Here is a 69,410-nt window from a genome sequence, read left to right on the forward strand (position 1 = left end):
CATATTCAGCTGAAGCAAACAAAGTGCCTGGACCCTGTTGCCAGACAAAAATGTTTAACAGACTTGACAAGAAGACACAAAGTCAAGAAAAAAAAATGGTATGCTCCTATTTTCTTTAAAAACAAGACATTACATTTATTTAATTTCCTTCTTCTGGACACTGTTAACTTTAAAAAGAATGACTTCTAATTTCCTGGGAGAAAATAGGCTTTAGTTTGCTGCATGAAAGTTATATTCAAAGTCCCAAATGAGATGAGATAGCTTCTTTAAATCCCCATGAAAATGCTGAACCTTGATTCCTTCCATCAGTGGTTGCAAAACAGAGATAGCAAGAGAAGCTTTGGTGGATGGCCTGCCACTGGTCCTCTGCTATTTTTATCCTTGAATTTGGTTGATCATTTATATTCTGTGATTGTGGGTGTGGCCTTGGAGAAGCCTTGAAGACCAGACGTTACATGCCAAACTTCAGGGAGCCACAGTCCCTTGGGCTTTTGAAGCATCTGGAACTTGAGAGGGAAGCTGTGTGCTAATGTCTTTACAAACAATTCGATGGGTGAAGGTATGGATGTTAAAGTCTTTGAAATGGGTCTTAATGTCTCTACTGACTTTGGGCAGTAGGTTTGTTGCAGATCCCAGGCAGCTTGGCTCCTGAAACAATCAAGTGGGTCTGCCCAAGTTTGAGTTTCTGAACTTTGGGATAAAATGACAGGTTCAAGGGGGAATACGGGGTAGGCAGTTTGGGAAGGCTGTGCCTTCCTGGTACCTCAGCCAATGGAGAAAGAAAGAGGGCAACGTGCGGCCGGGAGTTCAGGATAAAGGGAGGCTGCGCTCTCCAAAACCTGGAGAGAAAAAACCCTGGGGATGTGTGTGTGTGTGTGTGTTCCAGTGGACTCTCTCCCTTTATTCGAATAAAGTTGCAGGACTCCTCTGCCTCTTTTACGGAGACTGGCTTATCACAGCGTGATTTTCGGTACAAGCTGGAAGTGTACTTTTTAGTCAAACAGATGGCTGTGAAAACTTTGCACGGAACAGCACACTGACTGGCCACAGCACGGGCCGAGGAGCCGGGGCTGAGCTGCACCTGTGTGCACACAGCTCTGGCTCACAAGGGACAGAAGCACTGGTCACAGGTCAGTGCTGCGGTCTTACTTTGAACAGTGCAATCGCCGACGAAACAGCATTATTTTCTTAAACAATGCTTTTATCAAGGACCAGAAGTCCCAATGATCCGCGCATAAACTTCTGCGGCCGGGGCTGTCTCTGGGCGCTGGAAGCCCTCGGCTCCAGCCCCGATGGGAGCGCGCCGCAGCCCCCGCGCCGCGCCCCTCCCACGCCGCCCCGGCTCGGCCTTCCCGGGGCGGGGGCGCCGCGGCTCCAGCCCCGCACGGAGGCGGCCGGGCGGGGCCGGGCGGGGCCTGGCCGGGCGGAGAGGCGCGGAGTCCCGTTAGAAGCAGCGAGGAGCCCGTACGGATCCCCACCGGCGCAGGAGGAGCGACGGCCGTGCCCAGCCCGCCGGGAAGATGCCGAAAACGGTGGGTGCCGCCGGCGCGGGGCAGCACGGAGGCCCCGCCGCGGGCTCCGGGCGGGTGCGCGGGGCCGGGCGGGCGCGGCCTGGGGGCTCCTCCCGCCCGGGCTCGGCTGCGCCCCGGCCGGCGGCGGCCGCCCCGCAGGGAGCGGCGAGGGGCACGGAGGAGTCCCGCAGAGCGGAGCCTCCCGCCCAGCCCCTCCATCTTGTGCTCCCCCGCCCGAGGGGCCGCGCCTGGAGCGCGGGGTCTCGGCGCGGCGGGGCCGCCTCTCCGCCCTAAAATGTCCGGCGGAGCTCGGCGGCGGCGCCGCCCGCCCGCGTGTGCGCCCGGGCCGGGGGGGGCAGCGGGGCGAGGCTCCCGAGAGCCCGGAGGGAGCGGGCGGCTGCTATGGCCGCCTCGTGCGCTCCCCGAAGAGGAGAAGTTGGGGTTTTCACAACTTGCGCTTAGTCAGTTTGGGTTGCCAGGGAACCTTGTCCCAGCTTGACTCGAGGTATTTCTTGGCCGAGGAGATTTCGGTACTTTAGAAAGTCTAGTCAAGTCCGTACTTGACTCTCCTCGCAGCAGGAGTTCGGTGACTAATGAGGAGCATGGGGTTTTTCCATTTAATTTCTCCTGGTTGGAGCGAAAGAATTAGTCCCAGCCCTTCATTGATAAAACAGGAAGGAGCAGGCTGGAAGTCTCTGGATGTTTCCGTACCGGAGTGATCGGTAATGGCCTGAGAAAATCTAATGTTTAAGCTAAGAGCCTGTGGTTTACATAAAGGACGGGAAAAAAAACAAATCCAAACAAAAACTCACTTCTGTGCAAACAGAAATTGAAATGAAATCTGCTGTGATTTTCTTTTAATAGTTTACTTTTTTTACTCTAGGTATTGAATGCTTATTTGATTGACAGCTACTTTTCCTGATGTCTTAAATGCCATCTCTGATAGCATGGATAGCTAGATGATGGTTATTATTAATTAAGCATCAACATATTAAAGGATATCAAACCTCAGCCTCTTCAAGGTTAAGACAGTATTTTCTTAAGCTTTAGAAAGGCCTTCCATCAAATATTAGTGATTAGTGAAGATTTGCTTACTAAAAAAGCTAACATACAACAAGTTCAGTAAGATTAACAGAAATAGCACAAGTCAGGGGACTTCTGTGCTTGAGACCTTTTAGCCATAGAGTTTACAGTCATGATGGGTGACTTTTTTTAGTGTGGATCAGCCAAGAAATCCTGAACAAGAGTGGCTTGTGGGGGGGAGTTCCCAGCACCAGGCTGAATCTGAGCTGGCTGTGAGGTGCTCGTTCAGCCTCCCAGACACACCCTGGGCTGGATTCACCTCTCAGTCTGCTGCTTTCTGGTTTTGACAGAGCAGTTCTGGTTTTGACAGAGCAGTTCTGCTTTCGGAGCTTTTAAAAACTGGAGCAGATAGAGAAATGCAAGTGTTTTGGTGTAATGCTTTGTGTTGCACACTGAAGAGAGCAGTTCAATGTCTGTGCCTGTTGCAGTACAGAGCTGCAGGGCCTGCTGCTGTATCAGCCTTTGGTTTCCTGCCTCATCTGCTCTAGTTACGGACCCAACTGAAATAATATTTGAAACATTATTTCTTGATCTTTGGTTTACAGGAACAGGATATGCTGGCATAACTGTGTAATCAGTTCTTCATGTGAAATAAACATGACTACTACTGTGCTAGCTTAAGATTTGTTAATAGCTGCTTAATTAGCAAAACAGTAAAATGCAAGCGATTTTCCTTAGTCAAGGAAAAAAAATCAAGGTCAAATGTGGGTGAAACCTGGGCAGTTAAATGTAGGTTTATGTGGGCTTCATCACAAAAATAAATCCATTGTGAAGAAGACAGATGGAGGAAATGTTCTAGGGAACAGTTCTGGCTGGGCAGGAAAAGCATTTGTGTCAAAACCACTTGGTTGGTAGCTCTTATCATTCATCTCAACAGGCTTACAGAAACATGCTGCTGCATGGCTTAAGCAGCAAAACCTGTTGAGTTCTGAGTCTCTACACCTCTTCAAGCTAGGCTAAATGTTAGCACATGTAGCTGGAGATTTCCATTTTGTTATGGGAGGCTTGCTATGAGTGACACTAGGCTGTGTAGCACTATTAATAAGAATCCAAGATTAACTCTGGTAACCTTTGAACTAGTGCACATGATTTGCTGTTGTGACATGTAATGGGGGGGTTTGGTTGCTGGAGGCTTTGTAGGCTGTGTGGAAAGTCCATCATGCATCAGCCTGCTGATCTTGCCATACTCTCAACAGGAAACCTTCCCTGTTTAATCTAATGATACAGCTCTGGTTTAAATATGTTTTGCTCTGCAAAGTTTGTGAAGTGTGAACAGTTAAGCAGACACCAAAAAGAGCATATAATTCTCCCCATGCTTTGTATTGCAGAGGGTGGAAGTAGTTGAGTCCTAAAAATGAGCTGTTGTCAAGCTCTGAGAAGTCTCTCCTCCATTTGTGTGCAGTCTGTTTATTTGCCATGAGTAGGCTCTGATCTCTCCCTGCCTGATGGGTGCAAGGTTTCTGGGATTCATTGACTATTTTGCCCATGCATGTGCTTGCTCTGTGAATGGATGGGCCATTGAAGGTGAAACAGGAGCATTCATCACATGAGAGGTGTGCACTCAACAGTCCAGTCACCGGCACTTGGGCAGTTCTGTTTTAGGTAACATTGCAGAGAAAGGGCTTTAATCAAAGCGAGTCTTGTGAATGCAGAAATTTTAGAAGGTAATAAGGGAAAAGGTACCAGTCCAGGCTTTATTATACCTTAGTTTGAAGCTGAGTGTTATTATAACTTGCTTAGCTGTTGTAAGTGTTATAGTTATTATAACTATTGCTTAGCTTCAAGCTAAGCAATAGTTATTAGGATCTTTAGGGACCCTGTCTGTAGTTTGAATTGATGGTCCTATTCCCAGCAAAACTCAAAAGGTCCTAGAAGGTTTTTTTCCATTGCTTTTTGGAGCTTCAAGGTTCTGGTTAGAAGAAAAGTAACTGATAGATTGCAATGTGTATCAGGAGAATCCTCTGGTTAATTAGTTTCTTTTGTCTGTGGCTACTTGCTACCAAATGCTGCAACAAGATGGCAACTATGAGTAGAATGCTACAGTTGTTTGGATTGTTTTTAATTTTTTTCCTCTAGTGGAATTTGCTTGATGTCTTGAGGAGGAAAAGGATAGTGATGAAAACTGTGACTTTAATAGATAGGCACTTCTCTCCTCATCCTGTTGTGCTATGAAGGAATTCCAGAAGCATTGTAGATGCTTTCTGTCTTATTTCATGACTGGCCCATTGGTGCTGTCTCTTCCTTTCCTCACTCAGTACAGCTTGGGAAGCTTGGTGACACTGATCCAAGTTTTACATGTGTGCTAACTTGTTAGGCAAACTCAATCCATTATATGTTTCTTCTAATGCCATCAGAAATATGACTTGCTGTAAAGAGGTGTGTTTGAATGCCAAAGACTTTTTTATATGGAAGTGTTTCCCCTGTTGGTGATTTTCAGATAACTTGTCGTTCAGAAGCAGCAATAGCTAAAACATGCTGAGTTTACAGTGGAAGCAGGTAAACCACTGAAACTGGGAAGCAGTGAATTATCTGTAGCTTTATACCTACCATGGGATTTTGCAAAACAGGAAAGGCCTTTGCACCTTAGTTTGTATTGTATTCAACAGCTTGGTCCCTAGATTCTGCAAGAATAGCAAGGTTTTACTTCATGTCAGGTGAAGCAATTAAGCTGGACAGTGAGCAAAAGCTTCTGTTTGGTACTTTTAGGCCTTCTATATTAAAGTTAAACAGGGATTTAAAGTACACCATTGATGAGAAACAAATATTCACTTTGTTTTTACATACTGGTAAAATCTTCCTTCTCATCTTATGGCAAGCCCTACCCCTGACAGGGCAAACCCCATCAGTTATAGTGGTTTTACACTGTTGTGAGCAAGAACTGTTCCAAGTGCCTGGTCTGAACTGGTAGTCATGATCCAGTTCATAAAACTTCAAGGTGACAATATTACGTATAAGAGTGCTTATCATTTCTAGAAGATTAAACATCTTAGTTGAGTCCTTTATTTAATTTTTGCCCTCTTGATTTGTTGCCTGAGGCAGCTGAGCAAGCTGCAGGTTGGTGAGGTGCACCCCATAAAAGAGGCCCCAGCAGAGCTTTAGGTCTGCTGCTTCTGCTGTAAGAATCCCATGGGGAACAGGGTGCCTCCTATCAGGGGTTTACCATCACTTGCTTCTTGTAAATATCCTGTCACCATAACAACTACAAACAGCATCTTTTTTAAACCTTCAGGGCATTTCCTTGGGTGATTCCACCTTGTGTGATTAGTCACCCCTGAAGTTTCGTTACAATTCTTGCTTTAGTCATGAGGATTGTTCATAAGATGTCTTTATATGGACTCATTTATTTTGAAAGGAAATGGCATCTCTGCCTCTAGAGGAAACTTGGTTCAGTTGTTTTATGTATAATGTCTAGTCTGAAGTGAAATTCTCCTCAAAAAGCTCACTAAGTCCCTAGTAGCTGCTTGAAAGAGCTGATGAACTGAAAGGGAAGGATTCATGTACCTTCTGCTTGTGACACTGGATGTGCCTGGGGTCAGCACCCTGCTGGGGCTGTGGCCTGGCCACGTCCCTGCTGCTCAATGGCTGCTCCACAGAGAAGCCCCTCTTCCTCCTCAGGGGTGGCTCTGGCTCTGCTCCAGCCTCTGAAGGAAACTGACTAAAAGCTTCCTCTGGCTGCGTCATCTCCTGGACTCTTTCCTGGCTCGGTGCAGCTCAAGCAACCTTATTTGGCTGACTTCATTTTTTTTTTTTTTTCCCTTCTGTGCAGCAAGAGGGCCTCCCTGAATTTGCACAATAAAGCTGTTATCTGTGCTTAATCACTGTTCTGAGAACTACAATGGGGTTTGTTTGAAAAGAGCTCCAAGATTTCAACTCCTTGGATCTCTATCATTCCAGTGTCCCGTTTCCCTTTTGTCTGTTTGCTCAGTGATTATACCAGAAACCAGCTCTCTGTTGCTGTAGTCACACTATTGGAAAAGAGGAAATCTCTCTCTACCCAGGAATAATCCAGGGCAATTAACTGATGTAAATTAAGAGCAATAGTAAGCAGCCAGTTAATTGCTTGCTTTTTCCCTAGGGGTATTTGGGAACAGCAGGTATTTGCACAGTGCAGCCAATAATATTGAGTTAAAAGTTTGTTTTTATCCCATCTGAAACTTCCAAATGAGGCTGAAGTCTCTAGGTTGATGGAAGGCCACTCTTTCAAGCACATCTCTGTAACGTTCCTGTGGCTGTTTCTAGGTGGAGCATTCAAGTGTTTTGGAAGTTGTGGGCATAAACCTCACCCTTCTGAGTCCAGCAGCTAATGCTGACTCTTAGAGTAGTGTTTAAAACAAATCTTGGCGAGGAGAGAGGGAGAGACAGTCACTGGCAGGCTTGGTGGTTGTAAGACCACAGGCTCATCTACAACTGTTCAGGGGTTTAGAACCTGAAATTGCAGAAGTTTGGGCCTTATATTGGCAAGAAAAAATTATGGCTGCAGCAACTGTGGCTATCAATAGGTAGGTGATCTAGTGCTGCTTCCTTCCTGTGCAGCTGTGAAAGGATATATTCACTTCTCTGAATGTGTGATCCTCCAGGGCAGTAGTGGGGCAGTCAGAAACTCCTCGACTTTGTATAGCAGTTTGTTGAACTTAAATGGGGAAAAAACATCCTTTGAAAATGTTTTAAAGGCATGACTCCTGCAGAGGAGCTGAGGAACCTATTGAAAGGCACAAAGTGTGGAGGAAAGAACGTTGATCAGTTCTCATCTGATTGCCAGGCTAAGGCAGAGGAGTACTTGGCCATGCCAAGCCTCTTTCCCTTTGGCTGTTGCTGGTTGATGAATAGCTATGGGAAAGGGCAGAGGAGTGCCCCTGAAGGAGGAATGAATGAAAAGCTCTGAACCTGATCAGCTCTGTAGAGAAACATGTAATTAGGCAAGAATGAGATGACGGACTAGAAGAGGGAAGAGACACTCCTTTCTCTGCCAGCTGTGATTCTGTGTAGAGTAAAAGGAAATCTCAGAAGAGTTAGAAAGAATACCTGAAGCAGTGAATCAAGTGCCATGGTCCAGACTGAGCTTTGCAAGGTATTCTTGCAAATTTCTAGTTGTCTTTGTCAGCTTGTTTATTTCCTAGAGGAAGGTTCTCAGGGACAGAATTTTAGTATCCTGAAGGGTGAATATTGTAAAAACTTTCTTTTTTTTTTTTTTTTTTTTTTTTTTTTTTGGTGGGGCAGTGGGGTTGTTAAATTGATATTGGAGAATTTTACATGTAACATATTGGAGAACAGTTCCTCTGCCATTGTATACCTTCTTATGTTCTTGAGATGGAATCATAGAATCAGTTTGGATTGAAAAAACCTTTGAGTCCAGCTGTAAACTGATGACTTTCTGCAGCCAGAAACAAGTCTTTTCTGTCTGTATATCACTGATATTTACTATTCTCCTTTGTAGGCCCTTATGAGAGCATTTTTCCTCTCTTGATTGGGAATTTAGTTATGGTGGTGAAGTGACTTAGTACAGGAAAAATCCGCTATTACAATCTGATCAACCACTTGGTCACAGCATTTAATAAATGTATTTGGTTTTATATAGTATAGGCTAATAAAGCATAACATTCTAGGTTTACTCTGGAACTCTGGGCTAACTTTTTCCTTGCCGTAGCTTTTCAACTGCACAGTACAGTTGAAAAGCTATGGCAAGGAAAAAGTTAGCCCAGAGTTCCATTGTGCTTGGTTACAGTGCAGAAACTGAACTTCCAGAGAAATGATTAGGATGAAGTGTCAGGATACTTGATATCTTCCATCCCCCAGAGGTGTGGCTTTTCATTCATAATGTCTCTAAGAATATAAATATGGCATAGATTTTATTTTTTAAATTCACTTTGCCAGAACAGTATACTCAGAGGACAAAAAAAAAAAATAGTTCTTCAATATGCTAAATGTCTTTGCAGGCAGTTTTCTGGATGGACAAGAAGGTTTTGGTTGTGTATAATTTTTTTTTTTCTCTGTTAAAATCCAGAACTGGATATCTTCCTGACAATTGTAGTCTACAGGACTTGCAGAATGTCAGCAAATGGTTCTTAAGGCACACTGTAAGAAACAAGGCAGTTCCACTGCTGACAAATTCAAGCAATATCAGATTGCCCAGTAAAAAGTTTTAATGCAAAACCCACACAGAACTTGGTGGTCCAATACATCTTGTATGAAAACAATCCTATTAGTCAGAAATGATAGAGGAGGGGCTTGTACATATGTATTAGAAGTAAGGACTTGCTTACAGATCATTAAGTTGACACTTTAATAACAATAACCTCTTTGGACTGGTTGTTTTGCTGTGTTTGATGCCCCGCAGGGTGTGTTTTGCCCTCTCGTCTCCAAGGGCACAGTGCTGGCTCCTCCTGAGCCTGCTCCTGACCAGCATTCTCAGATCCCTTTCTGCAGGGCTGCTCTCCTCCCACTCCTCTCCCACTTTGGAACTGTGCCTGGTATTACTCTGCTCCACGTGCAGAATCTGGCATTTGTTCTTTTTAAATTTAATGCCCTGATCAATCATGCTCTGAGTTATCTGGATGCCTTTTCAAGACCTCGTGTCCCTTGAGTGAGTCAGCAGTACAGCCAGTGCTGGTATTGTCAGGACCTTTGCTAATGGTGCATTCAGCTCCTGCAAACCACATCATTTGATAAAAATACTGAGCCACACTGGCCCATTATGGAGACCTGGGGAGCATCACTGCTGACTGGTTGCCAGCCAGACACAGCCCCATTCCCTGCAGGCCTCTGAGCCTGCCTCCACTGCTTCTTCATCCAGCACAATTTGAGCTTCCTTATCTTGCAGCTGAACAATTTGTCCAGAAGGATGCTGTGAGAGACAGTATCAAAAGCTTTACTAAAATACTGAAAAACTACATCCACCACCTTTCCTTCATCCATTGAGTGGGTGACCTTATTGTAGAAGGATCATACCACGTTGGCTGTGCCTGATTACTGCATTGTCTTTTAAACACTTTAATGTCCTTTAAATGCCTTTCAGTAGCACCCAGTAACTTGGTTAATCTAATTACTCTCTGACTTCTGAAACAGATCTGCAAGAAAGCAAAATTGCCTGGAAAACTGGAAGGATTAAAAATATTGTCACTTATAGCACACCTGAGACAGTAGAATACTCAGTGTTTAAGCAATAAAAACATACATTGTGACGTGTTTGCTTTGGTGGATGGTTTGTGTGTGTTTTGTTTTTAAAATGAGCAAAGTTATCATTTAGGAATGTTACTAGATTATATTACTCATTGTATTCATATGTTCCTCTAAGTTTTGACAGCAGTCATTAATGGAGACACTGCACAGCAGGCATGGGTGTTGTTTCTCTAGTGTGTTATTTGTTACTACTGTATGTTGCATCCAAGTGTTAAGAAATGTCTGCGAGATGAGATTGAAACCTTAAGCATCAATAATTGTTTTGCCAACATCTGTTTATTTCATTTATTCCGATGTGTATCCCAATATTAAGGAGTCATAAAACTGCTTTTGAAAAAGTGATAAACTTTATTTGTTTTTTTGGATAGACAAAGAAGGCTTCAGCTGAGATGTACTGAATCCAGTATCTGTTCATATTCAGTGTTCTGTAGCTACAGTTGTCCTCCTACAGTGAAAAATCAGGATCTAAGCTTGCCTAAAGAGAAACCTGGCTTCTTCTTCATGACTGAAAATGTGCTGTTTGAGCTGCTAGATTTTTGTTGCAGCATTTGTAATTTTCACTGAGGCACACTCAACATGTGAATTTGTTTGCATTGGTGAAGTACTGGAAGCAGAGAGCAGTAAAATGATTATGTTCTATCACTTCACTCTTCACAATCCCCTAGACAACCAGAAGCTGCTGTATGAACTGTTAGACATGACTGCTCATTTTGTGAGCCGCCTCAAAAACTCTAAGGTTGCTGGTAATTTGAACAATGGGGTCAGAAAAAACTAGTATTACTAAAAATGTCAGGAAGCTCCAAGTCCATGGCTGGGACTGTGGAAGGCTTGAAAAGTGTTATTATTTAAGACCATGAAATGCTTTATCACTAAGCCAAGGAAACATTTTGATAAGTGTTGTCTTGGTCCTCCAGCCTGCAGCTCCATTGTGCTGATTTTGTTACAGAAGCTGGACTGTAACTTATTCTTTGCTGTAATACTGAGGTGACATGCTTCCTTTGTTGCTATGCTAGTCCTTCACTTCAAAAGCTATCAAGGAACCCCTCTTATCTGAAATTGGTATTGAAAAAAACCCAAGTATTGACTTAAAATTTTTGGTTTGCTTTAAACACTAAACTGTACCTGAAATTGATAATATTCTGACCCAGCCATGACAAACTGGGCAGCAGCAAGTCCCTGAAAATTAATTTTCTTACTCTACTTGTAAGTCTTGCTGCTGCTTGTGTCTTAGGCTCTGTGAAATCTGTAGACACCAATGTCTTCTGCACTGTTTGCCTGGAGTTCTGTGTTGACAGCCATACACACAGAAGTGCAACTCTCAAAAACCCCCAACTCAGGGTTTTTTTTCCTTTATCTTGCTCTGTGGTTTGTTACAAGCATCTCAGATTGAAGAGTCACTGCAAGAGGCAATGCAATGTATTATGCTCAGTTTGAATACCCTTTTACACATCCAGCAGTTTAGGGTAGAGATCTTTTTTTTATAAGGGGTCCATGTCAGCATTTTACATTTTATTTTATTTCTTACAGCATTTTCAGTATATATCAGTATAATAGTGCTATCTTGAAACTACAAGAAGACAGAGCAAAGAGAATGACTGAGTAACTTCCAAATCACTAAAAATCAGACCAATATGAACAGCACTTGCATCAGCATGATGCACAGAAATACAATGCTATCTTACTGTTTGTTCTGACAGTGGTAAATAATCAAGTAAAAATCTGACAGAAGGCTGCACTGCTCCTTTGCTGCTTCAAGTTCTGACAGATTTAATCCATAGGCTTTGCCATTAAATGCTTTTACCATATTCAAATGACAGCTTTGACTTGGCAGTGTTTGGAAGGATTTGACCATAATTGTGATCAGAGAGGATTCAGACAGTCTTATAAACCAAGTGATTTTGCTGCTCTGCCGTTCCCTTAGATAGAGATGGGTGATTAGATGCATTAATGTGGATCTATCAATTTCTACAGCAAGCCTAAGCAGGAGTAGTTAGCTGCTCTGACAGCTCCCAGTGTTCTGGTGAAGTGCAGTTAGGGGTAAGATACTTCATGAAGGAGCATTGAAGGAGCCCTGACTTTGATCAAAGTTGAACTCATGTCTGCCAACCCTATGCTGCTGTACCTTAGCATATGGAAAAACCTGAAAACATAAAGCAACCCTATACTGCAGGTCTGGGTAAGAGCTAAGCTCTCAAGATGACTTCTGAATGGTCTTTACAGAAGGCTGGTTTTCAGGCTCCCTGCCTCTCCTTAGTCTAGTGAGTTTTACTCTTTCCTTTTTTAGGGTTTATCTGCATGTACGTTGACCTATTCAGGAGATGTACTCAGCATCTGGCTATTTCTCTTCCTATTGCCCAGCTGAGTTTCCCAGTTTTGACCTGCAGCTGTAGGAAGGCCACTAACAGTTTGGCTGATCTGCATGTCTGGCTGTATAAAGATGGTTCATAACATCTCTGTAGAGGTGGCTCAAGGATCTAGATATTGAAACTGCTGTTCATGTAAGGAAATTACTCTTGCCCAGTTGATACAAGAAGTCTGTTTATGTTAATAAGTCTTACTTGACCACTGACAGTCCTGGGCATTCAGCAATGTCTTTCATCAATGCATCTAGGTCTCAGATGTTAGCTGAAGTTTATCAGGCTTTCTTTCTGAAATAGCCCCATTTCAAACAGTCTATTTCAGAAAGTGTATGATTGTGAAGCCAAGAGTGTGGATTTACTTGCAGCCTTGAAGGAACTAAATCAACTTGGTTGCTTGCTTGAGAGCTTTGATGGTTTGCTGCCACTGTAAAGTTTTGCATCAGTTCTGTTCTGAAGTCCAATAGAAAATGGGGTTAATGGCATGTAGGTATATATGTGGCCTGATGGTAAATCTCACCAAGGGGTTGTGAATCAGGGCTGTTGCAAAGGATAAAGCAGGTATGCCTGGGAGTGAGGAATAAGAGTGGTTCAATAGCCTGGTCCATCTTGTCCAGTTGTACCCAAAATGTTCTGTTCCATGGCCTGCAGCACTGTCCCTGGGTAAGTGTAGTGAACAGGACCAATGAAATTATTCTGTTGGAGAAAATAACAGAAGAATTATTCCCACCCTGATTTACCCTTTTGAATTGCTACTTGTGGTGTAGTTGTGGAGTACAAGAATGAACCCAGACAAGTGATTGGGAGGGTGCAGGTTGTTCAGGATGGCTTCCTGTGGTGGTGGATACAGATACTCTATGTGCTGGCACTGCTCTCCTCAGCTCCTGTGCCCCTTCAGGAGCCGTTTGGGACATGGGGTTCTGTGTGGTGTAGCTGTCAGGGTGGTTTAGCTGCTCTCCTCTGTATTAGGAAAGCTCAGATGCCTAACTAGATGGAGCTTGAAATAACAAAGACTACTTCAGCAATCACAAGCTGATCTTTTATAAACTGTGGACAGTCCCAACAGAACTATTTAAAATCTAAAATAGGTTGCTGGTGAGGGAAGCAAATATGGGTGGGGAAACTGAATATTAAAAAGAAGTGTAGAACTGAGCCATTTAGGGGAAATCCTGTGTTTTAGGGAACTGTGACCTAAATAGATATGAAAATTTAGCCAGCCTAAATGAGACCCTGTACTGAAAGGAAGTTGCAGGATTTGTCTAGCGTGCTGGAAATGATAAAGCTGAAAATCACAGGATGATGAAACAGCTTTAGCTCATGCTTGACTGTGCATGTAGTTAAATTTGGAGGGATGGCTCATAGTCTGGGCAGTCAGATCCCACAGTAAGACTGTGTTCTAGCTCCTAGAAGTCTGGCCATTGTTCAGAGGTTCAGTGAGGGCTGTGAGCTGGCCAAGAACTTGATGTGCCACACCCAGGCTGTGCTCTGGGTGTCTAGAACAGGCAGCCCTGTGTTCAGCTCCCCTCCCTGTAACAGAGCTAAACTGCTAGGAGTCTCTCAGTTGAAGGCCAGAGAGAAGCACGTGAAACAAGATAGGCTTGCTCTGACTTTTTATCTAAATGGGAGTCCTTTAGAAGGAAGAGCTTGGCCACAGCAGTTATCTTCATGCTTTCTTCCCTGTGGAAAGTGTCTTTAGTGATTAGCAGAGAGTTGGAGTGTAGCAATTTTATTTGCCCTTGATTCCAAGTTACCTCTGAAACAATTCTTAACTGTAGATGAATTTAGAGACCTTTACATAGGAACTGAGTATTTAGTCTATTAGCTCATGAACCTCAAGTGCTTACTGTACATGTGATGCCTCAATGCAGGTCCCACTTGTCTTGTTAGCATCCTGTCTTGATCTTGTTTTGAGCTCCTTCCAGCAAAGTAGGTGCTTGTGATTTTGGCAGACGTTCACTGGATGCTATGTTTGGAAAGCTCATTGACTTTTTGGGAACATATCCTGGCTCCCAATCTTGCCTGATCAGCCCCTCACACTGGGTATTTGCAAGTGTTAAACAGTTCTGGGAAATTCCCTGCCCTTGGCTTCGGGATGGAAGGGGAAGAACTGGACAAGGAAGGTTGGGGGGAAAATTGCTCCCTAAGAGCCTTTCAGAAAATCTGAAGTGCCTCTGATGGTGGTAGGGAGTGCAGGGACTGTTTTGCTGGTCTAGTGACTGCAGTCACAGCCAGGATCATAACAGCTTTCTTTGGTCTACAACATAAGGGGGGTGGCACAAACCTCTTGTTTGTAACCTGTGAGTAGGATTGCCTGGGAGGAGTACACAGCAGTGTGAGGAATGTCACCCATAACTTGGCTGGCATTCAAACATGCCACTGCCTGCTAACTGCCTTTAGGTTGAAGAGCTTTAGCAAGGGATGTGGTTAAGGTCTGACAAGGGAAATACAACTGCCAACCCTACTATTAGTGTGCAGAGCCCATAATAGGTGTATATGCTTCTCCAGGGAAAAGCTTTTCTAACAGGCACAAAAAAAGGTGTTTACAAAACAAGCAACCTCCCCAAAACAAGACCCAAAGCTGCACAGATTGTAAAAGTTGAATGATGGCAACTGCACATTGCTAGATTTTGCTTCAAGTTTTACCTGCTGATCCAGATGTTGAGGAAAAGGGGTTGGGGATTTTCCCTATGGTATTTTAATTTCCTAGTTTTGACTAGTAAAGGATGTTCTCTCTAAGCAGCTCAAACAGCAGGCACAAAAATAGTTATTCCAAGGGCTTCTTCAAACTGACTCTAAAGAAACAGAAAATGGCAATGTTAACTACTTGGAACAGCTACAGGAAAGCAAAGGGAGGTGCTTGAAAAATCTATTTATGGAAAAGGAAATGGCAAAAATAGAGGAATTGATCCATTGCACCAGGTTGGGAGTAAGTAGTGTAATAAGTGGCATACAAGTATCTGGTCTTGACTGTAAATGGGTGGGGATCCACCCATGGCTGCTTCTACTGGCTCAGTACTCTCAAACCTGGAAACATCATGAATGATTTTGGAAGCTGTGATGTGTAGGTGGTAGGGGAATTTTAATAATAGGTTTGAATTAATAACTTTGTAGTAGTGTTTGTAAAGTAGAACCTTCTTCCTGAAAAAGTTGCCTGCCCAAATCAGATCACTGATTAAATTGGGTAAATGGTACCTCCAGAATTCTCAAATGTGGAGATCTCCAGCCCTATGGAGCCAGCATTGGCACAGCCCTGGCTTTGAGTGCTTGTGCAGGGCACCTATGAGTGTGTGCCCGCTGGTGCTAATGGAGGAAAGTGTCTCCAGAGCAGGGCAACATTAATTGTGAGAAAGCTGCAAAGCTGGGGCAGGGTGAGTGAGTGAAGGCATCTAAAGCAAGGCAACTGCAGACAACAGACCTTTTGCATGAGGAGCAGGCTTTTTTAAAGTTTTTTTGTGAACTTTGTGAACATGGTTTGAAGGAGACCTCATTTTTAAGAGAAACTGTCCTTGAGGGTAATAAATCTTGAAATTGCTCTCCACCATTTGAGAAAAAAAATGGAATCCCTGGTCTTTATAAGGGTGTCTGAAGTAGACTCCCTGCCTTGGTATGAATAGCTGATCTCTGGACTGATAAACATGTCCTGCAAGGATGATCCCCTCCAACTCTGCTTAGTGATCCTCTGCTCAGGCCTCTCTGAGTGCCAGGTATCAATCACATGCAGAGGAGGACTTAAACAGGAAGGGAGCTGTGGCTTCTCATGCTTGGTCTTGAGAACCAGATATGCAATAAAGTGTTGCTGTGCTCTGTAGGCATTGCCTTTTCATGCCCCTTCACCTTCAAGGAAACAAATTTTTAATTTTTTTTTTTAATGGAAGCATTCCTGGTTACCACTTGCTGTATGGAAGAATTTTATTTTCCTTCTCATCACTGTGAGATAAGCAGTACAAATTAACACAGGGATATTTTGAGATTAACAGTCAAACAAATATACCAGGGCTCTGACACTACAGCATGACAGGGTTTATATTAGAATAAATCACTTGGTTTCCTTTTTTGAAACTGACCTTTAGCATTATATATTGTAGCAAAGTTTTAGTTACAGACACATACACACACAGAGACTATTCTGAGTTTGAAGGGACCCACAAAGATCATCAAGTCCAGCTCTCAAGTGTATGATGTGTAGGGGGATTGAAACTGCAATCTTGGATGTTATTAGCACCATGCTCTAACCAACTGAGCTAATCTCATTAATCACCTCAGTCAGTTTCTTGTCTTTACCCTTTTCAAGAATAGGGTTAGGTTGTCAACCACTGGATGCAATGACTGCTATAAACCTTGTCAGAAAATTTATGGAAATGCAGTTGGAATGGGCACAGAATTGGCTTATTTTGAACCCCTTTATTTGTTAGGTAAAGCAGAAATCCTCTGCTCTTTTAAGCTCCACATAAGAAAGCTTATCTTTTTTATGGCTGATGTGATGTAACTGTTTCCCCCCTACCCAGTGTTTTTAAATTGGTGCTATGAAGGTGAGTTTTGCTGGAAGCTATGGGCAAACCCTGGCAGCATCCCTTGGTGTCTCAATGAGGTATTAAATGCCACAGATGACACAGAGCACGTCTGCCCAGACACTGCTGCTTCCACCCTTTCTTAGGTGCTGGTGCCTCCAGCCTTTCTCTATACAATTTTTGCAAGCAGGTTTCTCAAAGTCGTGAACTTTCTTGATCTTGCAGGCTGGTGCTCTGGCCTGCTTCCTCTTCCTGTCCCCAGCAGCGTGGCTCCTGAAGCTGTGTGGGTGCTGTGGTTTGTTGCCCACATGAGCCATCTTGTCTTGCTGGGGACAAAGAGCAGCTGCTGGTGGTGGGGACACAGCTCTGGTGTGACTGTGCTCAGGTGTGGCTCCACAGCAGCTTCTCAGTCCAAGCTGGCTTGCTGCCCTGCTCCTTCACAAGGAAGGAATAAGACCATATGAGCACAAATTTGTTGGATTTAGCCTGAATTCTGTTGCTCACAAGAGAAATTTGTGAAGCTGGGTAGTAGGAGCTGTCCCTTCACTGCTCTGTGTCTTCAGGCTCCATGCTAAAGTCATTAGGGATGCTTTAAAGGGTGCATTCCTGCTACAGCTGTATTGAGGTACCAGAAGAAAGCCACACACTCCATAGGATGTGAGTTTTACTTTTGGCTCACTGGTACCACAAGTACCATGGCAGGCTTTCCCCTTGGGTGGTAGCTTTATTCAGTAGTGGGGTGGGATGGGATGCCTCCTGTGGACTTACTGCATGGCCTGTGCTCCAGTCAAATGACGAGTGCTGTGTCCCCAGCAGAGCAGGATGGGGCTGGTGCAGAGAGCTGGGAAGGAGGGTTAACCTCTCTCTGGTGTCTGCAGTGTGGTGCCTGGGGTGTCCCTGCTGCTGTTCTGTTCCCTGATGAGCTTAGAGGTATGAAAAGGCCCTTTAAGACTGCTGGAAGGGGGCTTGGTTAATAAAGTGTAATCCTTTGAGAAATTGCAAGCGCTTTCACATGACCCGATCCCAGCCTCACCCTGACACAGAGGAGCCAGGGCTGTTTCAGCAGGGTGCTGGCACTCAGGAAGGAGCCAGATGTCTGTGAGTATGGCTGGTGCTGAGGTGTGGGGCATCACCTCTGGTTCCCCTCCAAGGCATTGCAAAGCTCTGCTGTCCTTGCAGTGGGCTGTGCAGGCTGAGCAGTGGTGGGAAGGGAAGTGCAGCACTGCAGAGCACTCTGCTCCACTTGCACGGCCTGAGAAACGGGGACACTTTTTGTTAAACTCACCATATTGCTGCTGATCTTGCTAAAAAGCCAAAACTGGGCAGCTTTTTTTATTAAGGTGCTTTATGAGATCTTAGTTCCTGCAGCTCCAGCTGGATTTGATGTGCTTCCCAGGTTGGAACTGGTGCATGGTATTGGTTTAGTATTTTTACACGGAGTAACTGCTGGGTAAACTGGTGCCTTTCAGTGCAGAGGCTATAAAGGTTGGTCCGGAATTTCTTTTTAATTGAGCTTGCTTCTGTTCTGTACCAGTCAAATTTGCAATAAAGTATAAATTTTCCTTATGATACTTTCTCCAGAAATAGTCCACTTGGAGGCTTGAAGCTGGGAAGCAGGGAATATCTTGAAGCCTCCAGCCCAGCAGGGTACAACAGCTTCCATGCATACAGGAAATGCAGGGAGGAAAGAAGCTTTAGCTCAGGGTCAGGGTTTTGTAGAGGTCGATACTCTGTTGTGCTGACTCCACTTATTATTCTGACATGAATTTCCTAGTACTCTATTCCTGTCCCAACTTGTGACAAACAGAATTGTCTTTTCTACCTCTCGTGCTGCTCAAAGCACTGGGGCATTAGCACAGGCAATACATCCGTTGCTGAGTGTGACAGTATCAGTCTTTCCTGTTTGTCCTGCCATATGCAGCTACACGTTTTCATCTCAGGAAGTTCTTATAGCACACTATTAGGAGGATTTATTCAGAAACCTAACAATTACTGCTGCTAGTAAAATTTATTTGCAAACACAGTGGGGCAGAAAGTGAGACTTGAAGGTATATGGGAAATATTAAAATACCTGAAAAGATGCTGCACATAGGTGGCTGTAGATACCACTGTCTTTTAAGTGTCTCTCTTGTAGATTGCTTAACACCATGGCAGGAGAGGGTAATGGTGGCATGGGCCTTTGGAAAGCTTTTGCTGGTCAAAGGGAGCTTTCTTTGGCTGCAGCTGCTCTGGGGCTGGAAGAGTATCTCTGCCATGCAAGAGTTTCTGTCTGTGCAGGACCTATCACTCTTGACAATACTGTCCTTGGCAGCAGGAAGCTCTTTAATGTGCTCTGGCACTGGCAAGCTTTAGCAGTGCTTAGGCTGGTGGAACTATGGTAATTCCCCAAATAGAGAAGAGGAAGGGTTGCTAATTTTCTATCTCTTTCCTGTAGCTGTTATGAAAGGAATCAGTTAAATATGAGCACTTTTTTTGGCATGTTTTTTAAATTTGGTGAGTATAAATTTGCCTGTTGAAATGTGATAGTTGAATGTTCTTGCAATGTGTAAAATGGTGTCTGGAAGCATTTAATTAGTAGCTGTTTGTATGAGAGGCTATTAAACAATGATGGAAAGACAAAAGACTCTTTAGAGACCACCTATTAGAATAAACTTCTGTGACTTTAGGATCCAAGTAGATTTTAGAGAGTTGCAAACATTTGCATGCTGCGGGTATATTATTAATGGTAGGTATATTATTAATGCTATGATGAATAAATTCAATTAATTGCTTTAAACAGAGTTTGAGTACAAATTACTGCCTTAGGGGATAGTATTTTTGATAAATCTGTTGATGAAATCCAGTAAACCTTCTTAAAACACTTAAGTGTTGAAAGTTTGATAGATGTTTAGTAACAGAATATTGGGAATAGGAGGGCAGTATACTTGGGGATGAGTGCTGCCACTGGACCTTGTGATTGAATCACTGGTGTGCAATGTCTCTTTTGCACATCTTCCAGCAGTGTGCACTGTACTTGTCTGGACTGACAGAGCTAAATTTGGATATGCTCAGCAGTCCAAGTCAGATACCTTATTGACTTTTTTCTGTTTACAACCCAAATTATAAATATCCCAAGGCTTATGCCATCCCTCAAACCTAGGAAAACCTTATTAGATGGCTTAGAAATACAAAATCTAATAGCTTGATGGTGATGAATCTTGAGGGTTGAGAATAAGCACTGGTAGCAAATTAGATAGAAGGTTTAAAAGAGCTTTTTGGCAGAGTAACTCTCAAGGAATGAAGCAAATGAGTCTAAATTTTTATGGGACTGCATAGTGTTGCTTTGTTTTGCTATAGCATTTTTATTCCTATGTGTAACATTTGTGTTGGTCGGTACTCAGCTATGAATACCTTAATAAAGTGGTTTTACCTAAAGCGAGACTTTAAATGAATGAGGAGGAAGAAGGTAAACATGCAGTGCCTGGCACATACTTGTATGGTAGAGATGATAGCAGTCTGTAGATCTCTTCTTGCAGCTTGTTTAAACTGCATGCAGAGTGCATTAAGATCAGTGCCTCCTGATCTTAATGCCACCTGAGATGGTATAAACCTCCCTCTGAGCCAGTTGTTGTGAACTGGAAAACCAAAACCACTCTAGCTTGGTAGGGTATGGGGAAAAAATGTCTTTGTGTGTTGTTTTCACACCAACGAGCCTTAACAAAGCTCAATTTTACAGCAAACTAGCTTCTCAGCCAAGTATTAAATGACCACTGATGGTTCAAAGTAACTAATGGTTAAAATGTCAGTGGCACAGCCCAGGATGTGCTGTGTCCCTGGCTGGTTGCGCTGGCAGCTCCCGGCCGTGCGCTGCTGAACGTGTTAAACCCGGTCCAGCCTGGGGAAACGGCACTGCCGGGGTGTGGTTCTGCAAAGCACGAGCCTGTTTCCTGTGGTATCTCAGCTTCTGCTCTCTTAGATCAGCCTGAAGCTGCAAGTGCAGACCCATTCAAGACTTTAGGTTGCTACTCATCCTGAGCACAGGGGGCTGCTGGGGGTGGTGGGGGGAAATGTGTAAATCTTCCTATTGAGTGTACTAACTGAAGGATAATATTGGGTCAGATAGCTTAAGGGCGTATAAGTGACTGACAGTGAGGGAATTTTGCTGGGACCTTATTTTACTGTGCTAACAAAGATGTGAGTTTTAATAAGCATTCTGCATGAATTATGGGGTTACTGAAGTAGCTTTGTTTAAAATATTGAGGTGTGATTTGTTCTAAATAACTCTTAAGAGCTATTTAGGCACAAGTTGCAAAGAGGTGCCACTGATGTTTCAGTTCAGTTTTCTGGTGCTCAGATATTTGGCCCTTAATCACCCGTGTACATGATATCAGATAAGAGTAGCTACTGTGCTTTGTCCATAAACGGTGGAGCAAAGACTCTTTTCTTTCATAGTAGCTGATACATTCATGCTTTAGGTGAACAGGAAATACTTCAAAGCTAACAAAATGCAAGGAGTAACTTAATGGCTCATTTAATGTAACCCTTCTTATACCTGAATGTAGCTTATGGACAGCTTTGCTCTCACTGGTGGCTGTGCTGGGTGAATCAGGCTTACAGAGGAGAGAAGCAGAAATCTTCTTCCAAGTGTAAGCAGCAAAGCTGTTTTGGGGACCATTCAGCCCTTCTAAGAAGTGGCCACAATTTTGTTTCACCAAAGCACCATGAAATTAGCCCATTGTCAAGGCCGAGGATTCAAAGAGAATAATTTTGGGAAGGTGTACACTGAGAGAATTTAAGGCATCTGCATGCTATTGAAAGCTGCTAATTAAAAAAAAAAGCTTTGTTCTTAGGAGTTTAGGCCATTTGTGCTTTCCTTGATACTTCTGTGGGATAGTTTTGCTTTAGTTTGACATTGTGTCAGAAGGTTTAGAGGGCTTCAAAACCAACTTATTCCTGATATATTTGTACATGATATCTTTGTTCTAGTAATGTCTAAATAACATTCCTTTTGCATGAAACAGGCAGAACTTCAACTTACATGTACTTCAGCTTAGCTGTGCTAAGCCTACCTTGAACCTTACAGAATTTTTACTTTATCTTAAAACAAGAAAATCTTTAGATTTATCTCAAGCAGCTATCAAGTACAAAATAGTGATGTGACTAGTCTGAAGCAGGCTTTCTGGGAAACCTCAAAAAGTATTTGTTATAGTTACTGGTCTCTTTTGGTACTTACCTAGATTAACTAGCAGAACATTTCTTGCTTATTGGGGAAAAAACCCTGGTTCTAGTTCTCTTGCAGTCTAGTTTCTTAATAAACAAGGTGTGAAATCTGTACATATTTTTGGTAGAAACAGAGGAATCAGAACTGCCTGTGACCATATTGGTATTATGTGGTTCTTTGAATATTTCTCTGCTTACTCTTGCTTTTTTGGTATCCTGTGTCATGGAGTGAGCTTATAGTCCAAATATGACTTGGAGTTGTTCTTAAAGCTGTTCACAGTGTAATTCCCTCCACCCTTCACCACTGGAAGCCTGGTGGAGTGTACTAATAGGATTGATTGCACTGAAGAGCAAAAAAATTAGTATTTGTTGATCTGAGGTAAATGACTTAGCAAGAGATAGAACTGTTAATGCAAGACTTGTGTGCTGGGGTTTGGTGCATTGTGAGTATCTTGTCTGAACAATTTCAAGCCTAGAACCTCTGCTTTGATGGAAAAATATTTTAAATAAATCTGTTTTAATATGTACAGCTTGTGCTCAAAAACTGTGAAATATCTTTACCCTTCTCAGTTGATAGGCATGCAAGCAGAATTGGATTCTCAGGCAGCTTGGTGTACTCACAGACCTCAGTTTCCCTGGCCTAAAATTAAGGCATCTGCTTTCAGGCCAGGACAGTTTCTGTCTAGCCCCAAGCATCTAAATAATGTTTCCCAGTAATTATCAGGAGTTTTGAATGGGATCAGCAGTGTTTTACACTAGCATTTGACCTGAAATGCCTCTGCTGTTTTAACTGGCTTCATGAGAAGTGAAAAATGTGTGTGTGTGTGTGTCTTCCTGCTTCTGTGGGATGAAGCTGTGAACTCCCTTGCTGCAGTTCCTTGCCACTTTCATGCCACAAGTGAAAATGTGATGGTGAGACATTCCTGTCAAGACAGTGCATCATATAACATTTCTTCTGGAAGACCATTGATGATCTTGCATCTAAGGCTAGTATAGTCATGAAATCTTGGTTACAATTTTAAATAACACCTAAACAATTTCTGCAGCTTTTAGAAGTCTTTCATCTCCCTGTAAGAATTGGAAAGCAGCACTGGCAGGTCTACTGCGATGGGAATTGTTCTCATGTTCATCATGCAGCCTTTTTGTCATAGCCTGTGAGGGCACCCTTGCATCCTGTCTGCTTCACACCCACAGCCCCTGGAGCATGTCAGGGATTGTGCCTTCCAACTTCTCCAAATACTCACAGCAACTGGAAGTGTATTGTTATTATTGACCAGCCTTCTGTGGCAGACTGAGTTGTTAATGCTTCTGGGAACTTCCTTGATGTTCACCCTTCAAACAAAAGGGTTGGATGCCTTCTTGTGTGCACCAAGTTTTGGAACATCTCTGCTTTTGTGAAAGACACCAGAATGTTCTACTCTGGAAATTAAACTTTGTAAGATGTAAATGGCTCTCATGTGTGTCAGTACATGTGAATATTTGTAAGACCAGAGAGGATAAAAACACTGCAAAACAGGAAAGTTATATTCTACAGGAAAGCTGTGAGTGCCATGCTGGCAGAGGAGATGACTTTGTGCCTGCTGGCAGTGAAGTCCCTGGAGGCTTGAGAGCTGCATCCTGCTCCTGGGCAGGTGTTTGTTGTCATTTTTGGGTAGCATCACTTAAAGCAGGAGTTGTAATGATGCATTTTTCTGTCTTCCAGATCAGTGTGCGTGTCACCACCATGGATGCTGAGCTGGAGTTTGCCATCCAGCCCAACACCACAGGGAAGCAACTCTTTGATCAGGTAAGAGATGGAGCTGCAGAAGATTCAAAGTTGATAAAGATATTGCAATTCTATTGAGGCAACAGCAAATAATTTCTAAAGGACTTCAAAGATTGAGTGTCACTATATGTAATAGCTTCAAGAGAACTCAGCACAGTAAGAAATTGTACTTTTTCCCCTAAACTACTGCATTTTGTAACCTCCAAGATTGTGTTAGGAGCTATTACTTCTAGTGAACTGAATTGGTGCTATGGCTCAAAATAACAGTAATTGGAAAGCAGTAGATATCTGCAGTCTTAGTTTGTAAGAAAAGTCTTATGGGGGACCTAGTAAGCTATTTTTGGTTGACTTACCTGCAAGCATTGTGTAATTTATTCCAAAGGGTAGTTAGTCTCCAAACCAGGAGAGGCTCAGCTGGGTTTCAGATGCTGCTGTGGCCTTTAAGTGCAGGTAAAGTGATGTTCTGTACTCCCACCAGGCCCTGAGGGAAACTTTAAGAGCAGTGATGGTTGTACCACCCTTCATTGGGCTGTCTGCATTGGGTGCTTCAGCCTTCCCCAGCTTTCACTGGGCAGGAAAATTTCCTGCTGCTCTGGCCCAGGAGAAACAGGGAGGTGTGTGCAGCCCAAAGCTGGAGCAGCAGAAGGCAGGCATTATCAGCTGCAGAGAGTGAAACTTTGTCAGACTCCAGAGCAGTGTTTATCTGCTGTAATTGGCCATGGATTTGCTCCTTGGAGAGAAATGGGAACAGTAAATTCATAGCTCAAAGATATGCAAATTGAATCTTGGAGTAATGACAAGATGAGAGAACTGCCAGACCAGATAGGTCAGATTTGGGTGTGGTTCAGTAGAGCTGAGCATTCTGGGGTCAGCTCTACATAGTACCTATCATAAGGAAGAGAGAAAATTAAGGGCTGATTCACCCATTGAAGTCAGCTATTTCATTTGGGGCCAGCAAATATAATTTCAATTTTTATATATTTTTTTAGATCTTTAACCACAAACTACTGTTTTCTCTTGTACTCAGCTGGATGATTCAGCACTAGATGATATACTGCTCTTTGCAGCCCAGCCCTGAAATGGAGGGAGATCCAAAGCTTTAGTGAAAGAGCATCCTTTCATAATGGAAAAAGTAAAAAGGCTTTTGAAAAAGTTCTGAATTGCAGTGTAGTTCTCAGCTGTCCATGTCTTACTATGTAGTAGCTCCTGCATATTTTAGCCCTGTGTGGTCTCAGATCTGACAGGTTTGGATTTATAAAAGTGAAAGCCAAGTTCTATCCAGAATCCATCTGTGCAACATGGAACTCTGCCACAGTTAGTTCATGAGAGTGTTTGCTAATGAAGCTGAGGTGTCATGTTCCCAGGCTCATTAAAAAAATGAACTGTTTTTTGGTATTTTTTTGGTTTTTTAAAATTTTTTTTTGAAGGTGATGTTCTTCATGTGGATGCTTCCCATGATTATTTTTCAATATTTAGCTTCTGCTACTATCCAAGCAAAGCACCAAGTGCTGAGAAACAATACTAGTCATGTCAGTAATATTTTTAATCTACACATGATATTTTCAGTCAGCTCTAGGTCATCTGTGGTTTCTGCTGCAAACTGACATAGGTGACAGACTTGGGCTTCATCAGTTTGTCTCTGAGAAGCATCCAGCCATGTTTCCATATAATATATAGCAGCTCTTCATGTCTAGTAATTGATTTCACTCCTTTGTCATGCTCTTGGACAGCTGCACATTTTTCTCCCTTCAGTGTATCTCACACAGCACCTGTCTAAACAGAATTGTGTTTTGCTTTTTCCACAGTAAACACTTTGCCAAGGGAGAAACAAATGCTGTTGCAGAGCTAAGTTTCTAAGTTGAGGCAGTGCTTACTCCACCTAAATTGGATTGTAGGTAAAGCTGGAAATGAGGGAGGGAAAAAAGGTGTCTGAAGCTAGTTTTAAACATTTGTTATTTCTAAAAGGTCTGGTTGACATAAAGCTTGCTCCCTGTAGGAAAGGGACGGGCCTTTAAATGTATTGTCTGCTGTTCATATCCAGTGTTTTTCACATGACTGAGCAGTTTTTGTGTATTGGTTCCTGTAAAGGGAGAGTCCAGTGCTGTGTCCCTGCTGACACTGTGGCTGCTCTCTGGCTGGACATTGTTCACTCTGCCTCAGTTTCTATCCTTAGGTTAGATAGACCATGATGGGGTGTGTGAGAACAAAGTTACTTCTGTTTATTTTCTAGCTCCCTTAAGCCATGCTGTGCCCCTGGACTTGATAATCTAGTGTTTTCTGCATGATGCTGGTTCTGAGAAAAGATCTGCTTTCATCAGTGCTTTTTTGAGGGAAGGGAGAGCTCCTCTATAAAGCAGACATATGGTTTTGCTGTTGTAGGACGTTGACTTCTGGTGTGAAAGCTGATTTTTGACTCTTGTACAGAAAAAATTTAAGATATCCAGCATCTTTTTGCCCTGGGGTGCCCTTTCACTTTGAACTGTCAGTTCTGAGTTAAGCAAGAAGGAAGCTGCTAAGCATTACCAGGCTTTTTAGCTGCATGGCTGCCTCAGTGCAATCTGCTGGCTTTGCTCAGTAACATTTAGGCAGTATTTATTTTCACCTGTTGTGTGTAAAGGTAGATAAATGTATTCATTATGCCACACATGATTCTGGCCCACTCTGAATAGGATTCAGAAAATTTTGGAAAGCTTGTAGCTAGGTTTTAGGCTAATGAGGAGAAAAGCATTTGAGTCTAAAGTTCCATAGTAATAATATGTGAATGGGCATGAGGTAGAAATGATCCTGTCTTCCTCTTTCCTGTTTGGTTAAATTTCAAAGTGAATTTTTGTAGTGACAGAACAATGCAGATACCTCACTGCTTTGTAGGAAGTGGTTTCTGCCCCAAAGTAGCTGGCTGTAGAAGTACCACTGAACTGATAAACATGTTCAGTAACATCATGATGTATTCTAGAGCTCTTCCTATTCCCTAATCTTGTAATTGTACAGCTTTAGCTTAAATATCTTAGGCTTGTCTGCAAGGACAAAACCTGGATTAAATGTGATGGGATTGTACTGTTTGTCTTCTGCAGTTTTGCTGATGCACCTTTTAACATCAGCTGCTGAACTCCAGCACTTACTGACTCACTAGCAAGAGCTGTAACTTTGCTCCCATTGCTCAGCTGCCAGTGATGGATTAAAAGAAGAGCTCAAGGATGGGCTCTGTGTGTCAGAGATGCTGCTTATCCCATAGGCTTTATCACTTCCCAGGTCCCTTGGAATGTTGCTTTCCTGGGGATGGAGAGCACAGGCACTGCAGCAGTGATAGCTGCTTGTTTTCCTCCTTTGACCCTTGTCTGTATTGGTCTGGAGAGCAGCCAGTAAACCACAGCAGTGCTTTGCACTGGATGTCTTCTACACAGAAAGATTAATCTGTTGTCTGGTGAAAATTCGTAGTTACTTGTTGCTGTGGATGGCTTTGAAATTGTCTCTTCAATCTTTTGCCTCTCAAACTTCCTTTGTTTGGGTGGAAAAAAAAATAGCGTTAAAAACCCCTCCCTTTTCTAGGTAGCTTGAATCATTGAGTGTCCAATCTCCTTAAAGGTGATTTCTGTCCCATTAAGGGCCATGAAGACAGGTTAAAGAAAATGTCACATGAGAAACTTCAGTAGCTATCACTTCAAACTTTAAAAACATGTGGTTAACCTTCCAAAGATGCTTTTCCTCATTATTGTGAGCTTTTGGGGTCAAAACTAAGCTTGTAATAGAAATGTGCACTTATCTATGAGTTAAAATGATAACAATAAGCATCTCTCTACACACTTGAATTCCTGATGCTGTATTTATGTTCAGCATTAAGTCTTATACATTTTCTTTTTAATTCTTAAGGTTCTTTCAGATTTCATTAAGAGCCAGATCTCCTGAGATTCTGAATTTGTGTGCCCTGGCTTGTCTTGCCTTGCTTTTCTATCTCCATGGCCACCAAGGTGTTGTGCAGCTTGAAACCTTGGTGATGCTTAGCAGCTTCCTCCTTGTTTACCTGCTGCAGTGAATTAGTGGTTTTGTAGAATACCAGTTTGGTTTTGTGGAGTACCAATTTGTCAGACTTCTTTCATGTTTACTTAAGCTTACAGCACAAGCTGATCAAACCCCTCTTGAATTTTGAGTGACTCCATCTGAGTTGAGCTGTGTTTGGAATAAAGGTGGTTGGTGTCTCATGGCCTGCAAACTAAGCTTTTTGAGGAGGGAAAGCGTAAGAAATCTTTAGCTACTACTAGGTCCTATCTAGTAGTGTTTAGACACATATGAAATAGCTCTGTAACACCTAATCCACTAGGTGAAAGCACTGAAACCAAAACTCACTATGGTAGTTTTATGGTAGAAAGCAGCAAGTCTCAGGACAGTGGCTGGTTGCCCCAGCAAACCCCAGAACTCTTGTCCCTGTGCTGAAGGCTTGTGGTTGAGCAGTATGAAAATGTGTCTCAAATTTCACAGGAACCTGTGGAAACTTTGATTTTTAGAAAAGCAGTAGTTCCAACCAAAAATGGACTGCTTGTTGCTAAAGATGTCAATGGCAAACTGTAGTAAGTACAAAAACGTGAAGATCCTGTAGTTTAGTACTCTGGCATTTTAGCACTTTGGAAGGGAAAACTAGAAGTGCATCCACCAGCTAAATGGAGGGGAAACAGTTGGACACTTGTGGCTGTAAGTGGAGCCTAACCTGGGTACTAAGTTAGGGTACCTGGAAGCCCCCATTCTAGGTTGTTTTTGACTGGTACATGAAACTGCAGGTGTGGCACCAGTTCAGAGCTCCTCCAGCAATAAGGTTAGCTGGCAGTTTTCCCTCAGATATGCTTGACATGCCTGTTGTAGAAAGGGAGAGAGACCTACCTCATCTTTAACTAGGGCAACATTCAAGGCACTTGTCCCATGATATAGCCTGAGATGATTTGGCCTTTGATGCAGGAACATGATCCAAGTGCTACGCCTTTTCCTCTGCTTGCATGCTTTGCTCTTGCCTGTGTGTAAATACTGCTTTCATCAGAATCTGTACTTGTTTGCCAGTGTGGTGTTGTGTTTCCTGGGCTGAGAATGACAGCCATTTTCAGTCATCATCTTGATGCTAAAGTGTACATTTAAGAGGCTGCTTATGGCTCCCTCTTCAGCTGTGGAGCAGCACCCAACAGCAGGAACATAGTTCAGAGGGAGCTGGGTGAGTGCTGAGGGGAAGGACAGGAATTGTCATACAGACCTAGAAAACATGGAGTAAGAAGGAATGAGAGAAAAGGCTACCTGAAAGATCTTCTGTTTCTTCTCTGAACATAAGTAAAAAACCCCTACTAATGTGTGCTTAGACTTTGTGCAGAGGATGAAGTGAGTCACCAGAAAAGCACCTTTTTCCCTACATCAGTGTGGCTTACTGAATAGAATTTTAAGCTAAAAGTAGTACTCAATTAAAGTTTTGTAGTAGCTGGTCAAGGTACCATGGGACAGCTGGATTTTAGGGCTGCATCCAATCTGTTGCCCATTGTAAACTGAGCTTTACCCAGCAGGCTAAACAAGACCCAGGGACTGACTTAATGCTCCCCCTGGAATGAAGAAAAGATGCTGCTCTCTAAATGAGAGTGTAGATTTTAGGTATTTAAGTGTTGTGGTCTGTGTTAAACAGACTGTCTATTCTCCCATCCTTTGTGCCAGCCCTTCTCCATCCCTAGCCACTGCCAGTAGCTGTTTGCTTTTTGGAACATCTCACAGTTCATTAGGGCTCTGAATGCTGTACACCCCCAGACATAATTATGCTGCTGCCAGCCAGATTCCTTGCAGCTGTAGAAAGCTGTTTCTTCTTCATGCTTTTCTCCTTGCTAAATGGAACTAAATAGCCTGCTAAAGCTGAGGAGGGAGGAGGACTATCCTCCCTGCCTTAGTTCAGTGGCAGCTTGGGACTGTGATGGTGAGTGCTGCGCTGTGTCCCCTCTTCTCTGCCCCCAGCTCGTTCTTGTCTCTGCCATTGCTGTGCAGGCTTCTGCTGTGGAATAAAAGTCCTTTTGTGTGGGACCACAGTGTGGAGCCTTTCAGCTCCTTGCTGGCAGCCCAGCCTGTTCAATTCCCAGGCATAAGCTGCTGTCAAGTGGAAGAGAGGAAAGCAGACCCATGCAGTCGAGTGAGGAGCTTCCATCCCATTCATATGTTAATGCTTCCAAGAACAGAGCTCTAGGACAGCCTTTCTTCCCCTCCTTGAACCATCTGCTTCCAATCACAGAATGTGCTGGCTTGGAAGGGACCCACAAAGATCACTGAGTCCAACTCTTGGCCCTGCACAGGACCATCCTCAAGAATCACACCATGTGCCCGACAGCATTGTCCAAATGTTTCTTAAACTGTCAAGCTTGGTGCTGTGACCACTCCCCTGGGGAGCCAGTTCAGGGCCCAGCCACCTTCAGGGTGAAGACTCTTTTTTTCTGGTATCCAACCTAAGCCTTCTCTGACAATTTCAGGCCATTCCCCTGGGTTTGGTCACTGGTCACAAAGGGAAGTGATCAGTGCCTGCCCCTCCTCTTCCCCTCATGAGGAAGTTGTAGATTGTGATGAGGTCCCCTTTCAGTCTTCTCCAGGCTGAATGGACCAAGTGCCCTCAGCTGCTCCTCATACAGCTTCCCTCAAAGCCCTTCATCTTCATTGCCCCCTTTAGACCTTCTCTAATATTTTAATATTAGAGATTGATATCTTTCTTATATTGAAGTGACCAAAACTTCATGTATATAGCAAACCCTGCTTCTTCTCCAAAAGCCTCATCAGCTGTGTGATGCACAAATGATCTGCATCCCCCTGAATCTGCAGGGGCTCTAGCCCAGCTCTCCTGTTCATGTTCAAGCAAGGACAGGCTGAATAATTTCAGGAACCCCAGTGGGATGATGTACATGGACTACATGCCCTAGTGTAGGTTTTGTCTCTGTGTGTGCCATCAATGGCATGCCTCTGCTGAAAACTGCATTTGGTTTTTCTGAAAGGAACAAAGGCCCTAATGCTCTTTTGAAAGGCCAGATAAAATGTCTGATCCAAGCCCTAAACAATCTAATTAGTGATGTGCTTGTGGGGAACCTATGTCTTTGGTGTTGTATCTTGCCAAAGTAGAGACCACATCAGAAGGGAACAGAGTGCACCTTTGGGCAGTACAAAATTATATTAACTGACCTGGCAGCTGGTTTTCACAGGGCAAGTCTCAGTCTCTGCACCAATGTTAGCCCCTTGCTGCACCCTGTGGCATGTCCAGGCTTTTCAGGGCACAAAGGGGGATGTCTTGATAGCAATCAGGCTTTGGAGAAACTTCCCCCTCCTTTTAACCAACAGTGGCCCTGTACTGCAGTACTCTTGCTGCCCCACCATGAAGCTCTTGTCTCTTGTCACAACATGTCTGTAAAGCCTTCTTAATTCCTATTTACATGCCTGGTGTGCTAGGGAAGTAACTACAGAGAGAGCTCACATAGTGGTGTAGTTAATGTCTGTGGTGGCTTTGTGCTGGCACAGGGGATAGCATATGGATTTAGCCTCTGCACTTCCTCTGAATGGTGCTGCTCAGTAAAGAGCTGTATGAAAGCCCTGTCTATAGCTATGAGTGGAGTAGAAACAAATCTTAAAGTAGCACATGACTTGCCCAGGAATAGTACATTTGCATGATAAGTGTGGGATATACCTGAAAATTGAGCTGTGTTCCTCATTCCTGGAAGTTACTAGACCTGTCAGAGCTGCTGCGTTGTGTTTTGGCTGTACATGTTGGCTTATAAGTAGCTGAAAAAAAATAATGTCCCAGCTATTGTTTATAAATAGCAACAAGCCTTAAAAAGCTGAAGGAGAACAAAGAATATCACACCCATCCACTTAAGACCTCTTAGATGCTCAGTCATCTTTCTGTGCACTGCAGCAGGAGAAGCAGGTGGTCAGGGCACTGTCTGAACTTACCTCTAACATGTTCTCAGCCACTGCTGAGTTCAGTCCATCTGGGAATCTTGCTAATAATCACCTTTCTTTCAGGTTGTCAAGACAATTGGTTTGCGAGAGGTCTGGTTTTTTGGACTTCAGTATCAAGACACCAAGGGTTTCTCAACATGGCTAAAATTGAACAAAAAGGTATGTTTGCTCCAAAATTTTGCTTGTCCTTGTTCCCTTCTGAGAGTGCAGGGGCAAATTCAGTCTCCATACTTCTGTCAAGGATCTGTTCTTGCCTACCCATGCACTTCAAGTACTGTAAGATCAGCGATTGGTGCTTTGATGTCCACATACTCCCTCCCCAGGGTATGAGGAGTTGTGGTGTCTGACCTGGTCCTGCATCTAGCTCTGTTAACCAGGCCAGATTTGTTACCCTTCCTGGTAAAATGCTGATGATGTGCTCAAGTGAGCATCTTGGTTGAGGAGCAACCTGGAAAGTAACTTAACTACCACTGGCCATAAATACTGGCTTGGTAAGTCCAGTGGGGAGAAGTGATGAGGTATTTAGCAGTAAGTAATTGAAAATCCTTGCTTTTCTGCATACTCTTTTCTGCATTGGAAAGGAGAATTTTTTTCCTAGTGCACGCTTGTTTTCCTGTTTGTAAATTGCTCCCTTTCACTTGTTGTTACCCTTCCTGGTAAAATGCTGATGATGTGCTCAAGTGAGCATCTTGGTTGAGGAGCAACCTGGAAAGTAACTTAACTACCACTGGCCATAAATACTGGCTTGGTAAGTCCAGTGGGGAGAAGTGATGAGGTATTTAGCAGTAAGTAATTGAAAATCCTTGCTTTTCTGCATACTCTTTTCTGCATTGGAAAGGAGAATTTTTTTCCTAGTGCACGCTTGTTTTCCTGTTTGTAAATTGCTCCCTTTCACTTGTATATAGACTATAAAATCTGCTAACTCTGTTGCAGGTAACAGCACAGGATGTACGTAAAGAAACGCCCCTGCTTTTCAAATTCCGTGCCAAGTTCTACCCAGAAGATGTGGCAGAAGAGCTGATCCAGGACATCACACAGCGCCTGTTCTTCCTGCAAGTGAAGGAGGCAATTCTGAACGATGACATTTACTGTCCCCCAGAAACAGCTGTCCTGCTGGCTTCCTACGCCGTCCAGTCCAAGTACGGAGACTTCAACAAAGACGTGCACAAGTCTGGCTACCTTGCTAGTGATAAACTGCTCCCACAAAGGCAAGTGAACCTGCATAGTCTTAGCCATTCTCTTTCTTAAAGGGTTTGTGATTTTTAAATTTTTTTTTAAATGGCGGGGATGTTTTGATTGCAATACTCAGAATAAAGTATAGCCTTGTGCCACTTTGGGCATTTAGATTAGTATTCAATTAGTAAAGAGCTTTGACCTTAAACTTCCTATTACTATTCTGAAAGTCTAATCAGAAGTAGTGAGAAAAGCTCCAAAACAAAATACACTACAAAAAAAAGAAACTGAATAAAATTTGTCCTCTATTAGAAGTCTGAATACTGACCATTGACTCTATCTAGCCTTTTAATGAAGCTGTATTTCTTGGAATATTTTTGTGGGTGATCTCTGATGCCAGTGGAGTATTTAATGAAGCATTATTATAGAGTGATGTGATTGTGTGTGTGCATATATGTAGTGCTTGGTTTGAAACATCCCATGTATGCTCTTTCTAGGGTTTTGGAGCAGCACAAGCTTAACAAGGACCAGTGGGAGGAGAGGATCCAGGTGTGGCATGAGGAACATCGAGGAATGATTAGGTAACTGATGCAGTGTGAAACTGCTGTATTTCAAGTAGTGTCAGTGTGTAATGTACAAATACATAAAAAAAAAATAATCTGTGACTTGCTTCAGGATAAGTTAGCATTCTTCAGGTTATTTTGCTCAGAGTAACGAGTTTACATGCCTCTGCTGGTCCACATCAGCTGGCTGTTCTTAGTAAAACATGACTGAGTTTGCAGAGTTTGTAATTATCTACTAGAGTGATGCTTAGAACCTTTGCCAGCTTGTTGCTGCTCTGTCCACATGGGAAGTTAGAACCTTCTTGCTTTAATGGCTTAAAGACTCAAAAGAGAATAACTGTTTTCTTTTTACATGCTGCAGAGAAGATGCTGTCTTGGAGTACCTGAAAATTGCACAGGATCTGGAAATGTACGGTGTGAACTACTTCAGCATTAAGAACAAGAAAGGCTCTGAGCTCTGGCTAGGTGTAGATGCTCTTGGACTCAACATTTATGAGCAGAATGATAGGTAATTAACCCCTCTCTCTCCATTGTTGCCTTCAGCTCCTTTCCAATATAAAGTCATTTAAAATCAATCTCTCCTGGAATTCAAATCTTTAACTAAACTCCACCATTTCTATATCATTCTTGGCTGTGTTTTTGACATTGCCAGAATAATCCATAAAATGTGATTCTTTGGACCAACAAATACAAGAAATTGGCAAATCTTTTCAAGATAGTTTCACTTTATCCCTAGTCTTTCTGCTATAGATGCATTCTCCAGTTCTGATTTTAAATTAAAAAACAAAAAAAAAGTGGGATTGAAAAACTGCTTCTTATATTTCTGTTTCATCTGTGTGACTAATTTTGTCTGCTGATTTCAACTACCATAAGAGCACTGAAATATGAGGGTGGATTTGGTATAATTTAAGCTTTATATTCTAAGTCAAGAATTTGAAATGACTTTGGGATCTCTTATTTCTTTTTGCTTCCCATTTTTACAGGCTAACACCGAAAATTGGATTCCCCTGGAGTGAGATCAGAAATATCTCATTCAATGACAAGAAATTTGTTATTAAGCCTATTGACAAGAAGGCACCAGTAAGAAGCAAGATTCATATTAAGCTATTAAACTTTCAACTTCCTAGCTGAATGATTTCTGTGGGTTTGGTTTTGGGGGCTTTTTGGGGTTTTCTGCACTGAATCTTCTCATCAATAGCATGAACGCTGATGTAAGCAGGACCTGTTCAGGGCAGTCAAGTGATAGTTAAGATTTTTTTTTTGGCTAAGAGGGTAGAAATTTAGTATAAGCTTAAGCTTTTAACATCAGTGCTAGGGAGTAGCTCTTTGCTTAGGGTTTCTGATTCTCTAAGACTGTTCAGATTCTCTGATAATACATTTAGGGATCTGAGGTACCTCTGTTAGCATGAATGCTTCCTTTGCACCCTGTTGACTTTAATAGTGTGTGGGATGATCTTTTGCAGGTTTTCACCTTACTTAAAGCAGAAGCTTTAAGTCATTTTGTAGGGTAGGGTAGGCTGGAAGTTTTTTCCTTGCAAATTTATATTGAATGTAATTGTTTTAATCTTTAACACCTAATAATTTCCAGTGCTAGCCAGTACCTTCTGTTCTTCTGGTCATTCTTGTTCCATTGCTGCTTGAAAGCATTTCCCTGTTGCTCCTTTTGAACAGAACAAAGTTGATTGTAACATTTAACACCCCCTCTGGCATAAGCCAAGACGTTACATTCTAAGTGGCTGGCCAGGCTATTATACAGATTATTGAAGTGGGAAGGGAGGTGGGAGAAGCCAGGAATTCGGTGTGCCTGGTAAAGCAGCCCTGCTGGTGTTTGTAAAGAAATGGTGATGCAAGATGCTGTGTGCTTGGTGCTAGGGGTGTGTTACAGTGAAACCCAGACACATTGGGTGCTCCTGCCCTGGGTGTGCTTGTCAGGTTGAAATCCATTCCATTCCAGAAATAAGTGTCTATCTGCCACCACCAATGAAATAGACATTATTAAGAAAAGCTGGCTGGCAACTCTAAAATGCTTGGGGTCTTAGGAGCATAGTGCATAGCACAAGGGGCTTCTTATGCTGAAAGAGCAAATCTAATGCTGCCTTTTTCTTGTCCCAAGGACTTTGTATTCTATGCCCCTCGGTTACGGATTAACAAGCGAATCCTGGCGCTTTGCATGGGGAACCACGAGCTCTACATGCGCAGACGTAAACCAGACACCATCGAGGTGCAGCAGATGAAGGCACAGGCTCGGGAAGAGAAACACCAGAAACAGATGGAGAGGTTGGTAGGGCTCTGAGTAACCTGGGTGTGACTGATCACTGCATGAGTAGCATCATGTGCTAGATAAATGGCTGGCAGCACCTTAATCTGCTTGAGCCAAAATAAAGCAGGTTGCTTTCTGCTTCAGTAGGTCTGATGGGTTGATAGTAATGGTACTCACCACAAATGTGACTTCCCATTACTTTCTTGGACTTATGAACTTGTCATTGAGATGAATGCCAGCAGAGTTTTATATTTTTGCACTTCTATAAAGGGAGTAAAGCTCATTATCTGAGTGCTGTAGGGCACATCTTGTGTATGCTGTTTTTGTGTGGTTACTAGGAAGTGCTCCAAGTTGGTTTGAAATTACACTGTGACTTCCTTCCATCAGAGCCCTGCTGGAGAATGAGAAGAAGAAGAGGGAGTTGGCAGAAAAGGAGAAGGAGAAGATTGAGCGTGAGAAGGAGGAGCTGATGGAGAGACTCAAGCAAATTGAGGAGCAAACCAAGAAAGCTCAGCAAGGTAATAGGAAATCTTTCAGTGTTTTCTTTGATGATGAATAGTCTGAGTGAGAAGGGTTCAAATAGTAAAGCTATGAGCATCTCTGAGTAATTTATCTCTCCAGTGTTGTGTGCTAACTGGTGTTAGGGCCCTGGTTTAGCCTCCTGAAGCCAAATGTAAGCCCTCCATATGCAGTTGCTGAAAAAATATATGCATTAAAGAAATGGGTAACAGCCAAGATTTCTCTCTTGGCAGCAGAAGTACCTTGCCATTGTTCCTGTGCTGGCTGGAAGCTTTATCCCAGCATATCTGTAGAGGAAGGAGTCAGAGTGTAGCAGGGGTCACACCAGCCATTGCTGTGGTGATTTACTATCTAATTGCTTGGCTAGAGTTAGTGTGGTGTTGCCCAAGCAAAATGCTGCAGGCTTCTCTGCCCTTAAGTATGTAATTTTGGGCTGGGTGCTTCCCCACAAATCCATTGGGGGTGGGCCTAATTTTTAGTCTTACAGCTCCAGGTAAAATGTAAAGGAAAGAACAGGGAACAGGTTGCTTGCATCCCTCCTTTACCTGTCCCTCTGAAGGAAGACCCTTACCCAGACAGACTTTCCTCTTCTACTGCCATTCTTTACTTGATCTGACTTGAAATGTGCTCCCCTATTTTCAGAATTGGAAGAACAGACCCGCAGAGCTCTGGAGCTGGAACAGGAGAGAAAACGAGCTCAGGAGGAAGCAGAGAAACTGGCTAAGGAACGTAGAGAAGCAGAAGAGGCCAAGGAGGCCCTATTGAGAGCATCCCATGATCAACAAAAGACCCAGGAACAGTTGGTAAGTTGGTGAACTGACAGTCAAGTAGGGAAAATAGTGAAAGGGGAAGCATCTAAACGTTTGAAGCAAACCAGGCTATGAATATAGTGAGGAAGCACTACATTCATAGGTTCTTCAAATTTTATCCTCAAGTAGATGAACATATGTGTAAATATATTTGTGCAGTAGATTTGTATTGCTTTTTGCCTTTTTTTTTGTATGTGATAGTGATAAAGTGTTGCTTTCCCTGGTTTAGATTCAAAGAACTAAGTTTTGTAGCTCTGTTTTGGGGAGAAGGAAAAAGAACCAACTCAAAAACCAAACAAAACCCCAACTCACAATGAAATGCAAAGTTTTTTTGGCCTCCTTTCCTCTTTCATCATGGAGGTATTGGTGGAACTGAAGTTAACAGGAAGGCTTTCTTCTCACTGAAAAGTTGTGTTTTCACTCAGGACTTGAACTAAATGCTTGATTTAGCAAGTACCTTGGGTTTTGTTTCCATTAAAAGCCTTTCTTCTGCAGGCTGCTGAGATGGCAGAACTCACAGCTAGGATCACACAGCTGGAGCTGGCCAGGCAGAAGAAGGAGAGCGAGGCACAGGAGTGGCAGTATAAGGTAAAGCAGAATCTGAGCAAATGGCATCCTTTCTATGGAGTTGCTCTTTGTTCTGGGTTGTAACCTAAACTACTGCACTAGATTCCATGCTAAACTCAATTCTTGCAAGATTGAGGCTGTTGTAAATACACAGCTTTGGAACTGGTAACTTATTCTAACTCCATGTAGCAATTTTTGACTAATTAGACCCGTAGCCCATTTTCCATTAACAGTAACCATTCTTCAAATCTCTGAAGTGTTATCCAGCAGAAAATTTTGCTAGTGATGGTAGCTGAGTAGCTTTGGAATACACCCCTTCAGGAGGTGCAAGGTTTCCTTGTAACAAGCACCGAGTGGTGCTTCTGTGAGAAGTCTCAGGCACTCAGGATTATTCTGACTGGCTCACTGTGGCATATCCTACTGCAGGCACAGAGGGTGCAGGAGGACCTAGAGAAGACCAAAGAGGAGTTGAAGACTGCCATGAGCACCCCTCATGTCACTGAACCCATGCACTCTGAGAACGAGCATGATGATGAGCAGGATGAGAATGCAGCAGAGGCCAGTGCTGAGCTGAGGTCGGAGGCCACCATCAAGGACCGCAGCGAGGAGGAGCGCACCACTGAGGCAGAGAAGAATGAGAGGGTCCAGAAACACTTGAAGGTAAGAAGCTGGCGGCAGAATGTGTGTGTGGGGGTGCTGCTTCTACTTTTCTCAACATTTCTTGCAGCTGGAAGGTATTACTGTTATTTAAAAAATGAGGGGAGACACAGGGAAGGGAGATGATCATAATCTTGCCAGGTAGCTGCTTAACCATTGAGCAGAGAGGCAGATCTGGTCTCCTGCCACTTGAATTTCATTTTACTGGAAGCAGTGAAATATTTTGAAGCAATGCCAACAAGTAGTGTCTGTCAGATGTAGTGTGCTGTCTGTGAGTATTGCCAACCACCTGACAGCTGTTCATAGCCCTGGCTGCAAGGAATTGAAGAACTTTGTCTGATTCCTATCCAGCAGCTGTCTCTCACTGTCAAGTCTGGGTTGCATTGCAAAACTCTGCATTGCAAAACCCTGGAGTAGCCCACTGGGGCTCAGCACAGAGACAGCACTACTGCACCCTCGTCTTGTGAGGAACTCCAGTGTTCTGGTGTTAAATTCCAAGCATTTAGTTGTGCTGCCTGACTTGCACCAGGCTTTGCTCATTGTGCATTGTACTGTGGTAATTACACACAGAGGGCTAGAGGTGCATTTTATCTTCTGCAGCAAATTCCTTTTCTGGTGGAAAGCTAGTAATTCCTCAGATTCTGCAAGATGTTCTTGCTGTCTTCAGGGATCCCTCCATGTGGCCATTCTTTTAAAATACAGGCATTGGAGACAATCTTTCTTAACTGTGCTAAATGAAGATAAATATGTGACAGATTGTCTGATGTTTTATATCTTCAAATGTTAGGGAGAAACATGAACAACTTCCATAAAATCATAGATCTGTTTAGGTTGGAGGGGCCTCCATGAGATCATCTAATTCCACCTCCTTGCTCAAGCAAGGTCAGCTAGAGCAGGTTGCCCAGAAGAATACACTGGGGCTTGTCTGTTTCCTGTCTGTATAGACACTGGATCTTTAGGAGGATCAGCAGGAAATCTTGTCCAGCTCTGAGTCTCTCTGGTACTAACCTGCTGCTGTCTGCTTCTCCCCTCCAAAGGCTCTTTCCTCAGAGCTGGCAAACGCTCGGGATGAGACCAAGAAGACAGCCAATGACATGATCCACGCTGAGAACATGCGCCTAGGCCGAGACAAGTACAAGACCCTGCGCCAGATCCGGCAGGGGAACACCAAGCAGCGCATCGACGAGTTCGAGTCCATGTAAACTCCCCCTGCACCTGCTGCCCTGCACTCTCTTCTCCCCTCTTTCCCATCCTCTCCCATCATCACTCATAATCGTGCTATGCTGGAACCACTACAGAAGAGTGACCATGGTCTTATTTATCAAGTTTTGGGCAAATGCTGGAGTTAATTGACAGAAGAAGGAATAGTAAATAATGTCTGCCTGGGGTGGCTTGGGGAAGCAAATGTGTATTAGGGCAAATCTGAAGTTGTTTGGCTTGGGGTAAAGTCTTGGTGTGTTGGGTTTGCCCACGGAGGTGGCTGTGTTGCTGTCTTCTCCCATTGTGTGGGGAGACCAGCAGATCCTTGTACTGCATTAAATAGTCAAGAGCTGACAGTCTGACGCTCTGCCTTCCTACTAACCTGTGCAAGCTTCAGGATAAAGCTTAGTAGTCAGGGTCTGAATTTCTGACTTAACCCAGAGTCTGAATCATGTAGTTAAAAAGGGGAGCTTAGGAAGAAAGATCGAAGGTAAAATATGGACTTTCTCTCTAAAAGACCAAAGCTTTTGCCCTAGAAAAATAAGCAGACCAAACAGATTCTGTGGTGTTCCTGCTGGTGTTACATTTTGTTGTTTAATGATGGAGCTTTGAATTTTCTAATCATGAGGAGGCCTTTGGAATAATTCCACTGATACAGTGTGGTTTGAAGCCTCGAATTCCCTGCTTTCCAGAGGTTTTGTCTCTGGTCAATGGCTTTGTTCACTATCATTTGTCTGACTTCAATGTAACCAGTGAGGCAGAGATAGCTAGAGTACACTGCCTTCCTTTTTGGTTTTGCCAATGAAAACCTAAAGTGGGAGGTAGAAAAGTAAAAGACTAAAAATTAGTGTAGCTGTATTTTCCCTTGCTGAACAGATACTTTTCTAGTTACATGAACAAGATTTCCATGAGAGGCCTTTTTAGCACATAGTTGTTGGTGCCTTATGACTGTGTATAGATCTACTGTAGCTCAGATACCTTTAGTTTAAACTAGATGCAATCATAAAAAGTGATCAGCAGCTGGGGACCAAAAACTGCTCACATATCTGGGTCATGTACAAGACTGCATCTGTCTTCCTGGCTTCAAGCAGCAATTGAGGGGAGAGGATCCTGAGACACTTGTCCAATTGCTTTCTTAATCCTCACTAGCACTCTGCCACATCCCTGGCTCAAGTGCTTTTCCTTCCCCAGAAGGATGCTTTGGCCTTTTGTGGCTTTGAGAACAGAAGGCTTTCTCTTAGAAATGGGATACAAATGGTTCTGAGACTGGTCCTGAGAGCTGCTTGTGCCAGGTATTGTAATAACCATCACCTCCTGTCATCCAAGCTGCCCATGCTGTAGCTACCCAGAGTCCTCCCTGCCATTTGAGTGGAGGAAATAGCCATGTATGCTCAGGGTTGAATTGGATGTTGCCTTGATCCTCATAAAAGGAACTGTTAACCTTCAGGAGAGTCATCTTAAAAATGGGTTCCACCTAAAACGAAGTCCTCCTTTGTTTTGCCCTCCTTGGATTAGTTTGTCCCTATAGGAAGTCATTGGGTTAGCCTGGGATTTATTTTCTTGCCTAGCATAATTCCAAATTTTGTAACCTGCTCAGTTTTGTTGATTCTCCTTTTGTATGATGTTACTGGTAATGGTGATAGAAGGAAAACATCTGAAAATTGGAGCATTTTCAGCTCTCTGCTGTATAAAAAAGGGCAAAGGGAGACTGTGCCAAAAAATAAATGTTCATGATAGTGTTAACAAACTGCAGTATTCCCCCAAGAATTCCTTGGGTGGCTGGAAACAACCTCACCAGTTCTGTGTTACTTTATTTTTTGAAAGCAATGCAATCTGTGTAGGGATTCATACAAATACCAGCCAACCTCTGTTAGAAGCAACATGCCAACCTATGCTCTTAAACCTCCAGGTGTGTCATGTGGGAGCCCCCTTCTCTCCCCTGGACACAGAGTGCTTTTGGGGAGCACATGACATGGCAAGCTTTTTGTTGGCCAAGAAAAATATGCCTCAGTACCATGAAAGTCACAAATGAAAGATTGGAGTTAAATTTGTCAGAATGTATTTGCATATTTGTGTACTGAAGGTGATTGGCATTGGCTCTGCACGAGTCTTGTTACTGGGGAACAGACAACCTTTAAACTTCTGTTTTGGTGCTTTAAAGCTGGTTCTCAGCACTTCTGCTCTGTCCATGGCAACTGTTGATGCATTTGAGGGGAGAAAAATGATATCTAATATTTTAATAATTTCCTAACAAGCTGATGTATGGTGCCTGGAATATGTGTTCAAATAATAAACCAGTAATTTTCTGCTTTGATGGGTCACACAACACTGCTGAGCTCTCATGTATTCTGATGTTGGCATGACTTCTGTTTATATGGTTTTTTAAACGTTCTAATTCCACATGGTCCAATAAAGGAATAGAACGGCTTGTGCCAGTGAGTCCACCTAACTCTTTGTAGTTGTTTCAGCCCTGCCTTCTTTTTAACCAGTATTATATTCCAGTGGTATCTAATGATATTTGATTTCAATATTTCTAGCTATGCACAATTAGAAAATATTAGTCAAGGGATGGAGGGTATGTTTATGGTCCTCCCCTTGGAATTGTATACTGTATTATAAAGATGATATTTTGCAAGAAAACTAATGTAAGAAGCTTTCAGTATTATGGTGAGATTTGTAGACACATTTTTTATTTGTTAGAATACAGTGAATTGTTCTTCCTCTTCATGTTCCAGTTTAATTGGATAACTACTCCTCTTGGGGGTGGGGGGAGGGAAGTACTTTATCACATGTTGCCTGGCTTATTTTTTTCTTGTTTTATTTTTTTGTTGCTGTAAATTATGTTGAAGGTTTTTGACCAGTTGTTTTACTGGATTATAATAAAACATCAATTCCTTAAGGTTTTGGAGTAATTAATGGGTCCATGTGCTTATCTGCAGAGAGAACCTTGACTAAGACATGTTTTTCCTTTTCAGAGGAGTTGTTAAAATCCATACCTTGTTCTTCCTGAAGTGCCAATAAAGTTGAGAGAAATTCAGCAGATTGTGTCTGGCTGGTTACTTAAGGTTTGCTTTAAGTCCAGTGCTGTGTTCTGTAGCTGGGCAGATCAGCCTTGTGGTGCCCAGAGGTCAGCCTGGGAGCTCCCTCACAAACAGGGAGATCTTTCTTGCACTCTGAAAGGGAAGAGCTTCAGTAACAGCCCTTTCCCCCTCCCCAGCCCCCCAGCTGGAGCCAGTACTGGAATTCTTTGAGGAGGCTCTGAGTACAAATGTTCAACTTGCAGATGGACTGGCCAGAGGGACGGGATGGAGCTGCTGTGGCTGAGCTCCTGCTGGGCCCAGCCCTGGCCTGGGTGCATCCAGGAGAGGCTGGCTGGGCCTTGGGGCTGCTGCTTGCATGGACACCCTGCCCAGTCTGTGCTGCCATCAGCCTGTTCTGGGGACTTGGGCACAATTTGCCTCTCAGCTGCCTTGCTGTGGTTGTCTCTGCCTGTTTCCCAGGGTCTCAGGATGGGGTTCCAGCAGTGGAAGAGTGGCTGCTGCCACCTTTCTGCTAATGAACTGTGTGATCTTCATTTGCAGCTGCTTTCTTGGTGGTTGTGAAGAGGGGCCTCACAGAACCTCTGCCTAATCGTTGCTGCACTGCAGAATAAGGTGCAGATTTCAGTGGAACATGTTAGTGCTCACAGACCTGGTGCTGGGGAAGAGACCTGGACTTTTCTGTAAACTAAACATGAAGTGTGGAGCAACAGGGGCTTCTGCAATCCCCACCAGGCATGGCTTAGATTCAGTTTCTACAGGTAAGTCTTTTTTTTTGGTTCCTTCCTGCCAGGATTCTAAAAACCTGAGCACTGGGGGAATTGCATGTCTCCTTTAATGCTACAGCAGCCTTCAATTGAAGGTAGCACAGGTCTGGAAAGGTTGATCCTGTTCTTGCTGTTTCTAGTGCCCTTGCTTCTCAATGGACATTACCTTACAGGCTTGAGACTTAGTAATTCTCCCCGTAGGTTTATCTATATTCAGTTTGTCTTTGAAGAAATGGAGGTGTAAAGCATTAAAGGCTGAAGACTGCTTCTGTACAGGACCACATTAAAAAAATCCACATCACCCTATTCTTCTAGTTTCTTGTAAGGCATTCTGTAGTTTAGGATCAGAAATTTGCATTTAACCTCTAATTTTTGGAGACAGCTTCTGTTGGATTTGCTAGTCTGTCTGGGATGTTTCAGATCCAGTTTAGGCTATATCTACATATGTTTGGGGCCCAGATGCTTTTGTCTGTGGGACAGAGGCAGACTAGAGGATAAAAGGCTCTCAGAAGGCTGGGGGACTAGAAACACTGTCTTTTGACAGGTTCTGCAATGTTGCTTTATTAAGCAGTGCAATTTATTAAGAACTCTAAAGAAAAGGCAAAGTAACTCTGCAGAGTAAAATATTCATTGAGTTCAATCTGTTTGGTAGACTAATGCATTTGGCCTGAGATGCACTGACTCCAAGTAGGACAAAGTAACTGCAGAAAATAAGACTGATTGCTTTCTCCTTCTCTGCTTTGCTCTTTCTAAAGCAAGGAATTGCAGGGGCACGGTCTCCAAATTCTGATTTGTTTTGATGCAGACAAGCCTTGTAGGGATTTCTCTAGGTAGATGCTTATTAGTTTCTTGCTCAGGATAAAACGTTTGGAGGGAAGCACAAGCTTTTTCCAGCATCCAAAGCTTGGTAATGCAATGTACAGGGTAAGGTATGATAATTGTAGGCACCCATATGGCAGCTGCTTGAGCATCTACGAAGACAGACTGCAATGAGAAAGCAGAGAGCACCCAAGGCATGCCTTGTTTGCCCTGTACCATCAGCATGGCTGCTCTGCTCCCTGCCAGCTTTGCAGCTGTGCATATCTCAATCTTGGCTGTAAAATTTAAATGTCTTATACCAGGGCATATAATCTCAGAGCATGTGACAAGTGGCAGAGAACAGAATTCCTCTGTTGCTGATGCCAAGCTCTAACTGTTGCATACCCATATGCAAATTGGGCCACATGTGATGTTAATGTCTCCCTTGCACAAAAATTACTTCTGTAAGAAAAATGCCCCATCCCTGGAAATGTTCAAGGCCAGGATGGATGAGGCCCTGAGCAGTCTGGTCTGGTGGGTGGCAACCTTTCCCACGGTCAGGGGATTGGAACCAGATGATCTTCATCCCTTCCAACCCAAAGCATTCTGTAAAGAAAAGGTCTGGGCCTCAATGTATGAAATGTTAGGCTGAGGCTGGCTTTTGTCTTGCAGGTTGGCAGTTCCAAGTGCAGTTTGTAGGCAAGGAAGCAGGTGCCTGTGTCTGAACAATGCCTAAATGAGTATCTAGCTCCAGGTGATGTGACTCTAAACATCATTAGCAATTCCAAGATGGAGATTTTCAAGACAGGTGTCAAGCTGAGGGGTATAGTGAAAAGTGGAAGAAAGAATGAGGAGGTATTAGGGAAAAAGTAGTGCTGAAACTACAAAAGTAATAGTGGGTGCTCGTGGAAGGGACTGTACCTTCAGCTTATGGTCAGAATGCAGTTGCTCAGAGCAGGCATTAATACATATATTTCTGGTGAGCAGACGTAATTTAAAAATTACAAGCCCCCATGATTGCTGTAGCCTGTGGTTGTGCATCATCCTTTAACAAAATACAGGCCAGGGTTGGTCTGGAGTCAACAAGTTTGAAGAGGGTGTGAAATAAGCTGCTCTTGAGCTGGAAGATTATGGTCAAGGCTGTCTACACCCCACATGCAGCAGCATTGCACTCCCATCCATCTCTGAAGCATCCTTGACTGGATGCTTGAAGGAGAAGCATGTGCAAGTGAAGGTCTTGGCTGGGGCACTGTAACTTTTTAGTGGCCTTCACCCAGCCAGGAGCAGCTGCACTGTCAGACATGGCTGCTGTCCAGAAGCCCTGCTGTGAATTCATTGTGCTTTCTTGTTGCAGTGCCAGCCCATCTCTGATTGCACGTCTGCCCTCCTGCTTCCAGTGGTGAGAATATGGCTCTTGCTCCTTTGTTTGTGTCATTCTCAGAAGGTTGCTGAACACGTAGGGAAGGTTAGAATGGGACAAACAGCCTTGTTTGAGAGATGTAGAAATTGAGGCATATTTATATTCTCCCCAAGCCCCAGCCTCTGAGGCAGTATCTGTGACTTGAGCTCCCTTGGTTGTGCACTTTGTCCCAGATCTATGCTCAGTGCATCTCTTGTGAGGCAGCAGAATCACTCTGTCTGGGCTCGTGGGCTTGCTAAAAGTCAAACCAGTACAAATTGTTCTGTTTGCTTTTATTAGCAACTTGCTCTGGAACAGGAAAGGTGGTTAATGGGTTTTTAAAGTGACAATGGGAAAGGTGAATTTTCGTTGTGTGCAGTGCTTTAGTTCTGTGTCAGCAAGCAGCCCATATCTGCTTCCCTACAGGAGTATTTGTGAGGCAGTGGGCTTGGTTAGGAGGGGAGGGGTAAGCTGTTCTTGCTTTTGCAATTAATGAAGGCTGCCTTCTGGAAATGTTCATTATTCCTGGGTCTGTGTGCCTGCTGCTCTGACTACAGTCCCTGAGACTTCTCCCATGGGACCAGCACGAGCTTATCTCCCTCTATACATGAACAGCATGGGCAGAGACTGAGCCAGGGCAGCTCTGCCTGCTGGCAAGGAGCTCTAACACTGGTCAGAGGAGCTGGCTTTGCCATCTCAAAAATCCAAGTATGCTTCTTGCTGTGGAGGGCTGCAAAGGTGTTGTGTAGCTTCTGGTTGGGTTAGGCCAGTGCTGATTTCAGTGTTCACTTCCTTGTGCAGAAGTTGGGGCTGAGGTGGAGCTGAGACAGCTCACAGGTGTTTTGGATATTTGCATGAGAGTGCCTAGACTGGGGGGAGGGAGGACCACATTGTTTGGTGTGTGCTACAGAAGATATTGGACAATGTATTTCAAGCTAGAAAACCACTTCCTTACCAGCATGTGCCAGCACATGAATGGATGTTTGGGCACAGCCACTGCACTGACAGAGTGTGGCCTGCTGGCAAGAAACCACAGAAGTGGAGTGGGGGCAATGTGCCTGTGTGGACTGCTGGGAGGTTGGTTTCTGCCAAACCATACTTGAAGCAGAGCTAAGGGTTCTCTTCAGCTGTTTTTTGGCCTTATTATAAAATATGTGCTGAACTGTGAAGCAAAATTTTGAGCTGGCTTTTGGTTGGTGTTTTTTTTTTTTTTTTTTTTTTTTTTCCCCCCAAAGCAATGGTATTTTTTCTGCATTGGTTTAGTTGGTCGTTTGGTTTAGGTTTTTTATTGGCTGGGGTTTTTTTTGTTTTTTTTTTTTTTTTTTTTTTTTGTGGTTTTTTTTTGTGGGAGGGCTGGTTATTTGCTGGGAGAAGTGGTTAAAGCTTTCTATTTTTGTGCCCTTGGCTAAATGAGCAATTATTTACTCTAGAAAGGAGATCCTGCTTCTGCCCTTTCTCAGTATTTCGGAGATCTTAAAACAGACTAGCCAAAATCTGCAAGGGCCTGATTCTCTCCTGCCCCAGCAGAATTGTTTTGCTTTCACCAGGGAGCAGTTGTCCCCTTTTCTGCACCTCAATGTCTCCCTGACTTCCCTCTCTGCACTGCCCTCTCTTCCATCAGGTGACATTGACCTGTCACTTGCTGTGCTCTGAGTTCCTGGCAGGGAGAGGAGTCAGTGCCAGACAAACACACAAATGTCCTTGCAGTGGAAACTGCTGTGCATATATCTAATGTATCTCTCTCAGCTCAAGGTTTGCTGGAGAGATAAGATGCTTTGTGGTTTGTATGTGCTGTGGCCTCTCTCCTTGCAGCTCTCTTTGCCAGCCTTGCTTTCTTTCCATGGAAATGGCTGAGACAGAACTGGGCTGTCTGCTGCATCTCTGTAGTGCCTGAAAAGCAAAGGCAGAACTGGCCAGAGTCTCTCAGCTGCAGAAGCTGCACAGAGTAGTTTTAAGTTTGGGGGTGAGATGGAGATCAAGAATTTGGATTTGAAGCCTCAAGCATTTGGGGCAGCTTGTAGGAGAGAGCAAACCACCTGGAAAAGTTGACCTGAGAATTATTATTATTTTTTTTTAATCCTTTATGTATTGCCCATGAATTTGTCTCCACTGGAGCTGTCTGAGAGGTATGTCTGAAAGCCTGAACACTTGCCTTTGAACTGAAGAATACATTTCCCTCCTGGCTTATGGAAAATACTTGCATTCCTTAATGTCTTCGATGGTTTTTTCAGAAAGCCTAAGCACCTCTTTCCAACCCTTCCAACCTGAAAGCTTTGGGTGGAAAACTTTCATTTTGGGGCAAAAAGCCAAAACTTTCTGATCATCTTCAGAACTATGAATCCAATGCTGTGTGTGTGTTTCTGTGTTGAGGCAGACATTTTTTATCTTATGCTGTGGTTTTTCCCCTGTACAAATTGCTTAGAGAGTCCAGTATAAACGTGGTTGTTTTTTTGCTTATACTGGCTACCAATATGTTATTGCATTAAAAAAACTTGATTAAAGCAGACATCCTACCAAATGGTGAGCTGTAAATTTGAAGGAACCATTCATGCTCTTGAGGTGAGAGCTGTTCCCTAACTCCACAGAAACCAGGAACTGAAACTGTCTTTGCTGTTGTATTTTTGGCCCTCAAATTCATATTGATTTACCCTGTAAAGGAGGGTAGACTAAACCAGTGACTGTTTCTGGGAATAAGTTAAGAGTTTTCTTCTGCAAGGTTTCAAAGCTTAGTAGTGTGGATTACAGTAGCATGAAATGAATTATAGTTATCTGCACCTTTATGGTACTTTTCAGCAGAGAGTTTAGCAAATGAGCAGCTAAGTGTGGCTGCTTCTCACCACCATGTGAAGTAAGTGAATATTCACATTTTAGAGATGGGAGCCTGGTGTATTGGGTAAGGCAGTGATGTGGCTGGATGCCATCTTGTCAAGAGCAGAATTCATGTCTTCACTCAATTGCTGTAGGAACTGTGTCCCCCTCTCCTCAAGGCAGCAGACATTGGCTCTCCTGCCTCTCTGCTCTTCCAGCCCTCAACTTGCAACTCCTTGTATGATTAGGCATCACAAGTAATATTTCTCCTGAAATTTGATTTAGTTCTGGCTCCTAAAAGGGAAGTCTGTAAAGAGAAAAAAGTGAGCATTGCTCGGAAATGGGCATGTGGAGGTGATGTTTCATATGTTCCTGTGCTTCCACCAATTCCCATGCCCTGCTGGGCTGGACTGCAGCAAGATCCAAGCACAATCCCTTTGTCCATCCTTCCTTCCTGCTTCCCCTCCCTCCTCCCTCCCTCCATCCCCAGGGAGGCTGTCCTACTATTTCATTTTTTTTTTCCTTCCCCCCATCCTCCCCAGCTGTATGTATAAATGCCTAATCAAGCTGTCCTTGCATCAGAGGACAGCCCAGGGGACAGGGAGCAGGATGGCTCACGGCATCCTGGGGCTCCTGAGGCCCCTGCAGAGCAGACTGAGCGCCAGCAGAACTCGCCTGGTTCTTCTCTGTGCTGTGACTGCGCAGCACCAGAGCCCAGCAAGGGGCTGGGCAGAGAGAGGCTTCAGCTCCTCGCACCAGGATGCCCCTGGGGAGTCCAGGTGGGTCAAATGCTGCCTTGTTGCATCCACAGGGATGGAGGCACCTCTGCCTTGCCCTGTGGCAGGAAGAGGAGAGAGGCCAGCCAAGCCGTGGCCTCTGGGAGGTGGAGGATGAAACCTCCAGCTTGGGGGAGCAGATGCTGATGGGGAGGAAGGTGGTGCCAGGACCCAGCCTGAGAGGAGCTGCTTCCCATCCCTGGAGCTATGGGGACCTGTCAGAGGTGCTGGTCCTGCCTCCAGAGCTGTGGGGGCCATAGATAGTGGCTGGGAACCATCTCATGAAGGTGACAAAGAGTTCTTTGGCCCTTTTCCACAGCAGGAACTACTGCAGGTTCCCTGCCAGCCTTTCCTCTCTCTGCTTCAGAGATAGTTCAGGAAGAGAAGGTAAAATAAATGTAATTTGTGGATCTCATAGACTAGTATGATCTAGGTCAGACTGTAATCTGCTAGGCATTGAGAGAGAGATCCAACCATCGCAGAAAATACAATAAACTACTTTGCTATCTGACCATAGAGAAAAGTCATAGATAACCCCACTTGGTGGGATTTATGAAGACTCATTATCAATGGGATTTCTTTCTAATTGGTTTGCTGCTTATGAAATTATCTCTGGCAGTACTTGTAGGCATCTTGCTATGGCCTTGGAAAGTATCTTTTAGGGAAAACATTGATGGGGGAAGAACTGATTTCTTGAAACCTCCTTCACCACTTTGCTGTGTCACAAAAGGTTTGAGATTTTATTTTTTTAAAAGGAAATAATCAGTTGGCATACACTGAATTTACAGTGTTGAGTTTATCACATCCTGATAAGATCTTTCCAAACCTCTGACCATTATCCAGCTAAAAAAATCAATTTGGTTGCACCACTAAGTGGCATTCTATCACTTTACCATTTCTATTTTGTAACAAATTATTTCACCCATAAAGATAAACCAAACATGGCCTAAAAACATGCCTATTTGCCATTCAAATGGAATAAATTAGTCTGATCCATCAGAAATGAGGAGGATTCTTTTGTTTTGTTTTGACATTTGAGGGCTAGTCTTTAAATTGCATATTTAGAAATATCTTTAGGTACTATATGAAGGAAACTGATGTATGTTGTCAACCTGATGAAAGAGAAGCTTCTGCCACTGGAGAATGCCCTGGGCTTTGGGATAATGGGCACTTGGGCAGTGCCACACTGAGAGTTACTGGACACAAGGCCCAACCACTTCCAGGGTGTTGCCTTCTTTCAGCACAGGAGCTGGGACCTTTGGGTAACCTCCTATATCTAAGTGATAGATATATATATATATCTATATCTAAGTGAGCATTTGGTATGGACACTAAGAAAAAAAACCTGTTTGCTCATGTACTTCCTCTAGCAAATATAACAGTCTCAAGATACACTTGTCTTGGTGAGCAATCCTGAACGCTGCTGTCAGGGTAGGATCCTTCTCCAGATTGGTGTGAGAGCCTGGTCAGGAGGAGATGAACTAGATGCTGGTTCTCTCTCATCTGTAGATTCCCTTTCTGCAGTTATCATTAAGAGAAGCTGATGGCTATGTTCTTAACTCTTGGCCAGATTAAATCTTGCAGGCTGTCAAAATAATTAGCAATTTTTCTTGAGCATGGATCACATCAGCTCAGAGGAAGTTACTCAGCCCAGTAGCTCTGTAAAAGCTGGGGCTGGGCATGTCTCACCACAAGAAGGCTCCCTGTAATGGAGTAAAGGAAAGGCGTGGGCATTTCATGGAAGAAAAAGCAGCAGAAAAGGAACAATCATCAAGTAATCCCCTTGGGAAAGGGAAGGGGAAGCAAAACATGAATGACAACAGCCCTTCTTGCTGTATTAGTATCTGATCCTGAGCACTTTGCTTGTAATTGCATTGCTCTACCCAGGATTAACAGCCCAGACCTGGGATCTGCAAATGCTCTGCCTGCCTACCCATGCTCCCTCTGCCAGCCAGCCCAAGCAGGGGCAGCATGTGAAGAGCACCTGCACTTGTTTGTGCACAGATAGACATTTATTCTCTGGGCTGTTTGATAAAATGGGAAATATTTTGGGGCAACTCAGATTTGGCTGCCACTGAGAACTGATAATTTGAATTTTTTCTCATATGCGTGGCACAATCCTTTGAGAAAGTGTTTGTGTGCACATTTCCCTCTAAGTGCCATGTCTCTAGCACTCAGCCAAAAGACCTCAGTTGTGGATGTGCAGAAAAGGATGGGCTCTTCTGATTTTTGCAAATTTGTCTTACAGCCCTGAGGATCAGGTGACAGTGCATTTTATAAATCGGGATGGAGAGCGACTAACGACCACAGCCAAAGAAGGGGAGACTTTGCTGGAAGTGGTAGTCAATCAGAACTTGGCCATTGATGGATTTGGTAGGTGCTGCAGCAGGATATGTGCATGGGCTGTTAGGGCCAGTGGGTACTTAGGAAGAGTGCAACAATATGCCACTGTGTTCTGCCAAGACCATGAACAAGCTTCCCTTCCCCACCAGCTGCTTGCTGGGTGGCTCACCATGCTGAGATGGCAATGTAACCTCACACTGTCACACTGCCATTCCAGCAGCCTCTGTCAGTGCTTTTGGCTGCATGGAGCTGATGTAAAAATTTGAAAACTGATGGTGATTCTCCCAGACAAGAGGCAGGCTTGAAACTGCATCCATCTGTTGTGTTTCCTAGCATCTCTTTTGACATGCTCCAGATCTGTTAAACGGCCTTTTCTCACACTATTCCTAAAGATGGTCTCTCTCACCCCCTTATTTTTCCTGATTTGCTGTCCTTTCCTTGCTTCTCCACCAGGTGCCTGTGAAGGGACATTAGCCTGCTCTACCTGTCACCTCATCTTTGACAAGGACACCTTCCAAAAGCTTGATGCCATCTCAGATGAAGAGCTAGACATGCTGGACTTGGCATATGGGCTCACTGACACGTAAGCCTCCCTGCTGATCACAGCAGATCCTCAAGCCTCTGAGGCAGATTCTCACCATGTGGCACCTCTTTCCAAGAGGATGGGGCTTGTTCTGTATTACAGCTGTGCCTTGAGAGCTGCTTTCTCTTGAGGGACAGCAGATCTCTAACAGGAGCTTTAGTGAAAAGCCATCCTGAACCAGACATCCCAGTGTGGGTGGGGGATTTCTCCCTTTACCTGGGGAACAGAGGAGCCTCACTTCATGTTTTCTTCTCAGATCACGCCTTGGCTGCCAGGTGTGCGTTAAGAAGTCGATGGATGGTGTGACACTGAGGGTCCCCATGGATGTGTCGGACATGAGGAGGCAGCTGGAGGTTGGAAAGCAAAGCAAACAGTGACTGGAAACGACTGCTGCACAGCTTACACCCTCATTTAGGTGTGGCAGGGTACTTAGCTCTTGGTTGACGCTATTGCTTTTTGTGGCTGGCTCGCAGTAGGCCATAAAGGTCTGATTTAGTATAAAAGGCATGTTTGGCAAATCTCTTATTTGAACAAGGCAGCATGCTTAATAGGGTCTTTGGTATGTGTTTTAAGTGCTTAAATGCTTTGCTGAACCAACTGGATTAAAGTGTATGGCTTTATATTTCCCTGGGTGGGTGTCAGTAAATATCTCTGCTGTATGTGACTTGCTTTCTCCTTTGAAATTTAAGAATTCTGCTATTCTGAGTAACTGCTGAGAATTTTGCAAGGCTTGGCTCTTTAAAAGAGGAGCAGACTTTTCCAATTTGGGAAGCTTAAGAAGAGATTGCTGTTTGCAAGTCAGTGTACTGATGGGCTTGGTGATGTAGGTGACTTGAGTTTGGTCAGCAAGAACATACTCAGGACATTTGTGTACTGACAGTTCCTGTAAGCAGGAACCACTTCTATGAACTTGAGATGTTTCGGGTCCCTGAATTGTTCTGTGCTGTGAGCAGCCACTTTCTCCAAATGTTAAATCTTCTCATTGCTGTACTACCCCACCTGTCAAATAAAATTCTAACAATGAGCCTTTTAGACCAACAAGATGAACTGTTCTGGTACCATGAGCCTGGCTGGAACAGAAGGAGATGGATGAAATTTGGTTGTCTGTATTAAATGCAGCACTGCCAGCTGATCAAAGGAGGTGATTGTCCTGCTGTACTCAGCACTGGTGGGGCCTCACCTGGGATACTCCAGGTAGTAAAAGTAAAAAAGACTATTCTGTTCGAGAGGGTCCAGAGTAGGACCATGAGAATGATGAAAAGTCTGGAGGGGAAGCTTTATGAGGAGTGGTTGAGGCGACTTGGTTTGTTCAACCGGGACAAGAGGAGACCAAGGTGAGACTTCATGATGTTCTTCAACATCTTCACAACGAGAAGCAGAGGGGCAGGTATCAAGCTCTTCAGTCTCGTGACCAGTGACAGGACTCGAGAAAATAGCACGAAGCTGAGTCAGGGGAAATTTAGGTTGGATCTCAGGAAAAGGTTCTTCACCCAGAGGGTGGCTGGGCCCTGGAACAGACTCCCCAGGGCAGCAGCACGCAGCCTGAGCTAAGAATCGTTTGGACAATACTCCTCAGCACATTATGGCATTCTTGGCACGTCCTGCACAGGGCCTGGAGTCGGACTCGATGATCCTGAAGGGTCCCTTGAACGCAGGATATTCTACGGTTCTGCGGTTCTGTGATTTACGGAATGTCAGCGCGACCGTGGGGCCCAGGCCGCGGGGCTGCTGTGGCGGCGCTCTGCCGCCAGGGGGCGCGCGCGGGGCGGCGGCGGCTGCGAGGAGAACGAGGATGAGGAGGGGGAGGCCGCGGTGGCGGCGGGGCCGCTGAGCTGTGCCCGTCCCTCCTCCTTCTTCTCGCCCTGAGCGGTGCCTGGGCCTGTCTCGGGGAGCCACAGCTGCCATTTGTGTCTAATGGTCTCTGTGCACATCCATGCCTTCCTACTGCGGACCCCAGCCCTGCCGCGCCCGGCATGGCCTGCTGTCCCTGTGGGCACAGGTGATGAGTGATCTGTGACTCCTCTCAATGGGCTTTGTGTTCCTCTCGGATCCTTCATGGAAAAATCGGTACAAATGTTTATCCCTGCCAGAAATTTATCCTTAGCAGAAGGGTACCTGCAGGAAGGATTTCTGGCATGGGCCAGAACCATGTGCTGTAAGAGGTGATGGCAGCAGGGTGGGTTTTTGCAGGGTCCCAGCCCTGTCTGGGGACCATGGATGTGGTGATGTACTAAGGCTTCAGCCTTGTGACTGCCATGTGACAGTAGAGCCCTTTGCTTTGTCATACATCAGAAAAATCTTCCAGGCCTGTGCCTGTTTCTCCCAAACCTCTTCTCCTCCAACTTGTCCCAGGTTTACTGTAAAAAAAGAAGAGAACAAATATGGATTAAATGAAAGCAGCTAAGCCATCACCTTCAGTAGCACTTCAAGTCTCTTGCAAAGCCAAGGTGATCTGGAGCTTTGCAGTCCCACTCCTCGGTCCCCACCTTGGTGTAGGCAGGAAGCTGGAGCCCAGGCTGCTGCTGGAAAAGGTCAGCTCTCTGCACACATCCTGGCAGGACAGCAAGAGAGGGAGCAGCTTCTGGGTTGGAAGGGTTGAATGACTGCTGTGTTCCTCTTCAGAGTGTGGGTGACCTCTGAAGAAAGAGTTTCTAGGACAAGCTGTTAGCATGGAAATGCAGCGAGTCAGAGTAGCCTATGCTGCTCTGGTGGGGCTGCCTGTCCCTCGAAGGTTTCCTGGTATAACAGAGAGGCCCCTGCACAAAGGAGCTGCTACAAAGGATGAGGGAGAGTATGTCTTGGAAGACTGGCTTTCCTGACAGTTGAAACATCAGAAACAGAATTGGAAAGTTTAAAGTAAACTACAGCTGCCTCAGGCACTTCTGTCACGTTTCTGTCAGCCTGCAGGATAAGGAAAGAAATCATATATCCTGAACAGAAATAAGATGAGGCTGCATGAGTCATTTCTCTTCCAGGCAGATGAGCTGGACTTGTTTGGCCTTGGTCTAAATTGGGAGCAGGCCCTGAAGGCTCCTCGCGTCCTGGGTGGTGACCATGGAACACGACTTCCCAAGAGCTGCATCTGGTGGGGCAGTGGGCAGGGCTTTCAGTGTGTGACAGGCCAGCGTGGTCTAATGATCTAAAAAAGGGCAGAGAAAGAAGGGAAACCTGTTTGCATCTCAGGGCCATACATTAATGGAAAGTGTGGCCTTTCTGGAGCAGAAATCCAACCAAGTGTCTGTGCATTTGTTATTTCTTGTTACAAGCAAGCTGGGGGCTGTGGAGCATTTTCAAGATTGGTTTCTGGCTCATAGAAATGAGGGGCTGTGAATTTCCAAGCCCAGAACTCTGGTTTGTGTTAAGTTTTGCAGGATTTTGTTTTGTTTTAAATAAAGAAAAATGTTATAATACAGAGCTAGGTTAGAGCAGCTACCCAGAGAACTGCGCCCACATTAGGGAGCCTAAGATGAGGCAAGGAAAATTGTGTGTTTTTCCCTGTTTAACCCAGTGTTTCTCTAAACTAATCTCTTCCTAAGTTTCCTGTGATCTTTTTATAGAATACAGAATCATCTCTCTTCCAAGAATAGGCAGACTTTTCTTATAATATTTACTGCTCTTTCACCTTCTTGAAAAGACAGGAGGAATGCCTAGACTGCTGTGCTGGCAGAAGATTTCTTGCCAGCGTGGCCAGCCTGGCAGAGCCGGGCTGGGAGGTGAGTGTGTTTCACAGCAGTTCAGTGCAAATGCCACCACCCTGACACAGGGGAGAGGGGAGCAAGAGCAAGGGAACAAAGCTGACAACACCACAGTGACAACTTATGTGTCTTTTATTAAAACAGTTACAACTTTAGCTCTGGAAAAAAAGACTGTGGATGCTTTATTGCTGTTCACGTGTGAGGAAAATTATGTTGGTGGTGGAGTTGTGTTATGACTATATACACCTTTCATTATACAAGGGCCACAAAGGTGATCTGGGACAGAGTGCCACATTTGAGAGGTAAACACCCTTCATCTAACAAAACAGACTGTATACACCTTGGAAAGTGGGCTCTGGGCTTCCCCCTGGTTCCCTTGCCCTAGTATTTGATGGTGTGAATTTGGAGTGCTGGGCCAGGTTCCTGTCACTGACCCTCACAGGCACCTGGCAGATGAGTGGAGGGATCTGACACCAGATAATTTTACAGAGGTGGCTTTCCCCTCTATGCAAGGACTGAACCATGGCAGCTGTCATGCAGCTCCAGCTCTGGCTATTTGCAGACACTCAGCAGCTTGCAGGGATACTTATTCCACAAGCACGACTTTTCAGTCATTAGGATTCATGTATTTCTCTTTTCCTTCACCCATTCACTGTTCACTGAGTAAAAGGATTGTCTCTCTGACAGATACCACCATAGAAAACTCTCATGTAACTTTCAAATGAACCATCCCAAACCTTTCGACCTTTGAGACCTTTTCCATTGTTTCCTTAAAACAACCTGTCAAACTAATGTGGTGCTCTCAGCATCTGTTTAGAGTTCAGCTGGCAGTGTCACAACCCTCTAACAAGTCCCATTAAGTCTGTGGCACTTCTGAGCATGGCTTTGAGGGATGCTTCAGGACTCCACTGGCTGCATCTCTTTGGTGGTCTTTACCAGCAGCCAGCTTAGCACATCCCTGCCTGGAATTCCCCAGACTTAATTCTGCTGGAGTGCACAGGGACACATTCTCTGCTGAGGGGGAACTCAGTGTTTCTTTGAGCCAGCGTCGGTGATGAAGCCTGGACAGTTTCAGTGCATGGACTGACAACTTTCTGGCAAGATGTGACTTTGCTTCAGCATCTACTCAACAACATTCCTGACAACTTCCACAATTCCTTGACCTCGTGCTAAAACCAAGCCCTGCTCAAGTCCCTCTCAGCATGACTAGGAATTTAGTCACTTGCCTCATCCACACTGCTTCTAGAAAGGGGCATCAGCATTGACAGAAGATTGTCAACTTTCACTAGGACTGAAACTCCTAGCTACTGAGCTACTCCCAGAGGACACAGAAGAACATTCACAGCTCTGTCAAAGTGACAGTGCTAAAATCCTTTATGGCAACTGTGTCTCTGTCAAATGCTAACTTTGGGGAAGGTATGAGAAGAAAGAATCACTGTGTAATTAATTCCAGAAAAAAGCAATCTTGGGCTTAAAATGTTACACGTGCTGTCTGTCATTGAATGCTGGACTTTGGACTCTGGGCTCCAGCTGCTGATTTTGGAACCCAGCCTCAACCAATAATGGTTGAGGGCTGTGAGCTAGACCAGAGCAGACAACAGATGAGCAGAGTGAAGCAGCAGTGATTTCTGGAATGAAGGTGAAGAATTTTCCTTTGGATGACTGGTTGTGATGAACTGTGAATAACGGTGGGTTTTGTGCAAGTGTAAAGATTTTTAACTAATTATTAAAAGCATTAGCTGTCCCTATTGTCCAGTCATCCACCGACATCAGCAGCTGACTGGAGAAAATAAAGCAACGTTTCTCTTTTCCTGCTATTAAAAAAAATGCAGTCAGGCCCTGTACAGGTCAGCTAATTCAAGGACAGGGAGAGTCTGGTGGTATTCACTCCATTCCACACCCAGCCAGTGAAGTCTCTTTCATCAGAAAAGGGCATAAAACACAAGAGCAGCCCACCCCCACCTCCCACCAAAATGAGTATTACATACACATTAGTGTCACTTTACACTTGTTGCCCCAGGCAGCCTGCTAAATTCTTCACACCCTGGTCATATATTACAGAACATTTTCTGTTGCACATACACAAAAAAATATTTAGTTCCTCCACAACCATCGCCTCAGACAAAAGTCTCTTCTGCGAACACCGCTGTGTCACGCTCCTCTGCGGCCACCTCTGCCAGAGGCTGGCTCCTGAGCCACTCCACCCTGCTCCGGAGCAGTTCCTTCTCCACTGCTTCCACCTCTGCCATGGGACAGGGCTCGGTTTCATCCTGCTTGAAATAGTCCCTGATGGTGTTCCGGATGGAGTCGGGGAGGATGATGCGGATGGTGTGGCTGAATGTGTCCGAGCCCTTGCTCTGGGTTGGCGCCTGCGCCGTTTCCCCTGGTTGTCTCTCCAGCTCCTCGGGAGCAGAGGCACTTTGGGGGCTCTCTCTGTGCTTGGCCTGCAGGGATGGGACCGTTGGTTGGTGGTGGTAGCGCCTGGAGAAGGACTGCAGGACAAGGGGGGTGTTCTGCCCATAGAACAATGTCTGGGGGATGTGGACTCTCACAGTCTGCAAGCTCTTGGATGGGCTCTGCTCACTGATGCTGCTGGGTGACTCTCTGCTGCTGGTGTTTGTCACAGATCTCTCCTCTTCTCCCACTTGAGACCCCTGAGAGCTTTCTTTATTTGGGGCCACATAAAAAGTTATCTTGGTGCGCTTCAGGCTTTCCTGGCTCAGAGGGCAGTCATCAATGCCTTTGATTTCTATGTTCTTCACTGTCTTCTCCCTGTGCTGCGGGTGGCTGGCCTGTGGGGATGTCTCACTGCATGGGCTGGCAGCTGGGTGCTCAGGGCTTTCTTCAAACTCTTTGGTATAATCCTGGCTCCTGAGCGCTGGGCCAGGGCACCCTGAACAACTCAGCTGTCTCTCCTCCTCTTCCCAGTCAATGTCAGTGAATGGGCTTCCCATGGCAGCTCTGCTGACACATGGAAAACTTTTCTGCTCTCCAAAGCAATGACTGGTCTCTCCAGCCTTGGGTTCACCCTCGTGAAAACTGTCCAGATTGCACAGATGTAAAGGAGATGTGAAGGATTTGTGCCACTCTTTTTGGGACCTCTTGGCAGCCGTTGGAGACACAGCATGAAGCCTGGCAGAGGTGCCAAACATGAATGGCAGGGATGAGACATCTGTGGGACTGATGGCTGATGACTCTGAACAGTAGGAGAAAGCACTGTCTAAGGAGCTAAGAGAGGAGGCAGATGGGGAGGTGGTGGTAGAGGACAGGCTGGAGAAGCTGGACCTGTTGGACAGGCTGGATTTCTGAAGGCTGAGCTGCTTCACCCTGGAGGTGGTCTGAGGTGGTTGCCACAAGCTCTGCCTGGCCTTATTAACCCCAGGGCTTAGGCCTTCATCAATGAGCTTCTGGCTCTCCATCTGCAGCTGCCTGAGCCTGTGGACGTAGTCAGTGTGGCTGCCCATGATGGTGGCATCGCAGCTGGACTGGCGGGCCACGGGCTCGTGGCTCTGTGGGGGCAGCTGGGAGCTGAGGCAGACGCTGGGCTCGGAGGAGCAGCGGTCCCGGGCCGGGCTGAGCGAGCGGATGGAGCCGATGGAGCAGAAGGAGCCGTCCTCCTCCAGGAGCTCGTAGCTGTCTGCGCTGGCGTTGGTCTGCGCTTTGCTTTGGTAGCAGGCTGTGATCTCACTGAACAAGTCCCAGTCTTCCTGATCCTCGTCGAGTAACAAGCTGTTGGGTATCTCAAAAATGGCATCATCAGATTCCAGGTGGTGCTTTGGCCCTTCTGGATCACAAGTGGAATACTCCAGCTCATCAGAGGAATCATCATGCTGAGCCAAGCCTATGTCTGGGGCAGAGGACACAAATTAATTTGTTGCCATATATATAGTACCTAACAACCAAACTAGGGAAATTATATGAAGCCCATGGAAAAATAAAGATAATCCATTATTCTCACAGGAAATAATAAAAAAATTCTGGTTTGATGACCAGTTTTCACGACTGGCCTGTATAGGACAGCTAACAGAGACAACTCCATCTCTTTCCATACAAACCATGTGGGACATGGCAGTGCTAAGGCTACACTAAATTCTTGCGATGGCTAAAGTAGGTTTAACAGCAGCCACAGAGAAAGACAACTACCCCTGGGGTCACATTGGAATTTCTGCACCTCAGCCCTCTGCTTTGTTATCTCTTCCTGCCTATGCTTGACAGGCGAAGGGAAAACCAAACCAAGCTGGTTTTCAATGCTATTCCTTAGAAGAAACATGGAGGTAAAGCAAACTCTTTTGTCTGAGGAGTTTACCTATTAAAATATTTTAAATATTTCTGGAAGATTTACTACCACCAACTTACCGAGAGATTCTGCTGAGTTTTTGGACTTCTTTATGTCAGCTCTTTGGAACAAGGAAGCAATATCACCCCCAAAAATCTCTCCTGAGTTTTCAATCAGAAACTGCACTAACAAGGCCACCTGGCAAAGACAGGAATTCACAGATTCAGTTTCATGAAAACAGAGCAAGTAAAACCATACCCAGATCATCTCATTTTTTTTACAGATGTAATTTCCTTAAGAAGCTGTTAATAATGTGGCAGTGCATCTGTATGAACACCTGAGGCAAGAATATGAACTATGTGAACTGGTGCTGTGAGCCAGGTATAGCACATTCTACAGTTTTCCTCACTATTGCTTACACCTCATAAGCTCCAAGCCAGCATTCCTCCTTTCTGTTGCATTGTTGTGCTCATTGCTTATTTTGTTCCAGCTGAGGTGGCAGTGTCCAACTTCAGCTGCTCCAGTTTTCCTGTGCTTGCTTGGCCATATAGGAAGCTCATCTGGTGAAGCAATCACTGCTTCCCTTTTCACCCTGGACAGCCTGAGGGGCTAAACCCCTCCCAGCATGGGCACAGCTGCACAGAGGAAAGGATGGGGCCTGGGTGCCACTCAGCCAGCACTGTCACTGGCCCTGTGCCTTCCTTTAGACTACAAAAGGCAGTGCCATAAAAAGCAGTGAAAGGGGAAACCAGAGGTTTTCCCAAACCCATGGAAGATTACCTTCTTTGTAGACCGGCTCTCCTCTTCAGGCCCAGTGGGACTCGGTAGCCACAGCATATTGGGTGCTATGCAAAGAGCCAGGTTAAAGGCATTCATCTGATTCACTCCAGAATTCTGCTCAATATGATGCAGGACTCCAAAGAGGTGTCTGAGTAAGATGAGGTTGGCCTCTGGAAGCTGGTTGACGAGACTATTCAGAGAGTAGAAAAAAAGGAAAACAGTGCTGTTCACAAACATCTGCTCTTTGGATTCCAGAAGTTGCATCCCAAAGCTTTTTCCCCCTTCTGCCCCTTTGTACCCAGCCTGAGACATCCACATTTGATAATAAGGTGAATCTGTGTCACTCCCCTCCACCAGCTCATGTGAGAGCCACAACTCTGCATCCAAATTTCCCACCTGCTCTGGTCTCAGAGCTGGAGGGACAAAGGGACTTGGGTTCAGAGCATGTGGGGGGAAACCCACAATGCCTTAACTAAACAGGGAATGCCCACAGGAGACAGAGACAGCTCCAGGCCAGCAGCACTCCAGACCACACCACTGCTGTGTCATGTGCTGTGGGGAACACGGATAAAGAAGGCCCAGGATAAATGGTAAGGTTCAAAAATTGAGCTGAGCCATGGTTGAATAAATGGATAAATAATATCCAACAGGAGGCTGATAAACTGCTCATGCTCAGGGCAGCAGTTTCAAGGCAGTAAAGCCATTTTCAAGGTCCACATCTCTGCCTTGACAGGGCTGTTTCTTCTAACTACCAATATGATGATCAGCCTCATTTCATGGAGATAAGAATAAAGTTACTGTCATTAAAGATTTAATTCTGCTACCATAGATGCATTCCTGGTGGCTGAATTGTTATGCTTTTTCAGTTTACTTGTTCTGGTAATTTGAACTAATCATCAGAAGAGAATTTTTAAATTACTTTTTTGGGATCAGAAATGTTGAGGATGTTCAAAAAAGACCATTGAAAATAAAATTTTCTGATCCATGACACTGGCAATCAGCAATAGCTCCTCCCCTGTGGCCTGGAGCATTGCCAGTAATCTCCCAGAAAATGAAGGCAATTCTTAGGCCCATATGATTCCCCCTTTTCCCACCAAAAGAAACTTTTACAAAGGCTTTTACAAACCTTTTGATAGCTTCAATCTTATGTGCCCGATTTTCTGTGTCCACAGCTTCCATCCACAGTCCGTGCATGTCTGAGGATAGAACACTGTCAGGTATATTTCGGAGAAAATCCTGAATTAAATATATATATGCAGAGCAGTCTGGTCAGTTTTGAATTCCTGGTTTCAGTTTCACAATGCATATAGTCACTGTTTATTCATATTAAGCACAAGATAAAGCAAGACACTACACAAACATGTTTATTCTCCCCTCCCATGCCCACCAAGCTGTCTTCCTCAGGCTCTTTTGTGGCAGCACTGCAGGATGAACAGGCAGCCCATCTGTTTTGCCCCTTCTCCAGAGCAGGACTGTCCCTTTTGCAGTCCAGCAGAGGACTCAGCCCTGGGGCTCTGCACAGATCTCTCTGATACATTTCTCAGCTAGGAGGACTGCTGGTTTTTCTCAGGGGACTATTCAAAAACTCAATGTATGTCTTGTCTTGGGAAATGCCTGGATATCAGGCCAACAAGAAAAAAAGGATTTTCTTTTTTATACTTTGGTGCCTAAATTACTCTGACCAGATTTAATTGCCAGTATGAAATACAAGCTTTTCCTTACTGAACCATGGGTCTTATCACAGGCTTCATCCCCCACCCACCACAACCCCTCTGCTTGGATTTAGCAGCTGCTTTCCCTTGTGCTTTCTGGCTGATCAGAGGGCGAAAGCTGGGGGTCCAGAGAGCACTGGTGAGCTCCTGTTTTGGGGGTTGAAGAGCAGCTGCCCTCAAGTGGCACAAGTCGTCCCAAACCTTCTGCAGCCTCTTCCTTGTATTCAGAAATGACAAAGAACATCCATACTGCTGTCAGCAAAGGGTTTTATGCATATGTCAGTGCAGCATCTGCCATGTTATTTGGCAATGTACAGACATCACAGCTGCCTTGCAGGTGGACATCACTGTATCTCCTTCTGGGGGTGGTTTGGTATGGGCAGGTGCCAAAGGGAGCCCCATCCTGAAAGGCTGCACATGTATGCCTGTGAAAACCAGGCCACTGTATCACCTCTGTGCACACAAACAGGTGAAAATGTTCCTTGCTGGAAAATGCTTTCTATTCCCCTGAAATCCTCCCTACCCATAAAGACTCACTGCTTCCTTAAAGAAGGAAGGTGCCATTGGCCCAGACAGCTGAGTTACTCGGCCACACATACCGTGATGACAGCTGCAGCCACAAAGACTGACTCTCCATCCACCTGAACATCATCTCCAGAGTTCAGCTTCTCTTTCAGTTCCTTGCAAGTCTTGGCATTGGCAGAACGTCTGAAAATGCCCCTAGTAGAGGGACCTTCATGGTACAAGAGGAGCAGCATATCCTAAGAGAAAAGCCAGTTGTACTTTAGAGCCTAACACTTTACCCTCTTGTTTGTGTATATTATTCATCATGTGTTGCAATGTAATTAGCAGATGACCAAGTCAGTAATGGAAAGAAAACAACACAGGAGATTTATCCTGATCTAACCAGGGATGAAAACCTGACAGGCAAGCTGCAGATACAGTTCATGTGGGCACGCTTATCCTGTGACATGCGTGAGCCTAGGGGACTCTTGTAGTGAGTGAGTTCTAGGTTACATAGCATGGCAGGATCCACTGACATTGCCCCTTGTCAGCTGGTGATGACCTTGAGACACTCACTGAAAAGGACAGATGCCTGTGAATGAAGAGATGGGGACTACCCAGGAGAGGGTCGTTCCCACCCTTGTTACTGAGCTGAGTCTGGATCACAAGTAAACCATGATCCTCTTCCCCATGCAATCCTCATCAGTGCTGCAAGTGGCTTTAAATTTTGGGCTAAAGACATCAAATTTACATCAAGACAAGCAGTCCAGGCTGCTGCTTACCATGATTGGCTTGGGAAGGATTCCATCAGGACAGACAGAGGACAGGGACAGGCCGAAGAGCTTGCGGGGCGTGGTAGGAGACTGTGAGGGAGGGCTGCCCGTGGGGGTGCTGGTGCTGCGGCGCAGGGCCCAGTCAATCAAGGACTTCTTCCTCTTGGTGTGCTTCTGCAGTGACTCTGAAAGCAAACACACACCTTCATTACACACCTGTCTGTCCTCCTGCTGGACAGCGAGCGATGTACAGTGGAGGCAGAGTTCCCAGCAAAACAAACACTTTCTACCCTCACCTGTTTATTAGCTGCACTCTTAATGGGGATGGTTAGACAATATACAGCAGTATATATATGAAACCACTTATTCATCTCTCAACCATCAGCAAAATTCTCAATCATCATTCTTCTCTTGCTGTCTCTGCAGTGCAAGAATCACTTCACCCTTGTGACCAGTGTTGGCCTTGAGAAAATGGCATGAATCAGTCAAGGGAGGTTTAGGTGAGATCTCAGGAAAACGTTTTTCACCCAGAGGGTGGCTCAGCACTGGAACAGTCTCTCCAGGGCAGTAGTCACAGCATCAAGGCTGTCTGAGTTCAAGGAGCCTATGGACAATGCTCTCAGGTGGATGGTGGGGTTATTGGGTACAGGGCCAGACTCAATGATACTGATGGTTCTCTTCCAACTCAGCATTTTCTATGATTCTATTACAATGACTTGCAGTTGCAGACTAACAAAGGACTGAAAGCTAAGTCGAGACATTTGCACAGAGAAATTTCACCTCTCTGCAGTCTCTTCCTCTTTACATTCCATTCAGGTATGAGAGCAACTCTGGGTACATGTACGATGCCAGAAGAGCTCAGCACTGCACTGGTCAGTGGAGAGTCTCTATCTGGCTGTACCACACTCCTGCAGCCCCTACCTCTCCTCAGCTGCATCGGAGCCTGGAGTCTGGGTTTCAGGACAAACTGACACTGTTTTTCCTTTGGGAGCTGAGCAAGGAAGGAAGCCTCTGTCCCATCAGCCAGGAGAGTGTTGTTGTTGGTTCTTTGTTGCTGGTCAGCAGAGTCCCGGAGACAGCTCAAGGCAATGCTGAAGGGATACTCGTGCCCTGTTGAGCAGAGTTGTGTAAAGAGCAAGCAAAAATGCAGAGCTGTGGTAAAAACTCTTACTGTTACTGGAAAATTCCAGCTTTGGTGATCTCCATGGTGAATGGTTAGAACTTAACAGACAAAATTCAGTGGTTTAAATGTTTTTAAATGGTTTTAAAATGTTTCCTCTATTTCTCAGATCATCCCCTACAGATCTATAGCACTCAAGCACCATTGTGATTGTCCTCAAGGCCCCCATATACACACCTACCCTCCGTCAAGCCTGAGGAGTTTCTAAAACCTAAACACAAATTGTTAGAAAGGAAAGCTTTCAAATAAACAGCCTGTGAAGGCATTGATGCAAGTGGCCTACATGTGCCTGTGATGTCAGTTTAGTACTGGATTAAGGCTGCAGTTCAGAAGATAACAACCAATATGCAACAAACTGGGTTTTCAATGTGATGCAATGTTTTGTGTGGAAAGCAGTTTCATTATTTGAGAACTGAATTGCAATGAAAACTAAGTAAGTACCAAAAGAGAAGGATAAACATGTTAGCTTCCTAACTAGAAGCTTGTAAGCCACCAATATGCCATGGAAAAATTCTGCTTCTTTCAGTTGCCAAAGTGCTTTCCTCTAGATCTAGAACTCTCTTGCTGAATACCCACCTGACTGTAGCAATTGGTTTGGTTCTGACAGAGCCCAAAGGCAAAGGGCCTGGGAAGTGTCAGGAGATGCTCTGTCTGACAGAGGTCAGTGGACACCTCTGTCACAGACAGTGAAGGTGGGCAGAGGCTGCCCCTGACCTCCTGCTCTGCCTGTGAGGAGATGCCTGCATAGCTGAGCAGGAGAGTAGGACCAGCCTCCACACCTGGAGCCCTGCAAGCTCATACCAGCAGCCAGATTGAATTAGGCTTTGAGGCATGTCCTACCCCTGCACCACATCTGCTGCAAATAAGGTACTTCTTGGGCCACCTGGAGATCTCCCATTTATTTGGAGCATCTGCTGAAAAGTGTGATGGGCTCCCACCCCGAAATGCACAGATTTGCTTGGAAAAGGGAGGTAAGTGTGAAGTTTTTCAAAGATATCACCATGCTTTGATTAAATGTGGATGCTGAGATGATAAAAGCCAAGTGACATCTCACAGCAACTTTATGTCACATGTTATATCAAGAACAGTGTCCCTGCTATTGCTTTTTAAGTGAAGAATGCAATGTTTGTGATGTTTCTCTGCCACATACACTAATACAATCTATTACTGTTTCCTCTGGTGCCAGAATTAAGCAACAAAATCATGCTCAATATGGGAAGGCTCTTACCAATGAGAGGATAAGCAGGCTCATCTTTTCCTGAGACCACCCAGAGGTGGTGTTCACTGGTCCTGCCCTGTTGGGTGAGGAACAGAGAAGGGAAAAATGTTAGCTGAGAGGGGCCAGAGTGAGGGCCCAGAAAGCAACAGACAGCAAATCTACACTTATCCACACCCACTCTGTCCTGTGAAGCAGACGCTGCCAGAATCCTTAGCTAAGATCTGTCACCTGCCACTTACAGGGAGCCCAAGCTGTAGAAGGGTCTTCTTCATCACACTCTCTGCAGTTTCCACATTGGACACCTTGACTTCAGTAGTCTAGAAAGGCACACAGAGAAAATACAGGAAGCTAAGACAAAGGTGAGAAGTCTGGTTGCATTTTCTTGTAGCTTCAAAATCTGGGGAAAATGTCACATCTGTGTCTAAGGACTGTCTTTACTAAATGTTCATGGTTGGATGAGCTGTACAAATTTGAACTACACCAGAAAGGATGATGGGTATACAAAATGAAAGCTATTCTCCACTCCTTCTTCTGTCATGGGTCTATAATACCATCCAAAGATTTCAAACAGCAGAAATCACAGGAGGTGGGTGGTGCTTAGATGCTGTGTTTGATCCCATCAATGTTTGTCTGATTATAATGTCACTGTCACTCAAAAGAGTGAACATGGAACACAGCAATGCTCATCAACCAGTGTCAGGGGTCACTCTTTGAAGGAAGAATACCCAGGAGGCAAATGTGACCCACCAAGCTCGGCACGAAGCCAAGAAATGTATGCTAGACTGGGACACATTCCAGTAAATTAATTCAGGACAACACACCAGTGACTCTGTGATCAATACCCTCAATTCATAGCACTGGAAATAGGAATTGACTGTGGCACTCAGCCACAAACTGGCATGAATTTTGAAGTGAAGCAAAAGGAAAAGAGAAAAGAAGTCAGAGGTGAAGAATAATCTTAAGTGCTGTTTGATAAGGGCCTGGCTATCTACTCCTTTCTCAAGCCAAAACTCTCCAAGTGGGCTTCCAAGTGGGAAGGATGCAGATACTCAGATGCTGGAATATCAGCACAGCCCTGCATTCTCTCCCCTACTCCACAGACCCCTGTGTAGTCTTGATCTGACAAGCAGGTCCTTAGCTTTACTTACAGAAGAACCGTTGTCATCATCCAGCACAACGATCTGAAGGGTCAGATTCTTCAGATACTCATTTTGTTTTACCTCATTGATATGCCTGAAAGTCAAAGAAAAGGGGAAGGGATGTAATTTCCCAACCAAATTTGAGAAGGACCCTAAAATTTGGATGGGACATCCTCCTTGGCACTGTAATAAATACAGATTAATTATGACATACATGAATGTAATGTTCATAGTGAGGCCCCATGCTCTTACTGACTTCTTTATCTACCTGGAGCACAAAGACTAACAATCCCCCACATGCAGTACTTCAGTGCAGGTAGATGTGTCTGTATAATACCTTCCAGTGTTCCCTCAGGATCACTACTGTTCTCCACAAATTAGAAGATTTTTTTCCCCTCTTTGTCTCTATATAAACACTTTTGTCTGAGTGTTAGTGGAAGCCGCATATAAAACATAAAAGAAAAAACTGTAGCCTCTAGATGCAACATAATAAAAATTTTAGTTGAAATCAAAAAACATCTGAAGAATCAGTAACATTTGTGACAGCTCCACAGTGATTAGTAAAGTCGACCTCCAGCTCCAAAGGAAAAAGGATGCTCCATCAATATCATCTTCTGATGGACCCCCTTTTTTCCCAGCTGTTAGCACCAATTTTGCACTCTCCTAGGGGCATCAATATTCAGCACTTAGACACTTGACATGCTGAAAATCAGAGCATGATTTGAAGGGCAGATTTCTCTAAGGCCTGTAGAGGAACCACCTGGAAGGAGGATGAAAGGAGGGTCACTTACCCCAGCAACTCTGACAGCCATCGTTCCTTCACATCAGCTGAGCTGAAGACAAAAAGGGAGGCAGATCATCAAACAAGTGCTGAATGGGTAACAGCCTTTGGAAACTCTACCCAATTTCATTTATATATGGCTGTAAGTCAAAGCTGCTTCCTGCAAAGCCCTGGAACAAAAGCACAGTCCTTTCCTTCTTCTGATCTATTTTAACAAATACCAAAAATAATAATAACAAAAAAATCCAGCAACAAACTGGACCAGGTTTCCTGTCAGACTGGTGAGTGTTCAGATAAGGGAAAATCCCTTTCTGTGAAGTTGGAGTTAACTCATCTGGTGGGCCCTCATTATTTTTGCAGTGACCTTTAATTGCTATTTTCTTTCTCCTAGTATTTCCTTCCCAAAGTCTGCTGTTCCTATAATTATTGCTGCCAGCACAGGTTACCTGGGTTTCAGGGTAAGGAAATGGAAAAGGAAATGGGCCCTTTAGCCTCAGTCATTGTTCACTTGACACAGGGAGACTTGAGTAGCTACTGGGATGCAGAGGGAGCTCTGATGTCTGATAAGGTACCTGAAGGTGACAACATAGTTGGTGATGGGCCAGCCAATGACAAATGAATTCTCAGGACTCATCTTTTTCTCTGCCACTTCACTGAGACAGGTGCCAGTCCACACTTCACTCAGATGCACTTGCTTTTTCAGCTTCAGGCTGGAGGAGGATCTGCAATGGAAATTATTAATTCCTTAGGCCAGAGAATAACATTTAGTCCTCCAGAGTCTGATCATGCTCTTTCAAGTCATGCAGATGCAGTTAGAGCTCTTAATTTATATGTGACAGAAGGAGTCAGACTGAAAGTCAGTTTTGTCCTTCTGCCTCTTGCCCTCATGGTGATCTTCAAGCAGCCTCATAAGGAAATGGGCAGAACTGATTAGACAACCTTTTTCTTCAGACAAATGGAGTGAAACATTAATACCAAGAAGAATTTGTGAAGGTGGAAGGGGGAAATGCCACGTTTTAGATCCACATTTCCAAAGAAGCATTGTTTTGGAGGCTGCTAAGTGCTCCACAAGTAGATCAGAGCCTCATAAAATCTTTGAGTTGAAGGTACCCACATGGTCATTGAGTCCAACACCTGGCTCTGCACAGGACAGGCCAAAAAACCCCACCACATGCTGAGCCTAGCTTCAACAGCACCTACTGGGGAAAAGGAAATTCCTCTTACTTGGACTTGGCAATGACCAGCACATCACTCAACAAAATCAGGTGTCTTTCCTGGGTCTGCAGGCCCACGGTTAGCTGCACTCGCTCATCCAGGATGAAGGTGGAGCCTGGGCTGCTGAACACCCCACTTGGCAGCCCATTGTCTGAATGGGAAGAGGAAAGAGTAGTTTCCCTGCAGGAGTAAGAAAAATCACAAGACTTTGTCAGAAGCTTTCCTTTTCTGTTTTGGAGGAGCCTGAGAGCTCTGTGCTTCTCCCAGCCCCTATTGCCCTCTATTATGACCCACATCCCCCTGCCCCTGCACAATTAACTTTACCAGCCTCAG

At 44.5% G+C, this 69,410-nt stretch overlaps 3 protein-coding genes across 4 annotated transcripts in view; 2 read left to right on the plus strand and 1 right to left on the minus strand.

Annotated features, from left to right (window-relative positions):
• Positions 1-1,415: 1,415 nt before the first annotated feature.
• Positions 1,416-42,328, plus strand: MSN (moesin). 2 transcript variants are annotated; one of them, XM_036402184.1, is made up of 13 exons: positions 1,416-1,532; positions 23,537-23,620; positions 31,607-31,702; positions 32,477-32,751; positions 33,214-33,297; positions 33,641-33,787; positions 34,263-34,359; positions 35,393-35,556; positions 35,927-36,057; positions 36,701-36,861; positions 37,363-37,455; positions 37,861-38,094; positions 39,129-42,328. In XM_036402184.1, exons 1-13 carry the CDS (start codon positions 1,521-1,523, stop codon positions 39,291-39,293), a joined length of 1,743 nt encoding a protein of 580 aa, XP_036258077.1. In that variant the 5' UTR covers positions 1,416-1,520; the 3' UTR covers positions 39,294-42,328. The 2 variants fall into 2 exon arrangements, with proteins under 2 accessions (XP_036258077.1, XP_036258078.1); XM_036402185.1 differs by lacking the exons at positions 1,416-1,532; positions 31,607-31,702; positions 32,477-32,751 and having other exon boundaries at positions 23,562-23,620.
• A 6,319-nt stretch (positions 42,329-48,647) lies between these two features.
• Positions 48,648-52,180, plus strand: LOC118698767 (adrenodoxin-like). Its single transcript, XM_036402279.1, has 4 exons — positions 48,648-48,880; positions 51,126-51,250; positions 51,674-51,803; positions 52,060-52,180. The coding sequence occupies exons 1-4, from the start codon at positions 48,648-48,650 to the stop codon at positions 52,178-52,180; spliced, it is 609 nt and encodes a 202-aa protein (XP_036258172.1).
• A 3,432-nt stretch (positions 52,181-55,612) lies between these two features.
• LOC118698859 (rho GTPase-activating protein 20-like) overlaps positions 55,613-69,410 on the minus strand; it is a 16,369-nt gene continuing 2,571 nt past the window's right edge. Inside the window, exons 2-14 of the mRNA XM_036402408.1 lie at positions 69,087-69,257; positions 68,435-68,584; positions 67,873-67,914; positions 67,091-67,175; positions 66,182-66,259; positions 65,952-66,018; positions 64,465-64,653; positions 63,553-63,728; positions 62,866-63,027; positions 61,681-61,790; positions 60,555-60,744; positions 59,855-59,972; positions 55,613-59,345 (exon numbers count right to left, since the gene is read on the minus strand). Of these exons, the coding sequence (XP_036258301.1) occupies positions 57,616-59,345; positions 59,855-59,972; positions 60,555-60,744; positions 61,681-61,790; positions 62,866-63,027; positions 63,553-63,728; positions 64,465-64,653; positions 65,952-66,018; positions 66,182-66,259; positions 67,091-67,175; positions 67,873-67,914; positions 68,435-68,584; positions 69,087-69,257 (3,268 nt within the window). The 3' untranslated portion in view covers positions 55,613-57,615. The remainder of the gene's footprint in view (positions 59,346-59,854; positions 59,973-60,554; positions 60,745-61,680; positions 61,791-62,865; positions 63,028-63,552; positions 63,729-64,464; positions 64,654-65,951; positions 66,019-66,181; positions 66,260-67,090; positions 67,176-67,872; positions 67,915-68,434; positions 68,585-69,086; positions 69,258-69,410) is intronic.

This window comes from Molothrus ater, chromosome 14, assembly GCF_012460135.2.
Source record: "Molothrus ater isolate BHLD 08-10-18 breed brown headed cowbird chromosome 14, BPBGC_Mater_1.1, whole genome shotgun sequence".
Lineage (NCBI taxonomy): Eukaryota > Metazoa > Chordata > Aves > Passeriformes > Icteridae > Molothrus > Molothrus ater.

Excerpts from the sequence above, each read along its gene's own strand:
- MSN (XM_036402184.1), top strand. Across the intron at positions 23,621-31,606 it reads GGAAGCAACTCTTTGATCAG|GTTGTCAAGACAATTGGTTT; the intron begins GTAAGAGATGGA and ends CCTTTCTTTCAG. Across the intron at positions 38,095-39,128 it reads GGGTCCAGAAACACTTGAAG|GCTCTTTCCTCAGAGCTGGC; the intron begins GTAAGAAGCTGG and ends TCCCCTCCAAAG.
- LOC118698767 (XM_036402279.1), top strand. The coding sequence starts at position 48,648 with ATGTATAAATGCCTAATCAAGCTGTCCTTGCATCAGAGGACAGCCCAG. Across the intron at positions 48,881-51,125 it reads GATGCCCCTGGGGAGTCCAG|CCCTGAGGATCAGGTGACAG; the intron begins GTGGGTCAAATG and ends TTTGTCTTACAG. Across the intron at positions 51,804-52,059 it reads GCATATGGGCTCACTGACAC|ATCACGCCTTGGCTGCCAGG; the intron begins GTAAGCCTCCCT and ends TTTTCTTCTCAG.